This window comes from Coturnix japonica, chromosome 7 (assembly GCF_001577835.2).
Source record: "Coturnix japonica isolate 7356 chromosome 7, Coturnix japonica 2.1, whole genome shotgun sequence".
NCBI classification, from domain to species: Eukaryota; Metazoa; Chordata; class Aves; order Galliformes; family Phasianidae; genus Coturnix; species Coturnix japonica.
In genome coordinates, this window is record NC_029522.1 from 22,004,227 (window position 1) to 22,076,315 (window position 72,089).

A 72,089-nucleotide genomic window follows, 5' to 3' on the forward strand; every position below is an offset into this window, starting at 1 on the left:
ATGAAAGCCTATATTTTAAAAATAAACAAACAACTGTAGGCAAACCTTTAATGGAACTGTTTTCCTGTGTAAACGATCTAAATCTTTGTGCTTTAAGATTTAAGGACATCACTTCACTGAAAAATGTTACATAGTATTTATGGCAACTAAGATTTACATTTTGAAGGTGGATATCTAGTTGCTATTTGAACATGAAATTATATAAATGCCTATAAAGAGTTTTCTGCCTAATGGAAATTTTCTTTATGTTAATTTTGCTGAATATTTTGTCATCAGTAATTGCCTGATATTGTGGGTACTGAGATGGTGTAGGTAGAATGGAGCAAGTTTACTCATAATCCTTAATTTCTTTCTAAAATAACAAGCTGTTTGATGTTTAAAAATATGGAGATTAGTTGGAAAATTTCTAATTATCTGGTAAGGCTTAGGCAACATCTTACCAAAGTGATAAAAGACAGGCTTTACTTTGCCACTGGTTGATAAGAAGAAATGACAATTGTTTCTTTGAAGCCTTCTTTTTCTAAAAGTCTTTAAGTGAGATTTCAGAGTTTTTTATTAGAAAAAAAAAGAAAAAGAAAAAAAAAAAACCAACACCAAACACACCCTATTTTTAGAGCATAAGATTTTAATAAAACTGGAGCATGAGCTATTTTGAAACTTAATTTCCACTTCCTATTTTTAACCCTGATTGATATAAATGTCATAGAAAATTGTACCAAAAAGAAGAGAAACTGGCTTTAAAAATAGCACAAGAATTTTATCTTAAGTTCCATACCAATGATGAATGTGCTGTATTGGCAGCTGCATACTCAGGACCTGAGGATGCTAACAATACTACTTCAAATGCACTTTGCCAGCTACAAGAGTTGACAACTAATAACTAAATCCAATAAACTCCATAGGGACATGCTTAGGGTTATAGATAAACTCTCATCACCATTCCTTCCTGAAGTGGTTCCAAATGGCACTGAATGAAAGCATCTCTGTACTTTATGCTGCTGGTCTCCAGCAATGCTGCGAGTCGTCCTGGCCTGGCAGCCAAGAACCTACACAGCTACTTGCTCATATTTCCCTATCAGTGGAATTACAAGAAATCAGAGAAAAAGTGCAAGATGCAAGAAGACATATGGACTAAAATAGATTAAAATAGAAGTGATTGCTATCATGAGCAAATCAGGTGATCCTTGGTGGGTCTTCCACAGGCTGTAGTCCCCACTCTCACTCTTGGAAGGCTTTAAGGGTGGATATGATAGGAAGACAGTCAGTCGGAGCTTTCTTCTTCCCTTTGCTGTATGACAGACAAACAATGTGTGTTCTGTTAGCCCTGTTTCCTGATATGGCTTCCAGATATGGCTGGCTGTTTTCTACCAGCTTGTGGGGTATGACCTTAATTACAAGTGAGGTGTACTGGAACTGTTCAGCCTCCAAAAGAGAATGGTCAGAGAAGATCTTACAAAAATGTATACATTCTTGATGGAGGGCTGAAGGAGATGGTTGTGGACTCTTCAGTGGTGTCCACTGATAGGATGATAGGCAATGGACGTAAAAAGCAATGCCTTAAGCATAAGAATAGTTTACATCTGTGGATTACTCAAGATCACTGTGATATTTTGGGTGACGGTTTTGTCCTTCTAATCTTCATATCTCAATAAAGTAAAAGAAAAGGAGTCTGTTGCCTGCATCTGCAAAGTTATATTAGTTGCATTGTGTAAGCATTAAGGTGTTAGCACGTGACAAGTTGGAACAACATTTGATTTAAAATAGGTTCTATGAAGACAAATAAAATGGAGCAATATTGGCCAAATAGGTTTGTTTTTATGGATCAAGTCAAATGGAGCACAGAACATTTTTATTCTCACTAGCTAAATGTATCTAGTTATGTAATGGCCAGAGTATTGCAGTGGGAATACTAATTACAGAACACAGACAGGATACTCTATTCCAAATCAAATGGCCTTAGAGATTACTCATTTTCTTTTAAAATAACAAATGGACTTGTCAAGAATAAACAGAAGGAAACCATAAAAATGAAACACCTGTTATTTCTTCTTCGCAGATGTGGATGCATATGGGCAGAGATACATAAATATAAAATGCTTGAAATATTATCCAGAAAATTAATCACTCTGTGGTCTCATAGCATCAAACAGAGCTAATAACAAAAACAAGGGAGCTCTGAAATCTTTACCCACGCTGCACCAGTGAATCTTCTGTCAGTAGTGCATTTGTGTTATTGCTTTCCCAAGGATTTTTATGAAATATTTTCTTTAAGCTTCAAATTGTCATATGATATGGCAAGTCATTAGCATGGATTGTTTGATTGTTCAGTACACTGAATGACAGCATCAGATATGTGCTTCATCTGTTGTGGTTTAACCCTGCCAGTAGTCAAGTACTGCACAGTTGCTTGCTCACTCTCTATGCACCCAGTGGGATGAGGGAGAGAAATTGGGGGGAAAAGATAGCGAAGCAGAACTCGTGGATTGAGATAAAAATTATTTACTGAGACAAAAGAAGAGGGGGAAAACAAAAATACAAAAACAAACAAAAAAAGGATGATAGTTATGATAATTATATTTTTGTAAATCTAGTGTTGTACAAGCAATTGCTCACCACCCACTGATGAAGTCCAGCCAGTCCCCAAGCAGTGGCGGCCCCCCTGGCTAATTCCCCACTGTTTTTAAGTTTTTTTCTTGTGATGGTACATGGAGTGGAAGATGTGTTTGGACAATTTATGTCAATTGTTTTTGTTCTGTCCCCTCCTAGCAGCCTGTGTACTCCAAGCTCTCTCTCCAAGCTGGCAGGTCAGTACAAGAGGCTGAAATAACTTTGGTTTGGTACAACGCTGCTCAGCAGCAACCATAATGTTGTTGTTATTGACATTTCCTCCTAAAGATATATTTAATGTATTAAAGATATTTAAGATTTCAGCATATCCACAGTTGATATTCTCTTGCTGCAAAACTGTAGTGGAATTTTGTCTATAAGGAGTTTGTGACAAAGTGGGAGTCGGCTTCTCCCACATAACTAGTGGGTAGAACAAGAGGGAGTGGCCTCAAGTCGTGCCAGGGAAGGTTCAAGCTGGATATGAGGAAAAACTTGATGAAAGAGTGTTCAGGCAGTAGAATACGCTGCCCAGGACGGTGTCTGAATCACCATCTCTGGAGGTATTCAAGAAATGTTTAGATGTTGTACTAAGGGACATGGTTTAGTGGGGAAATATTGGTGGTAGGTGGATGGTTGAACCAGATCATGGAGTTCTTTTCCAACCTTCGTGATTCTATGATTCTATGAAATTTTATCCTTTATCTTATTTACCACTTAAAAAACAGATGTTTAAATACTTCTGTTCCCTATCTCTCATTTGTTTGTATTTCTTAACAGATAAATAAGCAGCATTCACTGTGACCCCTATTTCTGCTAGGATAAGTCATTAAAATAAAAAAAAATCTCAAAAAGATTCCTTTCTCGTAGGTGAAAGAAATGTGATAATGCCTTATAAAACACTTCTTATTTTGCATAAAAGTCTTCTATAATTTTAACTATTGCTATTCCTGAAAGATTGCAGAAATTTAATGTGATAAAATGTGATTACATGTAGGTTATATTCATCAACAAATATTATATATTATAGTATAAGGTATGATATGTCACACATATGATTTTGAATGTATCACCGTGTCTAAGTCATAATTTTCCCATTCTCTGTGCTTATGAGATGTTGCTATTTCCAAACATACTGTAAAACTCAGAAAAGAGTGAGTGTGATACTCTTTGAAATGGTAAAAGAGACAAAAAAAACAAAAAACAAGAGGGATTGGAAAAAGAAGTATGGAAATTGCCTAAATGACAAGGAGAGAACTGAATGATGAAGAGGTAAATAAATCTCAGTATAATAGAGTGAAATGGGATAGTCTTAGTGTGTTTGGGGATATTACTGAGGAATTCTCTAGGCAATTTCCTATACCTCTACCCTTACTCTCTATGACTCATGCAAAATGGAGTTAAGAGATTGTGGAAATCTGTATTTCTATCCATGAGGATTTTCTCTCTGTTTTCCTTCTTCAGCTCCTGTGCCATTCCATATCATCCCCCATGAGGTGAGAATGGTAGTATAATTGAAACAGAAGGCTGTGACTGTATACTGTGCTATGCAGTGAGACTGCTGCCCAGTTATAGGAATGTGTATGGGTTGACTGACCTCATTCCCCTGGTGTTTATCATGCACTGGCTCTGTTGTTGAAGATAAGAGGTTATTTGCTGGATGTGCTTTCCACTGAGCTCTTTTCTGACACAGAAAATTACAGCAGTGCTTTCAGAGCTGTCTGACAGAGATTACTCTTTTCTCTCTCTGTGTCTTGTTTCCCAAGAGTTCCCAAGGGCCTCATTTGTGCTTGAAAACTAAGGTCTCTCTGTGAAAGTGTTCGTGGTGACTAAGATGAAGAGTGAAAGTAGATGGGTAAACTTGGAAAGCATGCATGTATGGCTCATACTTTGAGTATTTGCTGACTTGCTTGTCTGTATGGCCCAGTAAAATGCTGGCAGCTGAAGTCCTGAAGTTGAGTACAGATCACTCATGTCTCTTGCTGTGCAAATTGGCTTCTAAGATGTGTGCTTTGGAGCAGATGATGAATCATGATTAAACATGGTTATATACTTAGATATCTAGTTTCATTCAAATAAATCGTCTTTTCAGAAGCTTGAGGAAGTCTTAGAATTCTTCAGTGATTCTTTCTCTTGCTGTTTATTTTGTCTGGTGTTGGTCAGTTAACTCAATCATAAATACTATTTACTCCTCTAAAATACCTTGCAAAGAATAAGCTACACTCAGGCCTGTAATAACTCAGTAGTAAATCATTTATAGCTTTTCTGTGTCTGTGGAAGCTGCTTCATTAATTCAGTAGACTTTACTGACAGCACATGTCAAAAGCCCTGATAGATTAAGATTATAGCAAGAGTAAAGGTTTAGCTAAAATTTAGGTGTGCTGATACTGTTTCACCTAAATATTTTACCTATGATATTTTCCTACAGTGTCTTACAATGTCTGTGAACAAAATGGAATTCAAAAAGCAAAACAATATTAGATTGCTGAGCAGAAATACTTGTCTCCTGGAATGTTTGAGAAAGCTGGTAAGCAAGTTCAACTGTGAAGGATGCTACTATCTCAATTTCAGAACAACTGCTAGATGCAGGTCTGGCAGGTCTTAGGTCAGACAGAATGGAATGAAATACTTCAAGCCATACAAAATATCTAAATATTTAGTGTGTGCAGAAGTCAGAGTCCTGAGGGTGTAAAGAAGCATTATGGCCTGATTAGCCTCAGCTGTATCCTCCAGCCACACCTGTGTTATCAGGAGCAATATTTAATCTTGACTAGAAAAACTTCACCTTGGTAGGTCAGCCTGAACTCTACTCAATTATGGATTTTACTGCTCCTGATCCTTTTGGTCTGACTTCTAGAGGTGGCTGATGCTCAAGAGTGCTCTGCTTGGAATCTTACTTAGCTTTCAGCCTTTTTGGGGTCCTGGAGAAAAGAAGCAAAAAAACCAGCCAATAAAGAAACAAAAGCCATAAGAGGTGAGGTTTTTGAGGCTTCTTTAATAGAATGTGAATATCTCATTAACTAAAAGAGTTATACGGAGAAAGAAGTATTAATCTAGGTTTTAAAGTGAAATTACTTTACACTTTTAGAGAGTTGTCTGGTTTACAGTTTGCATAGCAATGAAATAACACTAATTCAAGTATGTTGGTATTCTCTGGAAACCCGTAGTAGCCCTGAAATGATTGTAATAACTCGAAGAGGCAAAATTCTTGTGTGTCAAGGTGACTCCTATTTACTTGGCTATACATAGTCTTACTAACCAACAAGTTACTAACAATCTTAGTCAGGGATTTTGCTTATAGCTAGTTGTCTAATATTTTTGATAGCCCTTGCATAACTCTGAGAAGTATATTGTACTCATGATATTATCAACTGCGAATTCATGAAGGAAGCCTTGTTAGTGTGCTTGCCCTGGCTAATCAAATACATCAGATTGCTGTTATGCTAGTTGCTTTTGAAATTAAAGAAAGCACTTAATATTTTAGTGTAATGGTGATTGTGCTCATTAATAGTAGTAGAAAACTCATGTGGTTCCTACAAACATTTTGTAGATAATGGTTAGTATTTGTTAGCTGTGCTTAGCAATTCTCTAAACCTAGCTATAATTATTTTGCGTGCCTCCATTCAAAGCTTATGCTAAGATGACTATCCTTGAAACTTTCATCTAATTCTCTTAAGGCACAGAACTCAAAGACCAGAATGGAAAGTTAAGCACTTAAAAGACCATTCAATGTAAGGAGTAGTGCACAATTATTCAAGTGGATCATGAAGTACAGGTTCCTACAAACTCTTGCGAATACCAGCGGCACAGTAATGTTAACAAACATTGCTGGATCTTAAATAGCTATAGATGGACATACAACTGTACTCACTTCTGTGTTGCAGTTTTAGTTCAACCAGGTTAAAGGTGAATCTTGTATTTGCTTCGTATTTAATTCCTGCTTCATATCTGATAATTTCTCAAGTGTTTTGAAGGGTCAGAAGCTAAAATCTTAGCACTAGTTGTGTATAAAATTATCAATATGAGCCTATTTTTTTTCTCGCTTTCTTGGTCCTCCCTTCCCACTGTTGCAGTTTTCTAGTAATTCCTTGGTAACCATTGGAGTACTCTGAACATATGCAGCTCTAAATCATGATGCGTTCTCAGACTCCCTCAACTGGTGTTCAGGTCAGACACATCCATGCATCCATGAAACTCATGTGAGTACAAGAGATGATATCTGTACAGATATCTGTACAGATATTGTCACAGGGAGTCAAGTAGGCTAATAATTTGAAGATGGAGCTAGGGACTTGCAAAAATTTGTCCAGGGCTATTTGAGTTCTGACCTGAAACATCTTCAGTTATTAGCTATGCTGGTGGAATTCTAGTTATGCTTGGCTGCAAAAAGCTACTTTGAGTGTAATACAGACATATGGGAAGATGACCAGACAAAAGATTATTCTCATACTTTAATTTAAAAGGAAGAATAACCTCGAGTGACATAAATGACCCTTTTTAAACCGGTGTCAGTAACCTTCGGAATGGAAAACTTGCTTTCCTGCTTTTTGCTTTTTTGTGTTCCTAAATTCATCTCTTTTCAGCAGTTTAATTTACCATGTTAGTCTCCTCCTAGACTTAGTCAACAGGGCTACCACACAGTTACCTAAAAAGACACAAGAGAGGGCTTAGAAGCCCAGAGCCTCTAATATTTCATAATAAAGCATTCTCTAGAGTCAAAATACACACTTCAGTGAGAAGAACATGTATAAAACCTCATAACTGTGTTGTAAGCCCTTGTCTGTCCTGTTTGCCTTTGTAAAAGCATGTTTTCCTGTTAAGGAAAATAAAAATGAAGTATATATTAATATTAGATCAGAAGCAAAGAATAAATGGTAATCTAAGGTGTCACCTTCACTGTTTTTTCCTGTTTGTACATAGCTGTTTCTCTGAGGATTCAGTTGGACTAAGTATTTCGCTCTAAATTTCTCTGTAGATCTTAACTGAACATGCCTCAGACACAAGAGTTTGGTGTACAGATTTAACGATTGGAATCACTTTCAGGTGGAGCATCTAAATTGGCAAGGATTCACTGTATCAGGTTGGAAAAGACCTGGATTTTCTTCCTCTGTCCATTGCATGAAGTTTTTAGATTGATTTGCAAAACTTTCTGTATCTTTTTGTAAGGGATAGAGTATATTACTGTAAAGAAAACTCTGTGAACTTCTGAAATTCAGACTTGCGTATCACTCTGAAAGCTTTTCATAAAAGCTTCCATTACCACATAAAAAAATCTTTTTTCATCATTTCCTATTACATTTGCAAGGTTCAGAACAGTTGGTTTTCAGTGATTGTTTTGAAAGTGTATCAGATATGAAATCTTAAAGATAATTTGGAGCCTGGGAGACCTAACAAATATCTCATTAGCCTTATGCTGACACCAAGGGTGTGAATTCAGTGCGAGTGGAACACGATCACTTTGATTTGTGGAATGTCATGAAATGAAACATACTATACACCAGAACAATGTAAAGAGGCTTTTTTCTTTATTTGATTATAGAAGAACATGTATTGAGGTTGAGGTGAGTTGGGAGTCAAAGCTGTGTTTGATATTTTTCCTACTTTGTGTTCAAGAAACAAGTTAAATCTGGGAAAAGGGAAAATGTTGTGATGGAAAATTGAACAGCTAAGACCACAATGTGCATTAGTAACACTCTAATCAACATTTGTTTAATCAGCACCATTATATTTATTTGACTGTTTTCCGTGTCTGTAAGCATAGAATAGCTCCAAAAACTGTATGGGGGGAAAATATTGCAATGATAACATGCAATTAAAGGGTAGCATTCAGCTTCTGCAACAATCCCCAGATTTGTCTGCTTTTAAGACAAGGAAACGGAAGCATTGGTTTTGTGCCTATCAGTGTAGAGGCTGGTGTTCAATGGAAGGTTCATTTGGTTCTTGTCATGGAGGGTTAAGTGCAGCACTGAGGCTGAAAACTGCCTCTGCATTTTTTGACAGTTTTCTATATAAATATATGGTGCTAGTGGAGGGGTGCTGTGAGGGCCTGGTGATGTTTGCTTAGAGTATGTTAGTAAACTCCGTGCCTCGTAGGAATATTGTTTTGCTGTTGTCAGTTCCTTTGTCTAGGAAGGTCTGATTATATAAGGTAGATTAGAGGATAGTCTCATTGCAAGAATGATAAAGACTTCTAGCAGCATATACCTAAGCTATTGCTTAGTTATTGTAGTTGGCATGCAGCAAGTAGAAAAACTTAAGACCAGAACAAGGCAAAAATACCTAAATGAAAGCTTCTAAAAAACGTTTGCATGAGAATTGTAATTATAACCTTTAGGGCATAATTAGAACCTTCAGGGAGGACAGGACAGAACCCAAACTTACTTGGTTTCCTTGCTTGTTTTTAGAACTGCTCCTTCATGCGTTTTACTCTGTCGGGAATATAATTCTCCTTGTTTATATGTGCAGAGGTCATTTGCCCTTGGTAGAATTATTTCAGCTCTGTACCACTACAAGGACAATGTCAAGCCCAGTGAACCAGTGTTTGCTCAATTAGATACAAGGAAATCTCCGTGCAGTCACAAATCAAAGATTCAAGCCCTTCCTCTGCTGATGGTTATATAGTGCTGCTCACATACAGTCAAATCCTTGAGGTGCTATGCAGCAGTTGATCATTCACAACAGTGCATATATGCAAATAAGTGTTTCTGCATGTTTGCATTGGTGTATGCATAGGCATGTATAGACGTGAACATGTAAGTCCTTGTCCTGCTTATTTTATTATGAGGTGCTTTTTTGAATATTTCCAAATTCAAGAACTCCTTATTTCAGTAAAATGTTTGAAGAAAACGGTCATGGCAGATCTAGGTGCTACTGGTTTTGTTTTGTTTTGTTTTTTCCTAGCTTTACCGAGAGGAGAGCTTTATAACAGTTTTCTCAACAGTCTGCCCTTCTCATCACTTCTGTACTGTCTTGAGTTTGGAAGAAAGCTTAATATAAAACAACAGCCCCCTTAAATAGTGTGTGCTGATGTTCAGTTCAGAATGGATGTTTATTCCCCTGTGACAACTCAATACACCTCTGATCTAATGAAGATATACGTAATATTTATGATAAAATGTCATCTTGAAAATAGTGCCTTTTTGGTCGCTGTGTATGTAACATACTGGTATCTCCTACAATTTCATTTGCAAATAGTTCTGTGTAGTTTAACTGATCTGTGGGAGTAGTGGCAAGGTTTGGGTAAACTACTGCAATTCAGTTGTGTCAGTAATTGACAATCACATATTCAGCATTCATTTATAATATATGCCAAGCTGAACTAAAAATATTTGTATTTGGAAAGAAATCTCTGGCCTGGGAGATATTGCTGGTCTTTCCACTTTTATTTTTTTCTCCTCAAAAATTACACTACTGTAAGAAATCAGACCAACAGTTATTTAATGTTTCATTTGTTTGATCAAATGAGAATAATAAAAGATATTCTTCCTTGCAATTTAAAAACTTTTTATTACTACTTTTTTGGTAGCTCCTGTGGGTTGTGTTTCAGAGTGAATAGGATGTCACAACCCAATATTTAAACTGTATATATTGTATAGAAGACTAACTAAATCAAATATTATTGTGACTATCTGGACTAGTCTGACATTTAACCCTGGGGCTTCTTATGTGTTTGCTGACTCATTACAGCATTTTTTTCCTCAAAAAAAAAAAAAAATTAAAAAATTAGTAACAATATAAACAATTTCCAGTGCACACATTCCAAAATGTCAGGTCTCAGAAGAGTATCTAATAAAACAGAACTACAGCATGGCCTGTTACAGTTAGAATGATAGCCGTTACTTCAGCTCAGAGTATGAGGAGATGTTTAGCCAAGCACACTTGCTGGCTGGAGAATCTGGTTTGACATGGTCCCATGTTTTGGTCCGTGGTCCATGACATGTTTTTTTTTTTGTCAGATTGACAATTTAAAAACCAGGTTCTCTACAGTCTGTAAAGTATGATTTCATTTCCAGCAGTTATTTGAAAAACTCTAATGCAGAGTTGTAATAACCAGTTTGGAGTGAATATCCCCATTAGCTGCCCTATTTTCAAGACCTCTCTTGTAATATTAAAAGTTGCCTTTTTTTATTTAATGCCTTTTTAAAAAAAATTCCTTGCTTTTTTGCTATTACTGTTTTCAATAGAAAAACTCCTAATTATCCTGGCTACTCAGTCCTTTCTACTTATAATGGTTTCCTTATCCATCATTACAGTGTGATCACACTAATGATAGCTTCTCATACCTCTGTGGTGTAATTAATGTAATATTGCAGGCTGAAAAACATCATTTTCAAAAAGCCTCTTAACTTTTATACATTCATTTGCAGCTATCAAATAATATGCATACACACTGGATCATAGGAGCTGCCATAAGAGTTCCCAGCAGAGGTCCATCTACTGTGATATCCCATCTCAGCCCATAGCCAATAGCACATATTCCAAAACCAAAATAATTTTCCTGTTGACCATTATAGTGAAAATAACTGAGTTATACTACCTTATCCACAGGGAAAGTTTGTTGCTATTACCTTTAACTGTTACAGCATATAGCATAGAAAGCCCTGCTAAATAGAAGGATGTCTGGGGCATTTGAGTCATAAAGGGCAGTGAAGTTGGGGAGGCATCTATGCCTCAATGAAAGAAAAGGATGCCTCTGCAGTCATCTCCCCCCCCCAGTAAAAACATTCAAAGCGCTTCCTGGCCTTGCATTCTGTCTTTCCTTTCAGTTTTGTATGGGATCATTGCTACTCCCAAGACTGCCCAAAGAATTCTTGATCCTAATGCAAGTCTGGGCTGTCCTTATATTCTGATATTCTTCACGCTTCTTGGCTATGCTGTGAGTTCCTGAGTTTTCTCTTCTGGCCTGTACTTTCTTCCTGTGTGATTCAGGATGATTGATGATGAAACATAACCTTTTCTGACTGTTAAGGTATTTGTGATTGATTTTAAAGGCCAATTAATTATTTAGAGTGAGGGGATTTGGGAAGTAGAGTAGACCCGGTCAGTGATGTTTGGTTGCATCTTCAATATTGCATCTCCATGTGATAGTGCAACCTTACCTAAAGTTGTTAGGTAGTGCTAAACCCGAAGAGGATTCACAGTACAGACAGAGCCTTATAGGTCATGAACTTCACTTAATTTTCAAAAACTTCCTGTTCATATTTCATTGGAGAGTATTAATCCAGAACACTCTGATATTAATGATTCCTATTTATTTCCATGGAAACTACAGTGGTTACAAAGAGCACAATAACACTTTGTAGAGCAAATTCTCATCTACAAAACAGTTTTCAATATAATCACCACCAGTAGCTATGCTTTTTCACCAGATATGAGCAAGAGCCTGTATGCTGCACTTATAAAAGTCTGCACTAGTGAAGGTGATCCACAGTTTCACAGCTGCTATGATGGCACCATTGCTGAAATGCACCATCTACCACCTTGCTGTGCTTACATCTGCTGCTTAGTCTCCATAAACATTCAACAAGCATCAATGAATGTCAGTGGGTGCCATTTTTCTGTGTAGAGCAATTAAATTCCACAAATTTGCTTCATATACTCTTCCGTGAGGGACACCATTTTGTCAGACTGCCCCTCTGCTGTCATTTGTGATGCAGCAACAAAATGTAACGGAATACTGATGGGAAGGTTCATCCTCTCCTGTCATACCACCAATATCCACCTTTGTTGTTGTGGGTCAACATAAAATAAGAAGTGTTCCTTTCAGATCAACCCACATAGACGCCTTTCTGACATTCTTGCCTGGCTACTAATACTTGAACATAAACTACCCTGCAGTGACTGGTCACCCCAGATATTGTAGGGCAATGCTCGTTTAGACCTTTCAAGCATTAACACTGTTACTTTTTAATACTTAGGCAGGCTTTCACAGTCTCTTGCTGCTGGGAATCTTTCAAATGCCTCTAAATTTTTCCCTTAAGTTTCCAGCTGAATTGCCTAAAGTCCTAATTTCTGTGTTGATATTAACATAGCTCTAATTCTGTGGCAGCTGGTGGGAGATTTAAGTCATTACAGTATCATCTTAAACTGAAAGTCTGTCTGTGGAGTGACATTTGCCAAATAAGTGCCATATAACCAGCACACAAAGAATTTTATTAAAACCATTCCTAGGCTCACACCATCTGTTTGGAAGGAAGACAAAATTCATCAAGCAAAGTGACCCAATCAAACAAACTGATGTGCAGAATGTTATAGTAAAAACAAAACAAAGCGAATACAAACTGGCAAATCCTGGGTTATGTTATTTTCCTCTGCGATGTGTACCCTGCCTTTTATTTTGGAATTATGGGATATGAATTTGATGGTCATGGTAAGCTTATTTGGATCATGATGCTCAGCCCACAAGTGTTTGCATTTGCGGCTAATTTAGCACAGCACAGCTCTTCTCTAAGAGGTATTTGGTCCAGTGGGCTAACAGTCACAACATAGGCCATCTAGACCTGCCTTCCCTACTATTCTAGTTAGTATATTTAGACTTGTTGCTTTTTCTAGGATATTTCTTTTTATCTGTTTACTCCTGTCTGTATAACAAGTGTGTAGCATATAAGTGGTCATAGTCAGCATTAAGAAATTGGTTGATACTATAATATTTGAAGATATGTGACTCACATTGCCAGTCCCTTATTGTTTGTTTCCAAAGTCGAATTTAGAGTTTTCTCTCTTTGCTTGAAGTAGCTGTAGAGGTGCTGTGCTGCTGATAATTCCAAAGGAATTTTCTCTGATTGAAGAGGTGACCAAAGACCCAGATGATCAAAAACCCGTTGAGCTTTAACTTTACTCTTCCAAGTCCCATTTGCAGTGAGATTTCCCTCACAAACTGCAGACTTTCTTTGAGTCTGGCACCAGCTTTGGTTACTGGCTAGCAGCCTGATTTATATTAAATTCTGACAACTCAGAGAAAGATGTGTCAAGGCATTATGCAGCCATAGAATTGCAGGGCTTGGAAGAGACCTGCTTTAAGGCATTATTTTTTAGGTTATATATAGCAAGATGATACACAAACAAACAAAAATAAACCCACACATGTTGCTTGCATTGGATCTTGTATCTAAAACTTCTTTTGGCCTTCACTCAGGTATTAAGGTAAAGCCTGTAACAGCATGTGTTGAATGACTAAGGGAGGTCACCATGATAAGCTGTCAGTTCTAGCTTTCAGAAAACTGCTCAGATACTTACTTTGTATGGAAACATTTAATTGCAAAATACTGTATTCTCTCCTGTGTCAGAAACAAGTGGTTCTTGCAGCATCAGAGAGGTCTATAGCATTTAGGAGACTTACCTTATTTCCCATCTGTACATGGAGCAGGGAAATATTTCATCTATAGAGGGGAAAAATTTAAATAGGCCTTAAGAAATCAAGCAAAAAATTGTCTTAGTAGAGTACTTATTTGGGTGGCCCAGGCTGTCTACAGCTTGAAATTCTCTTGGGATTTTGGTGAATTCTTCTTTCATCTTGTTCAACTTCTATTTCCTATAGAAATAAAGGTAGAACTGATTCCAAAATTCAGATCTCTGCATTTGGCCTCTGTTAGGTGATTTCAAATTAGGAAATCACATTTGCTTAACACTTACGATACCCTCAGCAGTGATTCCAGACTTGGAAATCAAGAGTAAGATGGGATTATCTTTTAAAATAAAGCTCAGTAATAGATTACCTTTTGTTCCCTGTCCCCAGATTCTTGTCTAAACACTGAGCTGGAGGGAGAAATCTCTCAGCTGAGAGTCTAGAGACACTTGCTTCCCATAATCAGATCTGACCTTGTCTGGATTGTACTAATTTCTGGGAGATGGTGGCTTAACAGATGAAAGGATGTTATGACTTTTGCAAATAAGGACAAAAACAACAATGAAAATAAGAGGAAGATGAGTGGGATACTTCCAACATAATACTGCTTTTGCTACAGTAAACACAGAAGGTGATATATCTCGTAATTTGAGTTTTGTTTTCTCAGTTATTTCATTATACATTTACTGTTTTCAGATGTATTCAGGAGCGAAGTGCTATGGAATGTTTTTAAATGAGAAGTGATGTGCTGTCCTTTCCCAGCTCACTCAACTGAAAAGACTAAATTCCTTGACTGTGTAAGGGCAAAATGATAGATATGATGGAATGCACACAATTCAAGTTCTGAACTGCAAAGCACTTGCTCAGAAATACATCTCTTGGATGAACTTATGCTGAAATTAGTTCTGTTTCAGGGGTGGGGAGATATTAATGTGCATGAACTGCAGTTGGACTTGACAAAGAAACATTCTCTATTTCTTTAACATGTGAATTGCAAAAATGGGTTTTCTAAATGAAAGATTTCCACCACTAAATCCTTTTAAGTGTGTCCAAGTTCCCCAAAGACAGCTTGGAAATTGCTCCCAGGCAACAGACACTTATTTTCAATGTGCAATATTCAATGAACCTTTCAAAATATCCTTAATAATGAAAGCCTTGTGTGTGGACATGAGACTAATATAGGTGATTTATTCATTACATTTCTCCTGAAATATGAACTGGACTGGTTGACTTGATGCCCCCTACAGAACCTGAGGAGAACAAACTGTAGAGTACTAACTGGAGAAGATGAACAGAAACACCTGCCTCAGCAAATTTAGAGGTGTGTGAATCCTGTTCTGTAAGTGAACAGCAGAAGCAGTGATTTAAGTTCTTGGATAACTGCATTTCTGCTGCAGAAGAAGAGAATAGCCATGATTTTGGTAGTGAAAAATCACCTAAGAGTGGTGGATATATTGTAATACATTCACTGATCATATGTGCGTTGTACTCTCCAGTACTTATTCATACAGGCTATCCTTTTAATTTTAATAGGATTAATTGAGGTCAGTCTCAACATTCCTTTTAACTTCAAATATGGAACTAAATTAAAATAGTCTCTTGACCATACAGGGTGGGTTCTGGGGAAAGCAGTGAGGCATAGATAAGCTGAGTTCATCCACACAGCAGAGAAAGTGAGTCTGTATTTGTCTGAGGACTGTCAAATTGATTTCCTGGGAATTTCTAGATTTTGAAGTTCTTAACCTATAGTGGCCAGACTATCTTCAGTTTGGAGAATAGAACACACTTAGTTGCTCTGACTTTAAGGTTCAGTCATACAGTGAAAGGTTTTATCATGTTGTTTATTAGGGACGATAGAAGGGAAACTGGTTATGCTTTCTGAAAAGGTGTCACCTTAAAAAGAAAGTCAGTGGATCTGGGAAGTAGTTTTGAGTAACTGAAGGAAATGGTAAAAAGTTTCCAAAATGATTTGAGTTTTCTGAGATGAACAGGAACAAATGTTAGTGATGCATTAACAGTGTTGAAGAGATCTATATTCTGGCATATCTATCCATCTGCAATTGTAACGGAACAAAACAGAAGAAGTTAGAGATTGCAGTGTGCAGTTATATATTATATATATAATATATATATATATACACTAATACTTTATATATTAGTGTGAATAAATGAAAGATGAAAAAAAAAAAATCTCTAGGAAGTTGACAGCAAGCAGCCAGCAGAAGATGGATGTTTGCATATTACCATTTTATAAGATGCTTTCTGAAAGGTAGACTTGAATCTGTGCAGAACTTATTCTGAGAAGATTCGAGCTCCCTGGGCTTTTCCTTTCCCTGTGCAGAGCATGACATGATTGATTACACTGACAATGTCCCTAATATGTGCATCCTCGAGTTCTAAACCTGACTGTCATGATGAGCTGATGGACACTGGATGGAACCTTCTAGATTGCTGGTCCTTCATCTGCATAATTTTATGAATTTCAAAAAGCTCTTTATGGGATTACTCAGGCAATGTGTTTGTGCACAGCTTTTTATCTTAATGCTGCAATTTAATGGTTTAGGTTCAGAAAGTATGAATACACAAGTGTGTTACAAACATGTAATACCCTGATACATAAATGAACATTGTGGAGGTTGTTGTAAGTGTTTATATCTTCTGTATGGAGATTTTTTTTGTTTGGTACACGCTACTGTGGTCATGCAAGTTACTATCCTGTGTGCACCTGACCCCATTATATTTAATACAATAGTGACATCTGAGAGCAAATTGTACTGACAGACCTTCCTGAGCAATAATTACTCCCCCAGATTCCATCCTGAATCAATTAATAGTGTAACTCAACTTTAATTTTGAGGCAATCTAGAATTCAGAAAAGCAATCAGTCTTGTGGCATGGAGCCAAATGTTGTACTGCCCACTAGTAGTTGTTGATGCAAGGGAATTTATATCATGTTAGCATAAGGGGAATGAATAAAATGGCTGAGTTTAAACCTTGTATGACATCAAGGCAGGTCATCTAACCAGCAACATAGATAAAGTTATTTTCATTCTGCTTTAATTTTCAAATCTAATGAGGTCTCTATTCACAACTGCCTATGAGCATGAAGTCCTCAGTAGAAGTGGTAAAGATTCCCACTACATTTTTTTATTGCCCTGTGGCAAGTTGAAGACAGTGCCTCTCTTAATGTCCAAAGCACGAGGAATCTCATTAGCATAAGGTGTACTCTATAAAAATAAAGACTGACCAGGAGATGGGAACACATCTTTGTCCCTCTCTTCAAAGAGACCTTTCTCACCCTCCCTTAGGATGGCCATAATATATGATGTTATAACATGTCAAAGATGACCACACTGATGAATTGTGCAATGCTGTCTGGTTAATAAGGAGCTATATATCTTCTCCAGGTAAATAATGTTCATTCCTAAGGTTGTGAAAGAGGGCCATTTCCATAATCTTTTATCTCCAGTGTATTTTATCATGTCTTGCTTAAAAATCTGTCAAATTAATATTAGTGGCTACATAAGTAGCATGAGGGCCTCAGTATTGAGGAATAAGTAATAATATGGCAAAGGAAGCCACATTAGAAAAGTGTTCTCCCCTCAAGTCTGAAAGATTCTTTTTCATATATATCATGGTTATTCATTATTACCCTGACCCTTGGATCAAGACTTCTATAATTTCAGTTCATTTAGAAATTATTCAACCTAGATAGTTTTTATGAGAGGTTCATTATGTAACTGCTCTTGAATCGAAATGCACATTTCCACTCCTGAAGTCCTGAAATCCTTTGAAGTTGTGTCACAGATGTCTTTTTCCATCAGGGAGTAATAGTTTGTCTTTATGAAGAGAAGGAATCTTTGATTATCAGCTAATACATACTGCTAGATACTGATATTAAAATGCAGAGTTTGAATCTTAGGTAGCAATAAGCACACTACAGTACAACAGTCATTATTAGTAGTAATCCTTGAACCCTAGCAAATATTTGTCCTCTATAATTTTTTCTGAAAATATCTCTTGACCAAACTTCGTTTTTCATTTTGATTGTTATAGACAAAAAAAGAAGAGGCTAAAAAACTAACAAAACCCACAATACTTGGTTACTTACTCAATCTTTGTACAATTATCTGATGATAATTGCACTTCACTGAGCAGTTTCCCCTCTGAATAGGGGATCATGAATATCTTACCAAAATGAGCTCTGCAAATCCTAGTTTTCATTACAGTCCATTTTGATATTATGCTTTTCTATAATCAATACAGTATGACAGTGTGTATACATACACATATATTGAGCTCTGCTGAATATTTAAATTCATGCTGGAGTGACTATCAAGTAAATAATATTTGTCATCTCCTTTTATAAGCCTGTCCTATAAAGTGATCGCATGAGAGCAGCTTTCCTTGCCCCATTTACTTGATGAGTATGATAGCTGGTGTCCAGTCATTTTTGGTGCTAGAATTAAATGAGATTCTCATCTCTGCACATTGAGGGTTTCTCATATGTATTAACACATCCACTGTGTCTGAGGAGAGAGATTCATTCTCTAATTAAACTAAAAATGAATTTTTTAGTTGGCTTCTGTAGTGGCAGGATGACCGTTATTGCATATATGTGGTATAGTAGATGACAGTCTTACTCATAAATGTTTCAAAAGTCCTGCATGGTCAATAGAGTGATATAGTAAGCAGGTAAAAGCTTCTTTTAGAAAGACAGTAATTTTCACTATTTCTTTCCCCTCTCATCTGCTATGAATACCAAGTGGTGATAATCCTGGTGTATAATCTCTGTAACAGCAAGAACAATTTTTAATAAAACTACCTAGAGTTAGGGAAAACATGCAGAAAAAATGTTCTTTGCACAATATTGCAGGTTTCAGGCAAGTTTGGTCTTCCCAAGGATATGACATAATTTTTCATTTCACAAAATATTTCATGAACGTCTATCATGTTATGTGTTTATCTTTCTCACCCATAAGTGTATTTTTTCTTCCTAATACAAATACTTTCATTGTCTGACTAAATGGAAAAAAAAGTGACTAGGGATCAGCTTTTCTACCAGCTTCTCAACCTATAAATGAAACAAAGCTTCCACAAAAAGTTTTTTCCAAAAATTGATTTTTCATTCTCACCTCATCTCTTTCTATTGTAGTGCTAAATTAGCTCCTGATCAAACAAGTTCAAAAGGTTTTCTTTCACCTAGCACCCTGCAGGAATAAGAAAATCATTTCAGCAGTAAGAACTACTCCACTCTTGCTTAACTTCTGCTACATCTGCTGAAATCTGCTTGACCAAGTTTTAAAGCTATGAAAAAATATTTGTAGTAGTTGAATGAGATAACATATAACAAAGAATTCATATAATTGAGTTTAACTGAGCAAACAATGTTAGAATCAGAAAAACTATACTGAAAAGAAAATCTTATTTGTTTACTCCTAATGTCTGCCCAAATTTACTACATACTTTATTATCTTTATTATACAGCATTGATTTTTTTCGCTTACGGTGAAGATCTAGAAATAAAAAGGTGTTTCAGAAATATTTGCAGTATTATTAGGAGGGTTAGTGGTGAGCAGCGTGCTCCTCTGTGCTGTACAATTAGTAGGGGGATGGAAGTTCTTCCAAGATGCCTATTCTCTCTCACAGCTTAATTCAGCAGCATCTTCAAAAATAAAGTACAAAAAAACAGCAGCAAACTGATATTTGCCCACTGCCTGCTTTTAGGTTTTTTTTTATTCTTTGAAACGAAGCAAAAACCATGTTGTTGACCTATCCCAATGGAAGAATTTCCCTGTCTTGCTGCAGCTCTGAGCAAATCCATAGAGAAGCTGAAAAACAGTGTTTGTTCCCTTGTCCTTCTGAAGGCATAACCCCATGTGAAAATATGATACCATCGTATCACTAACTTTTTTTTCTTGCCCCACTGACTTCTGTTTTATTTTACTGCAGATGAATTTTTCCAACTGAGATTTCTTAATTGTTTCTTTCTTCTGGTTCTCCTTTTAGCCTTGGTTTCTTTTTGTTTCTGTTACGCTTTTTACTCAGATGAGATGAGCTTTGCCTATTCACCACATGCCCAAGCTCACCTCTTCTTATATACAAATTTTATGATCACTTCTGCAGACATACATAAAGAGTCTTCTTCGGTGGCACACAATCATTTGCAATCTGTCTTTGTATCCTATTTTCCTTTTAGTTTCAACTTTGTTGTTAGCAACATGAGAATAGTACTAAGGAGGTATCAGCTATTGATCTGTTAATTATCTGTAACATATGATAACAAGTAACTTTATTTAGTACAAGAAGGTATGTCCCTGAATGCTTGATTTTCTTGTGCATTAAGGTAGCTTTAAGCATAGGTAAAGGTCTGAATTTTGTTTGGTTAGTGTCTGTTGACATCTTTGTGGGGTTAAGTCCAGGCACCGTTCTAACAAACAAGTATTGTAGCTTTTACAGAATCTAATCTGTGGTTCTTGACTGACTCAAGTCCGATCCATAAAGTCATGTGGTGTTTTAAGGAGAATCTGATGAAAATCTCTGTCATCTTACATTCTACTCTGTATGGTTCGTGGATCAAGACTTCTGGATCAAACATGCTTAATTGTTCCTCACTGCCTTTCTGAGAGTATGGGCTTTTGTTTCTGCATTCACTTGCTCTTTTCTATGACACCTCAACACAGACTGGCAGGTATCATTCATGAAATACTGCCATCCGCAATGGTTTGTATCCTGTTAGTCTCTTTGCATGCTCACACAATTTAGTGTGATTTCAATATCTGTTATGGAGCTTATTACAAGGTGGTTAAACAAAGCTGCGACTTTTTTATTATGAAATGTGAGTTAATTTTCTATTAATTTGTTTTTGTTATACCTTTTTAAAGAATCTACATAAGTTTAAAAGTACAAGCAGAAGCAAAAAATAAAACAGGAGTGATAGTGTCAGTTGATCGTGTTGTGCGCTAGAAAGCAAGAAGTTTGATGCCACAGTGAATTTAAATTAAAAGAGAAAGAAAAAGAAGGAGCATTCTTGTAACTATGGGCTATGATTTTTCCTCAACACTTCTTCTTGTTTTTTTTTTGTAAATAAAGCAAGTTTTAATGGCTCTTATTTTGCAGTCTTGCAGAATACACAAATACATTGATCCCTTTTCAGGTTCCTAGAAATACCATCTGCACCAAAGCAAAGCACTCCATACTCTATACCCTGTTGCCTCATCCTCAAACAAAGTAATACAGGATCACTTCAATTCAGTGCCAGCTCTCAGCATGGGGCCTTAAGTAGCTTATTTCTTGTATGTGTTAACTCTCCATCCAGGTTGCATAAAATATCGCTCTTTCTATGATTTCTAGTATTCATAAAGCTCTGGAAACACAAAATGAGGCAATGCTTCACTCTTAATTCTGGGTGCCCTATGAAGGATCCTTTAATATTCTCCTCTAAGAAGAGAAATAAGCTGTGTGACTTTCCTTCACTTATCCTTTACAACAAAATCTGCCAGAGTTCCGTAGAGAAATGAAACCTAAATATCCCCATCACTCCTGGGGCTTGAATTTGTAATATCTTGCATGTATCATTTAGCATTTCCCCTTCTTGTCTTGACTTCCAGGGACAAGTGTCCCAATCCATCTCCCCACCCCTCTTTTTTTTCACCTAGATGCTGTATTTAAGAAAATAAGCTTAATTCTTTCATGAGATCAGATGTTCAGCTGAGGTCTTCAGGAAACTCTTCTCTTTTGGAATGGAGTTTACATAGTCGCCATTACAACCACAAAAGAAATTAGAAGAAAACTAAAGCAGTTGAATGTGCAGCATCTTTTTTGACTTTTCTACAGTGAGATATTTCAAGCTTATTCCAGGCAAAAAATTAAATTGTCTCCAATTTTTGAGTGGACAGAAGAGACAGGAGACCTTCATCTGGGGCTGTAATCAGGAGGGTGTATGCCAGAAAAGAGACTGTAAATTGCCTCGAGAGTGAAGGCTGAGCTTTGCACAGATACCCCCCGTCTTGTATAGTGGGAACCTGATCTGCCAGCGGTTTCCATAGGGGAACTATTTTATGCAAGTAGGAGTATCTGTTTAGTAGGGAATAAACCTGAAAAAATGCCTAGGCTTTTTTTCAGATAATTGAACATGTTTTGTCAGTATTGGTGGAAAAGAATCAAGGTATAATAGCAGGAAAACTGGCTTGGAGTTATTGTTTGTACCTGACGCTGAAATATAGAGGGATTAGGGGGAAAAAATAATACTCATGTATTTCTAGACATGTCAGTCTCATTAGTTATGTGTTCCTTTGAGCAGGCCAGATGGAAAAAGGAAATGCACGTTATGCTTCTAGTTATTCTTGAGAAATTCTAAAGACTTCTCTGTTACCCAGTGGAGTTACTGCAGATTTACTCTCAGGTAGATGGCAGCAGGGTTTCCTTCGCTTGTTCATGAAGAGAGATGTGAGTACCTGTCACCTCTTGCTTTCTCTTGCAACCGCAGCAGCAGAGGAAAGTGCAGGTGCTGGATAATGGAGAAAGGTTCAGAGCAAGCCTCTCTCATTACTAACTACTGGGAAAGCATTCTTCAATTATTCACTAAGCCTAAAGGGATATAACAATTGTGAAAGGCTATTTTCGTCCTATTGGAGAAAAGCAGTTTTCTCAGGGGGAAAAATATAAATAAATAAAAACAGAGTAATAATCACATTTCCCCAAGTATGTCTTCTAAAAAACACCGAGAAAATGGGCAGAGAAATGAATGTTGTGCAGCCACAGAAGAAAGTAGCCAGATCAGAGAGGAAAGACAAAGAGAATTAAAAATTGCAACTGCCTGTTAAAGATTTGGTTGTTTGCCTTTCACATTGGTCTGGACATTTATTGAATATGACTTCAATAGATGAACTCTGTAACTGCTAATCTCCTTTCCCTCATTTATATACTCTTCGTTTACCTAGTTTTCTCATCTAGTAGTCATAAAACCCACTTTCTTCTATTTACATTGAAAAGTAAACACGTTTTTCAAAGTGGAGTGAAGGGATTAGAAGCAATCAGCATCATTTGTTTTTAAAATTCATGTTAAGGTATTCTTATCATGAATTCCCCTACAGTCTAATTACCTGTGCAAATTTTAATGCATTCTCTGAAAGTGAGTCTTCTCCTCCTCACTATTATTAAAAACACTTATTAGTTTCATAAACCTTAGCACTTAATTAGCAGAAAAGGATCATAGCCTTAGAAACTCATCAGCTCCTTCATTGGTTTTATTAGGGCATTAAAAATAAAGTTTTTAGCATTTACCAAATATCCACAAATAGTAGAAATTTGTCAGTGATACCCATTTGTGGGAGCAAACATACTGCTATTCTTTAAAACACTTGCAATGAATATTTTCCTCATTAGCAACAGGAACTGTTAAAACTTGCCACTTTTGATCTTCAGCAGTTCACAGGATGTAGTTTTGCTTCCTTGGGAAATGAAGCTTATGCTTTTACTGTCTGTATTTAATCATCTGAATGGCAAAGAGAGCACCTATTTCTGTTGTAACTGAGCAGCATGCTCTACTGTCATCTAAAATGAATGGAGGAAACTTAACATGCAGGCAATAGCCAGGAATTTAAAAATGTGTGTATCTCATGCCCATACTTCTACTCAGGAGGCGATTTTAGACTCAGATTCTCATGCTGGTGAGTTTGGTATGCAAATCCCAACACAGAGCTAATATTAGTCTATCACTGAAACCTCCGTGTGGAGATGCAAAATCCATGTCTGAAAGAATCTAAAAACTTGTTGGAGTCTTTTAGTTCTAGGAGTAGATGAATATTCATGTAATTTCATGACCATTTCAGACCCCTAAATTCACTGTCTTTGGTATTAGGCTTTATACCTTTTTTAGGGTTGAGTATCCAGTTGAAGTTATTGTTATCTGCATGCTTGAAAGGCTTCCCATTGAGATTTTAGTACCAAATAATGTAATAGTAAGCATTAAGAGAACATCTAATCCTCTAAAAAGCATTATGTTTACTTTTGCTGAAGAAACACTGCTTTTGAAAAGCACAGAAAAAGGATTTTAAGTCTATAGGCAGCTCTGCGTTACAGCTTGTCATACACAGTGGATGCCATAAGAGATGCAGAAATTTTTACATCCTCTGTCTGGGTCACAACCTGGCTCTTTTGAACAACACTATATTGAGGTTGTGGGAGTTTTTTTTTTCCAGCTTCTTCCAACAAGCACACCTTTCATCTCAGTTGAAAGCCTTTTCCAGTCATTTTATCTTAATAACCTTTTAAAGGTCAGCACATCTGCCAAATTTTCTCTTCCTGTTTGTTATTCTGGATAACTCCCTATTTTATCTCTACTGTAAGTACTTTAGGAACAACTTCTACTGTAAATTGCCCATAGTTTTGTTGAGCTGATCCACACCTGCTGCATCCAGATACCACTGGCACCTGTGTAAAGCAGGAGCCACTTCTCTCCAGACAAAGTGAGAGGCCACTAAACCTCGCATCTTCCTGAAATCTAAAGTATACAACAAAACCAGTGCCTAGAACCTCAGATCCTTGTCTGAGGACTCATCACCCCAATTTTAGAGTCATTTGGAGAGAGGAACCTCAGAATTTTAATGCAGGTCACAGAGTTCTTTTCAGAGTGACCAAACATTCCTCTTTTTACTTCAGCATCTTTACCATAAGAGTCTGTATTGATTCACTGTCATGGCTTTTTTCCTGAGCATCTCAGCTTCATTGTTAGTTCTCAGGCTCTCTCAGTAAGGCTATAGAGGCTCCAGGTTGTTTATTGATGTGTATGTTGAGGTTTTCTTCTTTCCTGCTTAGTATCTGATCAAAGCAATCAATAAATGAGTGCTGTTATTTTATTTCCAAACTCTTTGAGGATCTGTTACAGAGAAGGCACTGCCTTCTTAATTGATGGAAGCAAAGCTAAAATGAGCCACTTTAGCGGACCATATAGACACATGAGAAGTGAGGAAAGAAAGACTTATCTCCCTTTCCTTTTGACCTTGAAGTTTGGCTTGAAAGATTTTAATTTTGTTGTACACTGGCAACATTTTGTCTTAGAGACCTGAATTATCTGCAGCCACAGCTGCATCATATTCCAGGTTGGCAGCATAAGCAAAGTACCCACATCCTCTGCGTTGTTTTTCTTCAACACTCTTTCCTTAGCTAGCAAAAGTTAGAGATCACTAACTTAGTGTATAAGTTCAGTGAAAAAAGCTGAGATATTTGAAAAAAAAAAAAAAGCAGAATTGAACAGTCACACAAGCTAAAATATTGCTTAGAATCATAGGAATTAGGAGTTCAAAAGTACCTGATTTGCATTATTTATAATTACAACAGACAGATTACAATATTTTTTCTTGTGTCATACTTGACTTCTTAGGCTTTCAGAAGACCTTGATCACTCTGCAAATAATCCCACCAAAGCTTTTTCTCTCTAAATCTATGGATTTTAGATCAACTCTGAAGTGTAATTAACTTAGAAAAAGACCCACCCACCTGATTGACAGTTCTTAGTGCAGCAGGGACTAGTTATATATGTCTTCTGATTCCTCTATTGTATCTGTAGCACTATTTCATGCTTCAGAGCTGCTCTGAGTTCTCAGTCATTCAGCTTTTATTCCCCATTTTGGTAAGGGCTTTGCCTCTGAAATTGTTCTGTTGGGACATTTTGTAGCTACAGGCACTGGGTAAGTATATCCAGGCCTAACGTTACTGACCCTAGTATTTTTACTTCTTGTGTTAGGTTTGCCTCAAAGTAGAATCAGCAGGCTTATTACATCATCTTGGTGAAAAACATTGCCTGGGTGTATATCCTCAAAGTTGTCTGAAGATTGAGCTTTCTGTGATGGCGATCTCATAGAAATGTTGAACTTTATGCCTGTGACAACTGAAATCCTTAGGGCTGCTCCTCAACAGAAGTGTGATCATGGCTCCTGGGATGTGTTGGCAGGGGGGTGTGTAACAGCAAGACCCAGTAGGCCAAATTAATTTTCATTTGGGGATATGGGTTCAATGTTGTAGCTTTTTTTTTTTCCTATTTTTTTTTTTTTTTTCCCCCTATATGAAATGGTACTGAATAAAACAACTTTTCTTGCCAAAGCTCCAAATGGCTGTCAGAAAAGTAGTGTTACATTTATTTTTAGTCTGTTTTCCCAAGGAAATATGGCTTCTTTGATCATGTACGTCTGTGCAACAATGTGTGTATAACTGTCTAAAAGTCTGATTCTGTCCTTCTCCCACCACACTGTTGAGCTGACTGGGTGATTTCAACCACATTTCTGACAGGAGAACAGTGGTCTCAGGGAAATTACTTTCTACATTTTGAAAACAGAATGGCAGGTAAAGGCAATAGGCGCATTTAATTTCCTCCCATGAGAGAAAGGCTATACCATGAGCTCATTTCTTATTAGATATCTGAGAGTGCACATTGCTCAAGCTGATAGCATAAATCCACAAGAAGGCAAGTTTCTTTCCTTCTCCTGCTTGCAAATGCATTGGTTTTATTCAGAACTCTTTTCCTCTTCTAAGGACTGTATGATCTTCTGGAGCCTTTTCTTACACTCTTTTAACAGATCACATTTCTATTTAGAATAACAATTTGAATGTAAGAGTCCCCTGAATGGGGCTTTAAAATTAGAATTATGAAATTTAGGTTGGCCATGAAGCTGTCAGCAGATAATGAACTAATAACTTCTCTGTACTCAAGTTTCCCCTTGACACTTCACTGTATATAGAGTACCTTCCTTTCCCTTCCCTTTTTGGTTTAATATTTATGTACTTAGCCACACCTCTTTGCAATACAGCTGGAAAGTTCTACCTTTCAACTATATGGATTTGAGATGGGAGTGTATTTCCCTTTTTTATTGAAGCAATTTGCTCAGAATAACTGTGCAAACTGATACAGTTAAAGCATGCCTCCGGAAAGATCCACTAGGATCTAAACTTATCAACATGTGTACTCTGAAAAGCACTGAGCTCACAGCTTAAAAGCCTTTGTTAGATTCACAGTGATATTTGTTTTAAAATTCATGTGCTGTGAAGACCCCAGGACTGGTCTTTATAGTACTAAACTTACCAGCCCCTGCACACAGTAGTGAATCTAAGGCAGCAGAGTGGATACCTCGAGACTTTTAATGTCACCAAATAAAGCAGAATTGATGAAAAGAAAAGTATTAACAACTACATATGAACTGAGAGTATGAAAAGGGAGTAACCCCCCAATAATTGTGTTCTAACTACATTAAATAGGTTAAAATAATTACAATAAATAAATAAAAAATCACTCTTGATAAGAACGCTAATATAAAAATGACATTTCATGAGAGATTGATATTTTGGCACTTGATTCTGAGTCAGATAAAGCAAAATTCATAGGGAAAAAGGCATGTAAAGAACTGTAAATGTCACAGTAATTTGATTAATTTCATATTGATGATAAATGTCCCCTAGTCTCTTCGAGTGGTGGTTCTTCATCACTCTTTACTAAAGTATTTCCCCTTGCTTATTTCAACCCTGTGAGAAAATTCTGTCTTTCATTTAACTGAACTCCTTTGGGAGCTGGAGTACCCAGCTCAGATTGATCGATTTCTCAAATGCTAATATTCTCTTGAATCCATAATCTGCAGGGGAAGAAATGATCCTTACAAAATATTTTTCCCTAGGATAAATGCTCAGTCAGATACTAGGGAAGCTATGTGCTAAATATGATTGTCTTAACTGATCTTATTTATTGAGCTTGTTCAAATAAGCAAAACAAAGCCACACAGCCTGTTCAGTCTCCTCCAAACAGTAGGAGTGTGATTTCTTTCTCATGGATCCAGCTGGGCTTAAATACCTTTATCTCGGAGTGTTTTAATGACAAAGGTTCTTGCCTTGATCTTTCTCACCCAACAAGCAATTTCATTAGAATTAGACTTGTCCAATTAGCATGTTGTTTTTATTTCATTAAATGAGACAAAGGTAATTCCTCTATATCTGATTGAGTTCATTGTATTTATTTCCAGGCTTTTCTCTCAAAGAAGATGCTTCCTGTCTACTTATGGTTGAAATTCTGGGGAAAAAAAGCAACTACAACAAATTGTGGTCATTGCAATTTTGTTTTGTTTTGTTTTCTATGGAGATGGGCAACATTTTGTGTTTTTATTTTTCCATATAAAAATATCTGCTAACAGTTTTAAAGCATTATCTACATGGTCTTCCATCACTGAGAAGAAGGAAAATGTTTTTCCTATGTTTTTGTGCTAGATGTTAATCGAGCTATCATAGGCGAGAACTAAAAGCAAGCAAACAAAACCAGGAGCACTTGTGACTTCTGACAGTAGTACAGCAGAAAAAATAATTCCATCAACCTCTCTAAAGATGGTTCTAAAGTTTCCTTAGTACTGCATGCTTCAGTCTGTCTTATATCTTTGTGTGTTCATGTGTGGACTGAGGCAGTGTGCTAGCACTAAGCTGACAGCTGCCCATTGTTACCCCGTAAATGGATGATTAAATCCCTTGCTTCTTTCGAGAGCTCTTTTAAACGACGCCTCCTGTTGGTCAGAGCACTCGTTGCAGTTTAGAAGACAGAAAAGAGTGCTTGCTCTGTGTAATTCAAGAATGACCCAAGTATTCCACCTCGAAGCTTAGCATCACCGTCACCACTGCAAAAATTACCCAGCTATTGTCTCTATCTTGAATGTGCATGTGAGGAGGAAAATTTGCTTAGAAAAAGGATCACGGATTCTACAACAATAATGGTAACTGTCTCATATTAAAAGTTTTTTTTGGTTTTGTTTGTAGATTTGCTTTTAGTTACAGCGGTAAGAAGAACAAATCCAAGTTTTGCCAGTTCTGCTGGCATCTTCCTATTTGAAAAAAGTTATGTTTCATATTTAATTTTAGCCAGCTCAGCTGCCAGTGCCCTGTTACTGTGCACTTTCCACGTAGAATAAGAATACATTTGTGCAGCCGTTCTTTTCTAGGTAGATAGAGCACAAGGCAACTCTTTTGTGAGGAGGGCTTAAACATCACCAGTTCAGCCCTGGATGCTGGTGACAAATTCTTGGCATTTAACTGTAGCCATCCATTCAGACAAAGGCATTATTTCTACAAACTTTAATTAATTAATATTGCTTGCAATTAGTCATTGTTCTCTTCTCTGTTAATGAATTAGCAATCATAATGAAGGGCAAAAGCTGGATGAACTATTAAAAAAATGTTTTACATGGGAAAAGTAGGACATATTTAAATATAAATTATTACCTGTCTTTTCTGGTAAGCGCAATGAGCCATTTTCCCAGTGGTATGGTAAAGGTGATGTTAAGGGAGATTCCCAAAGGCTGTCTGCATTATCTGCCTTCAGATCTCTGCTTAAAACTGTTTTGCGACAGAGTCACAGTAGTTTGGCTGCTGATCTGCTGCTTTCTGGCCAATGCTTGGGACTAGCTGCATATGTCTGTTTTGGTCACTTATGCTTAAAATGTAAACTCTTTGGCATAGGGAATGACTTATATTGTGTCTTTTTACAGCTTGTAGTATCACAGGCTTTGATCCAAGCCTGAGAACAAAGAAATTTTATGGCTTTGTCTATGCTACAAGACCATGAAGTGCTTCCCAGTGCTCCTGGGACTGGGTGAATACTTTGATGCATCCAACCTCTATTTTCTGCCAACATTTGAAGAATGAATCTTCCCTATGGGGAGGAAAATCCAATTAGTGTGCGATGGCATGTTCTGGTCTAGGCAGTCAGGGTACTGAACCTGTTTACAGATGTATCTACTTTGAATACCTTATGCAATGGTCAGCACTGAATTATAATGATACAAGTAGGATTCCGAATGATTAGTTATATATTCAACAGAACAACTTTTCAAGAAAACAAGCATCATCCCCTGTAGAAAGGGGAAAATAAAGAAAACTGGTATTTCTTTTTGACTAATAATATTTTCTGATTTCATAAGATCTTTTAAAATGAGCAAATAACTTGAGTCTAAGAATGGAGAACCGTGTTCCTAGTACTAATTAATCTACAAATTATGCAGTGTGATGGTGAATGTATATTATTTTGAAGAGGTAGAGCAAGAAAATACATTTTGAAACTACATTCATTGACTGAATCTGGAAGTACAAGTCATCACTTTAAGCTGCATGGATTTAATTCAAAGCCGACTGTAGGGAATGGAACAACTCCCATTGACTTTACTGGGTTCTGGGTCAGGCAATGTGGCTTGAAGTCCTAGCATATTGACTTCAATTAAAAACGCCCATCTTCCCTACTTTATAGATTCTTCGACACAGCTAAAAAAATAAAAAATAAAAAAAATCGATCAACCAGAAGGAAAAATATTTATTTGTTATATATATCTGTTTTGAACATATGATCTTTGATTCCTCTTGAGTGTTTCTAGAAGCAGTTGTTTTCTTTTCCTGTGTCTGTCAGGCCTGGTATTTTCCTTCTCTACTCTTATGTAGATATAAACTAGAAGAAAGTTAAGTAGTTTACAGAATATACTATTAGGACAGCTACTTTCTTTTCATGACCTCTGCCTCCCCACCATGCTACACTTCTTAAAAAGAAACAAAACCCCAACACGCTAAGAGCATCTTCCAACTGAAGATGCACCTGACATGTTTCTTGTATTATCATGCTGGATCATCTTGTGCAGGCTATGAAATCATTGTCTGGACCCCGGATTATTTTCCTTCCTACTATCTAGCATCTGAACCCCTCAAACCAAAACCAGATCCTTGGGGAAAATCTCTCTCCACCCTTCTGTCTCTTTATATTTATTGGAGCCCCACAGCTTCTCTACCTTGACAAGGGAGCCAGCTGTCCTGCACTGGCAGGATAGAAAGAGAAACCTTCATAAATCCTCTGAGACTCCTGGCAGTTGGACAGCTTGATAGAATGCCTTTGAGAGATTTTCTTGAGCTTTGAGTTGCAATATGGGATTAGGCTACTTTGATAAGCTCTCAGACTCTTCTGATGTAAATACGGGAGAGGGTCTCTTGCTTTTTCTCTGCAGCTTGTCTACAAAAGGAAGGAAGATGGGAAGGAGGTAAGGCATCTCCCTGCTTAGTCAGCTGCCTGCTAACCCAGCACTTGGCTGCACAGGCTGTGTTAAAATGAAGCACTTCTTGATATGTGTAGAAGCATGATTCATGTAACTGCAAGGGAATGGCTGAGGCCAGTATGTTGGACTTGACAATGAGTGAAGAGATGGATCTCTCAGGAGAAGAGAATGGAGAGGAGGGAGGAGAAAGGCTTACAATTAATGAATTAATGTCAAAGCTTCCTGCTTGTGTACCCGTAACAGCTGTAAACATTTCAGCAGTCACAAAATTAATATGAGAAAAAACTTTTCGTATGTATTTGCCTCAGCTTTTGAGAAGGAACAGCTGCCAAATTCTGCTTTACTTGTATGAGTTAGAGAAGAACATATATCCAGACTCTTTTTCTCTTGTATTTACACAGGCACACTAATAGACCAATTTTGCTTTCACTTATAAGATTTCCCATTTACATGCTAGCTGTGCAATTTTTCCCACTTCCAGCAGAGCTGGCAGTAAGACAGTTGCAGATAGACACAGCAACACCAACAGCGTGCCTTACTGTGGACTTAATGAGAGTGTGTGGTGTCTGTATTGCAGTAGCTACAGCACAGTCTGTACTTGTCTCTTGCTTCATCCTGTAACAGCTCCTGCTGCATCCCTTGAGGCGTTGAGCAAATCACAATGTTAGGAATTGCTTTCCTATTGCTACAGAAATGCTTCCTGTTAGAGTTCACTTCACCATGATGTGAACTCTAACAGAATTCAGAGGAGTGGAGAAAAGGAGTTAACCTTGAACCTCTCCTAAATGTCTTGCTCGTTCTCTAAGTGTACAATTTTCTGCTTCTCTTCCCAAAGGTTCTTCGTTTACAGTTACATAATTGATAGCTTAACCCTCTGTCCCCTCAGACCATTTTAAAATCCAATATAAGTAACACCTCAGGAACAACCTCTTTGGCCTTTTACTCTTGGTTGCAGAAACTGGGTGTGGGCTGCTTTTGCTTTGCTTACTATGTGAAAATGGTTCTTTTGTTTTATAAACTGCTCTTAAACTCTCTAGCTATCCACTTAACTTTGTAGCTTCCAATTCCCTAGGCATGGGATTCATTTCAGCACTTCATGTGAAGATTGCTAAGACACTAAGATTTCATTTTCTATAAGAAATGTAGTGAATAATGCTGCAGGAAAAAATGGCATGGACTTCTTCAGACTTCTTGCTTGCTTTTAGCTTGATTGTCTGATTACCTTTGAAGTGGATTGGGGAAGAGAAGGGGCAAGCTGTTGTGACCAAAGACAGTTAAAAATGATTCATACAGGTTCAGTTGTTCTGGCTTATATCTAGACTTTTAAAATATCTTAATACTTGGGGCAAAGTATCATATAATACTTGTAGAGCAAAGAGCAGTTTTCAAAATATATGGACAATAGTTTACAGACACTATAAAGCAACAAGTAGTTTTTGTAAAGAAAACACTATAAATGAATTAGGCTCACTCATAGTCCATTAAGGGACTATGATGATCCATTAATTTCCATCTCTAGAAGGGACACAGGTCCTTGACTTTGGAGGTTTCTAGGAAAAGGTAACAAGAAACTTGTTTTAGTTTCAGCTGGGATGGAATTGTTTTCTTCAGTGTACAGTATGATGCAATGTATTGGATCATACACTGATGTGGTTAACACACTGAGTTTTATAGTTTTGCTAAGGGTTGTTGTACAGAGTTAATGTTATTCTCAGCAAAGGGCCTAAGGAGATGGGAGGGAACAGAATCAGCTGACTTAAATTGTCCAAGGAAATTTTCCATACCGTATAACATCACATAGCAGTTTTGAAGGGAGTAGGAGTTCATATTACTCACTTCTGCTCACTGAGGGACTATCTGGGCATCAATTGGGGGATGGTAAGGAATTGCTCATGTATCACTTGTTTTGTGTCATGTGACACTTGCTTTGTCTCAACCCATAAGTTCTACTTCTTTTTCCTAATTCTTTTCCCCATCCCAATGGAGTGAGCAAATGACTGTGAGATGCTTAGCCACCTTCTGGGTTAAACCACAAGAACAGTCAGTAGGATGTCCAAGATTCTTTGCAACAAGATAGGTGAGAGAAACTTTATGACATGAGGCTTGAGTACTGCAAAAGATCCCTGAGAGCATGATCTACACTGATACCACTTTGAAAGCACAGAGTGTGTGCCGTCTGAGATATCTCTAGAAGCCTGAGTGCCTGTGAAGGATTGTTTAATTAGAACAACCATCTTGTTGACTATTTTTCAGTTTATTGGTGTCTCGTGCCTCTTCCCTCCCAATGCACAGTGTTCTACAAAGCATATATGTGATGTTCCTTTGGCTTCAGACAAAAAACCCAACATTTCATGGAAAGATTCGTACTTAGTAATTTTCCTCCCCTACTGCAGAAGCGCTGTTTTCTCCTCATCAGTGCAAGTTAGTACATAAGTGGATAAAACCATTGGCTGATGAGAGATGAAAGCCAAAATGTAGGCATCATTATTTTTTAAACTCTTGAACAGTATTTGACTGAACACTCCACACTTCTTTATGCAGTAATTCTTGTCCTGGATGTCTTCAGAAAATTAGTAACATCTTTCTTGCAGGCCTCTTCATACCACAGTCATCGTTTAAATATACTTGGATCATTGTTAACATCTTGAAATTTAGTAGCAAATAAATTCTTTAGGGTCCCATGTAGGGGAAAAGAAGAAAAAAAATTAAGACAAAAATATATATTCTCTCAATGAAACCATTTTAGTTCTCCAATGTGAGCACTCTGAGATGTTATTAAATTTGAGTGTGAGGCTCTGAGTCAGATCTCCAAATTTGCAATGCTTGGTCTCTTAGAAAGATGCTTTAGATTTCTTTTTGTGTATTTTCTATATTCAAATCCATCTTCACTTCCAAAATTACATTTTCTCCTTCTTTTCCATGAATCATTTTGCGTACATGTAAATCTGTTGTGTATGCTCCAAAATTGCAAGTTATATCTAGCATTTTAACATTTCAAAGCTATTCTAGATTCTCTGCTAATTGGAAAATATAATAATATATATAATAATAGTTAGGTTTAATATCAGTCTTATTAATCAGTGTGAAGGTTGTAACATATTTTCAGTCTGCATAAATGCATAAAAGAAAGGGTAAAACTCCCAGAGCCTTCAATGCCAAACTCTGTCAACCTGAGAAAGGGTAAAACAGAGAAAAGATCGCTCTAACTGGATGTATGCTGGATCTAGGCTAGATGTTGCTATGGATAAAAATGATATGGATAAAATATGTTGATTAATATCACAAATACATTTGTGATATTAATTTCAATGAAATTAGGGTAGAATTTAATGGAAATATTTTGTACAGTATCCATATGTTTGTCAATTTCCTCTTTTCTGAGTTCTATTTGTAGATTTGTAGCTGTAAACAGACTTCATGATGCAGGAATAGTTTTGAAGTGGAAGAGCAACTTGTCCAGCCACAGTCATACAAAGAAACTGTTGTGTCCCAATGTTAGGAAGTCATACCCTGTGGCAAAAGCAGGCTGTACCAGGGGAAGTACTGTTTTACTGTTAGATCCTTGCCTATTGATAGCTAAGCCGTTCTTGTCTCTCTTTATGTGCAGCTTTCATGTCTACATGATTTTGGAAAGACTCAATGAATACCAAGGAATATCCCAAGAATACAAACCTAAGCATAAAGCTCAAATTAGTTTGAGCTTTTCGCAAACTGACTAGATCTCCCTGCTATCTCTGGCCCTTCTAGTGGAAATCTGTGGATTTGGGCTAGATCAAGAAAACAATGGAATACTTTGTTTCCAAATCACATCAGTTCTGTGGGTAGTGCTCCTGGGAGCTGCTAGTATGGGATTCTGTAGAATAGGAAGAACATGATCTCTGATAACGAACCACTTTTACTTCTGTGAGTGATATAATTAACATAATTCTGTAGAATTAGGCATAACAACTAGAAAATGTTCTCTTAAATCTTACTAAGTGTAGAATTCTTGTTCTCAAACAGTGCAGCTCTGGGTGTCTGACTGGTTGTAATGTATGCTGATGCCTTAGTGTTATGGCTGCTCTGCGTGTAAAGACAGACAACTAGACCTCATAGAGAGTCTTGTTAGACAAACGTAAATCTTGAGTGATTCTGTTGATTTCATGACATACCAATTTCAGTGTTGTTATTTACAGTATTTATGCTTCAGATTTACACCAAACAACTGAAAAACCCTGACTGAAGATAATATTTCCAGCTAAAATGGAAACTTCATATTTTGCCATTTGTAAAACGAAAAATATATTGAGACCTTGCACTGTTATATCCAGCAGATTCATGTTTGAAATTCACTCTATAGTGAGACAATGAGAGCTGTGATTCCTCTTTCACAAATTCAGGCTTTACACCAGAGTAATCCCAGTATTTCAAATGAAGTTACTCCAAATTTATCATGTTGGAAAAGCAATAAGATTTCAGTCTAGAAACTCGGTGTTATGAGCTAAAGAAAGAAATGCTTTGTGCCTTTCATAGTACTTTTATATTGATAGATGATTTTTTTTCTCAAGGCTAAGTAGCGTATGCAGAGGCAATAAGAGCTTTTAAAATTTTGAGTGGAACTCATTTTAGTTCTTTCCACTACATAACTTTATGCAATTGGAGTGATGGTTTATACAGTCACAGGCTGTAGGTTCAAAAGGAATGAAAAGCAAAAAACTTGTTAAAATAACTTTAAAGTTGAGAATGAATGCTTCCAAGAAACTAAATACACTGCAGTGCAGCACTTGTTTAACCTTCATGCTGTATTACACTGTTGTGATGAGGTATCAGCTCCCTTAAGGGAGAGAAAAAGAAACAAAAAATTTGAAGTCTGAACGCATGATTTTTTTTTAACTGATTTTTTTTTATTGTTCAATTTCTATTTTTTTTTCCCCTTTAAAGGGAATTAAAAATTGAAACCAAGACCCAAAGCAATTGTATGGGAAATTGGTAATTACAGCCTGAACTTCTAATTAATCAGCTGAGGCAAGTGTCAGGTCAGCTGTGAGAGCCCAGGTGAGAGTAATTTAACTGCTCTCCCGGAAGGAGTGGAGCTTGACTCCACCTACGCTAGACCTCATTTAAGGGCTGACCACTACTAAGGAAGCATCTCTTGGAGATTGGTCCTGAGTGGAGGTTGCTTCAGCATTTCCCAGTGAAGGCATCCATATTGGTGAGTCTTTCCTTGTAAATAACCTTTTGAATATCGGTTACCATCTTTGTATTATTCCACCTTAGAGCAATTTAAAACTACTCACATGTTTCAAAGTAAAAGTGGAGGATGTTTTCAAGAACAGTGTAGGTGTGACATCTGAGTGACATAGTAAACATGGTGAGAAGAAGTTGATAGTTGGACTAGATGATCTTAAATATCTTTTCTAATTTAGTGATTCTATGGTTCTAAATCAAAGTACTTTCCCAACTGGTTCCAATCCCAAAGGAGATGTTAGATAAAACCCTCATAGTTTTACTGAATGCTCTTTGTGACTCTGATTTACAATCTTACTTTAAATACCAGTGCATTCCATCTTTATTATAATTTCAGAAAACTGTGATTTAGAAGTAAGAAATGAGGATGATATTGTTATCTTGTTAATTGTTATTGATATGAGTGGGTAAAATTAAATGTAATTATTTGACTCTTTATACCATTTCTAACTGTTCTTTTGAATGTAAACCTAGGAATTCCAATCAGGTGAAATGTACTATAATTCCTGCTAATTCAAAATGTCCTTTACGTAGTAGAAGGGTTCTGAGGAAAGGAATAAAGTGCATAAAAATTAAAACGTATATTGAAATATATATTGTCAGGACTTATTGGCTTTGGCTCTCATGCCAGATATTGCCATACTTGGCTTTTTGTCTGGTTTGTTTGCTGCTGGGAAGTATGCTGGGACATTGTCAAAGGGTTGTGTTTTAAGTTACTTCACATGCCTACCTGAGGTAAAGGTCTTTGCTGACTGGTGAGCTCAGTTGCTTGTATGAATTGCTTCTTCATCCACTTGAGTCAACGCGATCTACGTTGTCCATGTCAGCTGAAGTAGCAGGTCCTTGCTAACCTCAGTTATTTTTGCTCTGGATGAGTTAGGAGCACCCACATGAGTGCCTCAGCAGTCAGAGGTAGGGACAGTGGAAAAACTCTGCTGCACTGCTGGAGGGAAATGATGTGAGAAATTTGTTTAGCTTCAAATTGGCATTGGGAAGGGGTATGGGAACAGACTCACAACACTGAAAAAGCAGAATGTGAAGCACTTTGAGATTCAAAGTATGGAAGAAAAGCACTGGGGTGCACTGGCACCAGAGAAGCAGCATCCATTCAGGTGCTTTGTTTTGGACCAGGTGTTGACTCTGGCTGGGAAGGGAATTGAAGGGGCCTTTTTCAGTAGTTCTGAATGGTGATCCCCATAATCTCATTCCACTGGAGTCTCCAAGAAAAAAAAAGAGGCTTTTTTTTCCATTTATTTATTTATTTTTTGGAAACAAGCTAAGTTTGTTCCTTGGTTTTCTCTTTTTGTCTTTTGGTTTCTGACTCTAGGTCTCATTTTGAGGCTATTGCTGCTGCTGGAAAATTCTCTGAACATCTCTGCTTCATTTCATAATAATGTTTCATTCCCCATTCCTGGAGATGTACAAGGAAGGATTGGATGGGCCCATGGGCAGCCTGATTTAGTGCCTAATTTAGTGATTGGCAACAGTGCCTGTTGCAGGGGCTTTGGAACTAAATAATCTTTGAGATTCTTTTCAACTTAGACCATTTTGTGAGCCTAAAACAGCTTAACCACAAAGGTTTCAGCTGGCCTGAGAACTTATGGGTAGCATTCAGCACGTAATGAAAATCAGCATGATTTCAATATTTCATCTGAATTTTAGGCAGACTTGTATTGCTTTCACATGCACACATGCTATAATCATTAGCCAAACAATTACCATGACTTTGCATGTAGAGACCTGTGATTGAGTTTCATGGCAGTCAGCAGCCAAAGATGCCTTTCTCTCAGTAGCAGCATAGTGACAAAAAAGCAGTACTCACATGAGGGAGCGTTATGGCTTCCTATGCTATTAGCTAAAGCTCATTCATACATAGATTGCTGTCAGAAATCAGTGATACTAGCATTGTGATATATTGACATTCATTTTCCTGTGGAATATGGCTACATTTCAGATCCCTTTAATCTTAGGCAGCTTTTTTCTTGTCTTATGTAATCTGAGAAGGTTTCATTGAAACTTCAGAGTGATAGTTATGTTTTTACACAAATATCCACACACACAGGAGTACATGTATATCCTTAGTATTTTCCTACATGGGACTATATTTGGTCCTGTAAAACTTTTTAAAAGTAATGCTGTACATTATATAGCAGAGTGTCTGAAGGTATAATTGCTAAGTGTTCCTAGTCACATTTTATCATGCAATCACAACTGTTTCTATGAGCAGTATCTCTGAAACTGTTAATACATTTTATTCAAGGTTATCTTTTCCCTGAGTGAAGAATTTTGCACCTAACTGCACCCAATACTACTTGACTGCTGAAGGTCTGGTAAAATGTCAGTGTGTTCTTCATAAACTTTCCCTCATTCACCTTTTCTTTTTTTTATTGCTTTTTCTCTTCTCTCTTGTCTTTTCCCAATTCACATCTCTTTGTGTGTCTCCTGATAACTGGGGTTTTCCAGCCAACACCCAATCCACTTAACAGATGGCTGGCAGGCAGAAACCAGATGTGTAGTGAATCCTTGTCCAACATTATGACTTTGGCTCTGTTGCATCCATGGCTTTTCTAGGCAAGGGGCCCAGATTTCAAGAGCGCTGCCTTCATCCTCTCTTGGCTTCAAGTGTGTTGTACCAGAGGGACTGACACACACAAAAAACCCCACAGATTAATGGTGACTGATTTATAGAAATGAGAAAGGATGGTCTCTTTCTCTTCTCAAGGGGAATCAGAACTCTCTTTAGATATCCTCAGTCCCTGTTAGATTTGAAGCTTAAGAAGCAATAACTTTCAAGAGTATTCAAAGTGGTGAACTGAGTAGTTCTCAGCAGTGTTTTGCTGGAATGTGTCCATGACCTTGAATGCTTGATATAGAGGTTATAAGAAATGGTGTTGAGTTAGTGTCAGGAAGGTTTTGTTTCTCCGAGTTGATTTGGAAAAGAATCTTACTATGGTTTCCTGCTCTGTTTGGTGTTTATAAATATAATGGACACAGAAGATAATAGCTAGAAGATGATTTGTGTACTATAGAGCAGCTTGCTCTCCCTCCTTGGTCCAAGCTAAATTGTTTTTGCAAATGATCACAGCTAGTGTATCTGATACATCTGATGCATCCTTAGCTGATGGAAGCTAAATCCAAAGAAGTTAAATGAAATTGCTCTGGAGTGCTTACTAATAAAAGACAATGTTCCTGAAAGTCTTGTGAAGTCCGAGATGGCTAGTTAGGGACTGTGCCTGTGGAAACTGCTAATTTTGAATCAGCGCACAATTAAAAACTCCTTTTCCTTGCCTCTGTCTTTGTTTTGAAGTATCCTCCTTTCATGTTTTTATGCATCATACTGCTCATATCACTATGAAAGATGATCTTGCCTGTTTCTGTTGCTCAAAACTGAGTAATGAAGTCTCTGTCACCACAGGGACGTAGACCTTGGAAGTCCAGCATTGAATTTGGCAAACCAAATCTGAAATCTGTGTAGAACCATGGTGATAATGGCAGTGTAGTGATCAGCTAATGTCATAAAGGACAGTAACAAGGCATTTCACTGAACCACATGCAAAAGGAAAAGGAAAGAAAAATATCTTCCTTACATAGGTTGTAATGTTGTAAAGTTATTTTATTGTTTTCTTTTCTGTGATTGCAAGGGCTGATCATAGTGTGCTGTATATTTTTCTCCAGCCTTGTCTTTCATTTGAATCAGGACTTCATGACAGAGCACAGCAGCTGACAAAAATTAGCAGGGTAGGATACAAGCAACAGCATTTAATGGAGGTACAAGAAGCAACTATACATTCTTCCAGCTTTCATACTTCAAAACCTGCTCATCAGAAGTTAAGTATTTTTGACAGACCAGAACCTAATGCCTTTCTATGAATCTTAATGGATTGCATTTGCTCCACAGCAGTGTTTATAGTGAGTATGATTTTATACATGATTTGTTAAGTAAATTACTGTTAACAGCTTTCTCAAAACCCCACTACCCCTATATCAATTGACTTTTTACAAATCAACATGATTAATTTAAAAAGCATAGAAAATGAGAAACAAGGCTAAGACTGTAAGGATGAATCTTGAGGTCAGTCTGGATGTAGAAACAGTTTCTTGTTTGAAATTTTCATTAACTGTACACATTGAAATTTAAAAAAAAAAACATAAAGAGAGAAATTTACAGTCAGCTGTATCAAATATATAACCAGCTGTCCACTGACTTTAAAATCACCTCCAAATATTTGGAAAAAAATAGGCCAAAATAAGGCTTAAGAATCCCCTCCAGAACGAATACAATAAAAACAAACAAAGAACAGTAATGAAAAGATTATAAAATCTTCTGAGAAATTCAGAATTTGTCTGGAAGAAAAAAAGAAAACCACCAAAAAAGTAATAGAGAAGCCAGATCTAGCTTCAAGTTTGTCCCTGATTTAAGTGGGGCTGGCAGACCTGGTCATTTCCACTGTTTCTTTCTAGGCTTATTTTATGAATCTAAGTTTCCATATTCTCAGTGATGAGGGTGGTTAACCTTGGGGGCACGAATATAAAAGGAAAAGGACTCTCCTTCACTCTTCCACTGTCTGCAGTTTAGTAAGGGTGAGCTTAGCAGTCAAGCACAAGTCAGTACTCTGGAAAAGAGAGTTAGGCAAGCTTCTGTTATTTCAAGTGAATTAAAAAAAAAGAAAGAAGAAGGAATGTTTTACACAATTTCTGCCTTGAAGAATTTACAGCTTAAGTAGATGAACCAGAAGGGAAGGGAACAATGTATTGTTCAGGGAAATAAAGTAACCAACTTCGGGTTAGCCGAGAAGTCAAGAGAAATGAATTTAGTTGTCAGAATCCATGTTTGTCAGTAGAAACATAAGGGCATCTTTCCACTTCAAGTTTAATCTGTCAAGTGTATAAGTAATAGTAGGAAAAGCATAGTTCCTCTGCACTTTCTGAGTATGTTTCCCCTTTCTATTTCACCTTGTGTTCATTCGTGTTCCCACATTCTTTGTATAATTTTCCAGACAGCATCATATTTTGGTATGGATATCTTAGACAGCCGTGAGGGAGGGGAAAATGTGTGCAATAGGAAATATGTACTTGTCAAAAATTGGCTTGGGGACTGTGGAACCTGCACCTATCCTGAAACTGCTTTTAACTTCAGTTTTTTGCTGACTGAGTTTTCTATACATATGCAGAAAGAACTGTAAAAATCCAGTTTTCTCTGTATGTTTATTTCTCATTTTGTTTTTACAGTATGTTAGAGACCAGTTATGGCAGTAAATTCTAGTACTGCAGATCTGCTTGTATTTGCTGACCCAGTTTTCCTTATGACAGAAGAAGTCTGTTAGCTGGGGCTTTTCCATACCTTAAAAAAGCCAAGCAAACAAGTTAATATGTTTAACAGGATATTGTACCTATTCTGAACATCTATAGGACTTCTTGTTTATCCCCAAATAACTCTAAGAAAAGAGTGTAAAGTGTTGCCACTAACAAGTAACCTTGTCCCCTTTGGATCAATTAGAATAATGACTACTGAGTACTAAACAAATTAATAAAGGAAGTACAAGTATTCTTGACTTTTCAGATCTCAGCTATAGATGGCTTTAATTCCACTTCCTATTTCTAGATGTCTTCATTGCAGTATTAGTCATGATTTGATTAGACAGTCCTTTACTGGATAACAGAAAGATACGAGAAGCACCAGAGCCATCTTGTTACATTTGTGTTTGTATTCCCATTTTTACCACTGTCCTTCCTTCTGACAATATGGTATTAGCTGTTTGCACACAGTACTCTTGCAAAAATCCTGATACTTTAAGTCTCAAAGTGGGAGTTTCATTTCCCTGTTAGAACTCCCACGCGATTCATCTTGTGAACATGGTGAAAATTTTGTCCTGTATCATGGAGCAGGTATTCTCTTGGATAATGATCACAAATTGTTCCCAACACTGGGAGGTCTGAAGTTTCAGTACTAATCAAAGTGTCATGGTAGCACTCAGAAGTGCTGTCCATTAATTTTTGTGGTTGCTTGTGTTTTTTCAAATCAATGAAAATTCATTTCTTACCAGGGCTTCTGCCCGAGGCAAGGATTGTCTCATTTTTTTTTCTGTTTACATATTTGCAATCCCAACTTTTTGTTTTCAACGAGAAGATCATTCATATTTATACTAATATAGCTACACAGACAAAAAGATTTCAGCATGCACAAGGAAAGACTGTTTTAGCAGAGACCTGACAGTATGATCTGAGATGTGTTGTCACTGCTGTACCTTCCTGCAGGGAAGTGAAAATGACCGCTGAAGTATTTCAAGTACTTAACTTCAGAAGGCAAATTATTTGACAGAGCGATGCATATTGGTTTAAAGGGAAGGCATCCAGCCTTTGAATAACAAGAATTCAAAGAGCTCAGTCTGGATTTTATTATTTTATTTTATTTGTTTTGTTTTATCTTTAACTGTTTAATTTAGAAGGCCTTGGTGTATGTGCAACAGCCATTCAAATCTCCATGCTGACATATAATATCCAAATGAAGCTCCTACTGGGAAGTATTGGGGCAATGACAGCTTCTACTGAGATAGTACTCACAGTTATGGAGCTAGTAAAACTGAGTTGTATAAATGCAGTAAATCTTTTTTTAAGCGCCTGTGGGTCAAAGCCTGTAAAAGAAAGCACAGGCAGAATAATCAAGCTGGGATCTAAGGTGAGGCTGAAGAATGGGGCAGTATAGCATTCAGCCCCCTGTGTTTTTTTTAATTGCAATGCAAATAGAAGGGCTGTAATTTTCCTGTGAGGTAGTTTTTTAAAGACAAAGCAAAGCAGGACATGGAGCATTTGTTTTGCAAACAATGTAGCATTTGACCAGAAATGTAAACTAGAAGAACAAGGGACATAGTGCAGATGAGAGACAGCCTTTAGTTGTTTGATTTCTTTTCTAAAAAGTCTTCAGTCTCTTTGCACCACTACTCTTCCTTCTCACCAGAGGAGGGGAATCTGTATTTGTCTGCTTAGCATCAATCTCTTTGTAACTCCAAGAAGTAGAGGAAATTAACTCATACTGAGCATTGTGCTGCTGCAAGGTGACTGAACCTCAGGATGTAACCCAGTTCACTTAAAGCAAGCTCAGATGTATTCACGAAGCACCACAGACTGCAGTATAGACACATCCTGAGTAAAGTACTAGGAAAGATTTAAGGAGATTCTTCATATCTTGTGTCTTGGGAGCTATAAAATGAAAAGAAAAAGGGGAGATCCAGGTGGAAGATGTGTTTCTGGGAACAGCAGCCAGCAGTTTGTCAGTGAAGTTTTATTTTGTTATTCACATCTCTTCTTTTCAAATAGTAAATCATGCTCTGAGGCAATGAGCCCTAATAGGATTTGGCCATGGTGCTTGCTTCTTTTCCCTCCAGTGATGACACAGTCTATCCAGTCTAAATATTATGAACTCCTGGTCATTAAAATCTAGGCAAATGGAAGGGACAGCAGAACCAAAACACCTAATGATGCTTCCAGACAGAGTTTGTTGTCACTAGCTTTAGGGAGAAGAGCATTAAGAAAAGTTATCATGTGGGCCGCAGCACTGTGACCTCAGACTTCCAGTGGTGTAGCTAGAAGTGTAATCCACATGAGCAGGAAAGAATACTGGTCAGTTAGGTATCTAATAGTGTGATTTATGTCCCTGAATTGAATTGCCCTGTAGATTTTACAGGTAGCATGGTCCATGGCTCTTTGCGGGAACCTCACTAGGTGCTTTAAGAGTTTATTTGTACCTTTCCTTTCCTATGTAAAACCTGGAAGGAATTCAGGCAGAAAATCCCTCTTGTCAAGTTAGTGTTTTCTTTGCTGTTAACAACTGGTCACAGAGCTGGCCTAAGAACTGTGCATGGATTCAGGGACCAGTGCCTAGAGAACTAGAGGGAGGGAGATTTCTGTGGGACACAGATTAATAATAATAATGCTTGTTCTGATATTATGCTTTGGAGTTTAATCTAACACTGATGAAAATGCACAATGGGGTTTTGTTGTACAACCCTTAATGGCCACAGTCTGGTTTCTGATATCTTGTCCTGAGAGTAGATTCTGGGGACACAAAGGGGCTCAGCAAAAACCCACTAGTGCACTGTAAATTATTACAAGATAAAAAGAAATGAACACAAGAAGAACTTCCAATTATTAGCTTTTCAGTCACTATTTCCATCTTGGCTCGCTATGTTGCTGATAAATGGGAAGAATTATGACAGTAATACAGGAGTGTTAAGCCTGATCTCTGGGGAAGAACAGACAAAGATATCAAATAGCTTTAACACAGAACTTAGCACCAAATCAAATGCCTATGAGGCCTTTAAAGGTTGAGAAGTGTGGATGAGAAAGAAGCATGTTATGCAGCTGAGTTTAACAGACTGGAACAGGGTAGACTTAGAAGACAATCATCCTTTCTGAATTCACATTGCTTTCAGGAGATTAAAGGACAGGTACAACTGCTTAAAAGCCAAAATATTTGAGGATCTGTTCAGAAACAGGCTTCTGAATAGCTGTGTTGAGCCTAACAGCTAAATACAGCTGTGTCAATTGCTCTACTTTTAAAAATGTTCGGACTTATTATAGTGGGTGAGCAAGAAGGAGATTTGGGTTCCATGTTAGGGATCATGGAAGATTTCCCATATAACCATAGAAAGATTCTTAACACATATTTTAAGGCCTTTTTTTTTTTTTTTTTTTTTTTTGTTGCCTCCATTGTGGCAACTGAATCCAATAAACTGAATCTAGAAAAAAGGAACAAAAACTGTTTAATGATTTTGAGGGTTTTGACTTCAGTTTCCTTCTGCTATAATTCTTCCAACTATGATTTCTGTTTTTTCCAGAGCTGGTCTACAACTAATGTAGCCAACATTCAGATAGAAGCTGGACCATTGCTAAGACTATAAATCTATGCTTGAAACCATAAGGACTGGAGTACATCTCATTGTTTTGCTGTTGCTGCGATATTTTTGGTGTTGCTACTAATGCATTTCTGTCTACCAAGTTCTAAAATTATTTCACCAACATCCTGTGTTACCTATTAGGGGTCGGCCAAACTTTTCGTGCACACTGATGAAATAATGTTCATCTAAAACTGAATCTGAGCCAACTCTGAGAGATAATCAGCAGGACTCTTTTATCCTGAGATTTTGCCAGGGTTGTGGGGTTGGAAACACAGTCAAGAATTGAGCCCTCTAGATTGTATCCCTGAATACTTTCTTGTGCTTTCTTACACGTGCTGATATTTATGATTCAAAATCATGTATCTGACTGAAGACACGTTATTAATGAGGTGATGTTTTAAATGAATTGGATACTCACTGCTCATCATTGATTATATAGCCTGCTTCAGGCATCTCTGCTTAACAGTCATCTTACTTAAGCGCCTAAAGCTAAGTGAAGCTGAATTTCCCTAAACAGAATATTCTCAGCAGATTTTATCTAGGATATATAGGCTGAAGTTGTAATGTCTGTACTCAGCTTACTAACGAGGGGATATATGATGGGTATGTGTCATGAGTATTTTCCTTCTCACAAAGAAAAATTAATAATTAAAGAAAAATATGATCTAATCATTACTACTTAGTCTGCCCAATTATTCTTTATATGGAATTAAGAAGTGAATGACAGGCTGATCCAAAACACTTTGCTGTTTTAAAGCAGTATATCTAGAAGCAATTTACAATATGTAAGATACAAACACTTTATGAATATTCTGTTATGTGGCTTTTCCTGGTTTAATATTATCAGCAATTCTGCTTTTTGACAAAGAAATGTTTTTCTACTCAGCATTTCAAAGGCAGTCAGGAAAGAAGAAGAAATACAGTAATTGAGGTTTTCAGTGTCATTATCAGTGGGAAGAAGTGGTATTACTGCAAACATGCCAAACATTTCAGGGCACAATATGTCAAAGGCTGTGTGCTGCCAGTCATATGTTAATAGGACCACTACCTTACATCGTAGCATGCCTTAGTTGGCTGCAGGGAAGTTAACACTGAAAATACTTTAACTTTGAAATGCCTCAAATATGAAGTTTGGTGGGATGTCTCAATGCAAAAAATAATAAAAATAAAAAAAATGTTGTCTTTTTTTTTTTTTTAACTGATGACATGAAAACATATCACAGATGAGTAAGGTGCAGAAGTCTAAAAAATATATGCTGTCAGACCTGTGTTGGCCCCATGTTGGTCTAGGGTAGATGTTTCTGTAGAGAGATTTTGAAACAGAATACACATATGTGTCAATTTAAATTTAGTAATATCTTGCTGTTAAGGTGAAAAAGATATTAGGATAAGTCACAGTAGGTGTTCCTAGATCATATCTACTGGTAAATCTGTAATAGTATGATTATAATACAAGCAAAATTAAATTCAAACAATGTAAAAATGTTTCCATCCATGAATGGAAGAACCATTTTTCCTTATTAATAAAGTACTTGACTTGACCTACAGGATGATATCCCTATTTGTTCAGTGGCCCCAGTGTTAGCACATTTTCATCTCCAGGAAAACAGAGAGGAAAAAATAAATAGAACATTTACTTCAGAAATAGTGGTGAGGTACTAGCTGTGAACCACCACAGACTATTACACCTTTGCACTCTGGGATGGAATTTACTTGCACTGATATATCCTGATCTGGAAATGAGTACACTTTTATCATCACTTGTTCTTACACTTCTTTGTGGTTCAATTTCATACACAAGCAAGATGCTAATGTAATATTTTCAGTCTCTAGTCCTAGGTAATTTTCTTTTCTATTTTAATGGCATTAGCATAGAATATGCCATGACTTACTTTAGGATATGAAATTTTAACTGCCTACTATACAGCAATAACAATAGTTCAGGCAGTAGCAAGAAGAGAATGACTGATAATCTCTATTCAGTGTGTGTGAGAACACATCTGGAGTGCTGTGTCTAGTTGGGTATTCCCACTATGTGAAAGATGTCAGCTAACTGGAGGAAATTTAAGGGGTATTCACTAAGATGTGTGAAGTACTGGATGTGTTAGAAGAGGTATCCAAACTGGAGAAGAGAAGGCCGTGTGGAATATTTTACTCCTGTATTCATGTCCTCTATAATCAATCATTAAAAAGATAAATCAAGCTGTTATTAAGTTAGAAGAGTTGGAGAGGAGATGGACACAGAGTAGCAGCAAGGAAGATTCTGGTTGGATTTCAGGAAAAAGAATAAATATAACAATTTGGGCAATTCAGCTCTGAGTCAGGGCATGCAGAGCAATTAGAGAATTTCCATCCTTTGAAATGTGTGTGTGTGTATATATATATATATATATATATATGTATAAATAATACATACATACATAAACAGAAATGTTTGCAAACACTAAAAAAAATTGGCAGTTTACACTGGTAGTTTGTTGTTGTATTTTTGCATGACTAGGAGAAGAAAGAAAAGAAATTAGAAACAAATATTTTCATTAAAGGATATGGAGAGGGGGAAAAAAAAAAGAAAACTTGTTCCAGAAAAATGTGCATTTTAACACTTTAAGGGATAATTGGATGAACTCAATGATGTTTTTCTTCCTACTGATACTTCATTTTGAAGAAGACGACCAAGACTTCTTCCCTGGCATCTCAAATATTGCCATCATTTTTCTGAGGAAAAGCACAAGTGGGAAGAAAAATAAAACTTCTATTGTTTTCTACAAGGTTTTTGTAAAATTTTCCTTGTCTGTCATGGCAGTACTGATACCTAGTAAATCAACTGCAATGTCTCCTACCTTTCTATCCCAAACTGAGAACACTTAACTTTTCATGGTATGTGTACATAACACCATAAGCAGGGTTTATATTTTGTTTTCTCTATGGGCAAGAAATGGAATAACAGATGGTTCTTATTTAAAAATTGCTGAACTCTTATTTATTTATTTACATAGACTGCATAATCTGGGCTATAGATGCATGAGAAAAATGCTGTTTCTTTCTCTTCTGAGTTATCTTGAAATTGCAGTGAGTTATAAATAAATCAGGACTAAAAATCTGTGAAATACAATCTGTAATTAAATCTAGTAGAAATCTGGCTGCTTTAAAACATCTTTTAACAGGTGGAGGGATGGAGTAAGACCTTAGGTGATATTAGATATCCTTTGGAAAATGGAGGAATGGCATTTCCTCAGTCTTTACTGTATTTCCCTCTTATTCTCAATGATTCAGATGGTCTAGCAGTAAACGCGTCTATTATGCAACTTGTCTATATAATTCGTCAAATATAAACGGCTTGTGGGTAGGAAAGGTAACTAGTTTTCTTACTGCTAAACAAATGGTGTTGGTAGAATCATCTGAACACCTCACTGAGTACAAACACACCAAAATAAGAAACACTCTTTTAGTCTGCTGACTGCTCATAGAAATAGTGTTATGATTTATGCTAATCAGTCACTGTGACAATCTGTCAAAGGAGTGTTGTCATTGCCAAGGGCTGGTTGTACAAGGGATAAACAATTTCTGGCACTATTGGTGAGGTGATCCAGTGTTTTGAATGGGGCAAAAATCCGTGGCAAGAGACTTGAAGTCAGAGCTGATCTCTGACTTCTTAGCAGTTTGTTTGAGAGGCTATTGAATATTCAGGATATCTTGGATAATCAGTACCTGTGTCTTCAATCAGAACAGAACTGGCTCACACAGGTGATGGAAACAAATTTCCACAATCACATAAAAGAGCTGCTTTTTAACTCCAAAGGTCTTAGAATTCTGTACTGATATCTAAGACACTTGCAGCTGGGGTTAAACTACATTAGCAGTCAATCCCCCCGTGTATAAACCTTTTACCATATTCTACTGCTAGTGAGAAATCACCCACTTAAAACTGAAAAATAAATACATAGAAAAGTAGTTGTTTAAATTACAAGTAGCACCAGCAGTTAAAAGATGGTGCTTTATGTAATTAATATCTAGCAACTAACATATTTCTTTAATAGTAATTAAATGCTAATTATAGTTTTTCCTCAGGAATATATTTTCTAATGGTATTACTAGATACTCCTTTTCCTTTTAAATGTTTCATTGGTGTTGTTGAGTAATTAATGTTCACTAATTAATTTTGAAGTAAGAGCTTTGACCCTTCAAGCAGTCTAGCAATGGAATTCCCTTTGCTGATGTGTATTCACTTTAAACAATCCATAGTACAACCAAAAAATAAGATGCTGAAGACTCCTGAAACCTGTAGATTCTCAGTGAGGTTTGGGTTCCTTGAGGCATATGTACAAAGATTCAGGCTGAGAAAGCTGTGTGGGTGCTTAAAGGTCTGCCAGGATCATACAACTTATCAGGTAGCTCATTAGGTCACCTTTGCTATATCTGCCTTGGACACAAGATACCCAAAGGAGTCACTGCCTAGTCCATCCTACTCCCTGGAAATTTTACTGACATGGGCTGTTTGTTTTTTTTTTTCTTTTTTTTTTTCTTTCTTTTTTTTTTTTTTTTTTTTTTTTTTTTTTTTTTTCCTCCAAGGAGCTGACAACTGTATTTGGGTGGTGGTGAATTTTTTGTTCTCTCCAGGTTCAATGGAAATGTTTTCCTCTTTCTCTATTCCCCAGTTTCTGGCAAAAAGGAATCTTTCGTGAAGATCAGGATCACTCCAGTCTGGGAGATATTAATGGTCCTTGAAACTGCAGACATACCCTGGCAAAGAGGTAAGGTTTCTACAGTCAACCTTGGGGGACTGGATGCACAGATTTCAAGTAGTCAGTGCCAGATACATTGAAAAGGCAGTTCTGCTTTTTGGGTGGAGGTTCAGTGCCAATAGCCTCACATTTAAAGGACTGCAGCAGGGCTCTCTTAGCCACTGCTGTAGGATTTAGTTATTTGAAAAGAATTATTTTAGGCTTAAAGTATTTTTAAATGAAAATTTGCATTGTTTGAAGATTTCTGAGCATGTCTCTCACATCAAGGGTAATTCCTCAGGGGGCTGCAGCTTATAATAGCATCTCCAGCTGGATTTTTGGCAGTAGGATTAAATATGGTAGTTTTAATTTTAAAGCACAAGCTGCAGCTCCAATTTCACAGGCTGAAATCTCATTTCCATTAACAATGGCTGTAGAAGGGTCAAGAAGCTGTGTCTCAGTCATAGGTACCACAATAAATGAGTTATGCACATTCAAGCAGCTATGACCTGTGCTCACTGGTAATTAACTTCAGGCTGACAATTTGTGGGCATTAAGTCAGATCATATTCTTAAATTCATGGAGGTATTCAGTGGCAGAGCCTTCTCTTCAAACAGTGTTTTTCGATCCATATACATCTACAACAGTTAGCAAATAATGAATTACAAACACCATCCTACATTTAAAGTATTAGAAAAAGAAAAAGGAAAAAAAAAAAGAACAATTTGTTCCTACTTTTGCATTGAAAAGCATTTATTTGAGTTCATTATGGCCCTAGGATAATCATACAAAAAATAAGAAAAAGAAATAATCTCAACCTGGTTAGTAAGGTAGACCTAATTCTGCTTTTATTCATGCGGTGGTAAATCTGGAACTGCTCATGAATGACCTGGGGGTGGCCTTTATTCTTAATTGCTGCATTTTAGTGCTATTTATTCAGCAGAAAAAATGGAAAGAATCAGCCTGGGAAGCAGAGGTGGTGATATGTGCAAGTTAATTCTATACTGTGAAAATTCTGTCTTTACAGCAGTAAAGAAAATACCTGTGACTTAGCTGGAAAAATAATTAGAGGATATTGGTGACATTTTTTTTTTCAATTGAAAATGCATACTTTACTTGCTTTCAGTTGATGAAACAATGACTAATTCCACCAACTAATTGCTCTGATAGAGAGCTCTGTATTTTAAGTTGACATACCCCTTAATTTTACATTATTTTACACGAACCTAGTAATTTCAAATAAGTATCATTTAATTCTAAGGACAATGAGTGAAATAAAAGAGACCACGGAAGTTATGGTACAATACAGGGGAGTTTCTTCCACTCTAATCAATCCTATATCATTGCTTTCCTCCTGCTGCTTTTATAATACGTTATTCTGCAAAAGTCACTGTGAGGTCATTTCTACAAAGCCTGTAAAATCCTCAAATTGCTAGCTGTGAGCTTCAGCTCTGCTTACTAATCCTACCTTCACTTTGAGTCACCTATGGATGATTTCAGCAAACTAGATGTTTTAGCTCTGTGTTTCTGCACTGAGGTGGAGGCAGGTTTGTCACAGCATCGCTACTTGTCCCTAAAGCCCCTTCTGGCATTCTCAGTGCAGGCAAGTTCTCTGAAAGTCTGCTGAGAAATGCTCCTGATATGCATCCTGCCAGGAACCATGAGGTTGGAGAAGCACTGTGCTCAAATGCTTGGCTATAAATTAAGCAAGGTTACAGTAGCACAGGAAGACCTTTGCTGGGGAAATAGTGGTGTCCTTTGTGACACTACCACAGGCAAACTGAACAGCATAAACTCATCAGATGTGACAGGAAGAGGGTGACTGGAAAAGCTAAAAAGAAGCAATAAATTCAAGTTGCATCAGATATTAATAAGACATGCTGGATTAAAAGTACAGGTTACCTGACTCTTGGGTGATTCTCTTAAACATAGGATTATATGCTCAACTAGCCTTCTTCTAATTTTTGACCCCAAAGGGATTCTCTCTGAGGAGCGAAGCAGGAGGGGAAGCTGCAGCTGGTGCTCCAACAAATGCTTACTTAATTTCCTTTGTATCATTTGTGCAAGTCTCCTATGCAACAAAGAGGTCTAATGACAGTTTTGCTCAGTAAATTAACCCAAATGACGTATGTATTGAAACTGTAGTTATTTCTTTAGCTCCCCCTCCCCTAGATAAATCTGAATATCCATGAAAGCCATGTGAGAATGTTATGACTGGTAAATGCAAAGAACAGATTCAGATGAAGGACAGCACAATGTACAGCTGGGATCTTGCTGCTTATTACTGGAGTAGGACTGTCCAAGTAACTGAAAGCAAAATGTGCATGTTTAGAATGTTGCCCTGAGTCTCCCAACTGTGTTCATTTACTACATATGGTTTATGTGCAGATGGGATCTTAGGCAATAAAGTGTAGTGAATGGCTGTGATGCTCAAGTGCTGAGCACACCGTATTTATGAAAGAGCTTGTATTTCTGAAGGTGCATTTTGTGACATGTTGCCCCCTAGGTGCTAGATTTCTTCTTTGAGACGTGTCGCGCAGGTGCTCATATAACCTACATCTGCATTTCCAACATGTAGTGTTAGTTTAAAATCAAATTCTCCACCCAGACTGACCTGGCAGAACCTAGATGGCATGAGCAGGGAAATGCAAGGTAGTTTGCAAGACTCCTTGTCACAACTGTTTTGGAGGAAGTGTCAGTGTATGTAGTTACTCTCCAGACAGTCTGAGTAGCACAGGGGCCATGCAGTAAGATAATAATAACAAATGAAACAAGCAGAAAAATTTGCAAAATTAGCCTACTGTACTCACCAAAGTTTGTTTATTTTACCATTTTTACCTTTAAAAAGAATTAATTTTCATCTCCATCTGCTTTGTGGATATATAAGATCAGTATTTAAATTTGAGAACCAACAGAAGGTCAGCAGTTAAAGCAGTTATCTAGCCTAGAGGTATGAAACTTGATGAGACAAAAATAGTTTGGCATTATTATATCAAAAAGACTTGAGTTCTGTGCATCAATTAAATACCATGAAGGTTTAGCTGAGCAGGAAGAGAAACTTTACTTGGCTTTCCTTATGTTATGAGGAAAGTGGAGATTATGTAATGACTTTATATTCTGATTATTCTTCAGACTTTGGGCTCAGATTCATGGGACTGTGAAGTGGGTTCAAGCTGATGATAGTTTTTATTTCTAGAAGGATATGACCTAGATATCACTCTAGAAGGAGTGACCTAAAGGTAAACCACCTTCACTCTTCACATGCTGCATTGGGAGCAAATTGAGAGTAAAACAAAAGCTTATGACACCAAGAAAATGGCTTTGGTTCTGTTCTCTTCTATTCAATTTCTTTAGTCATGTATGTGGACATCACAGTAATGTCTGAGTTTTTCCACTTCTATAAAATGGGTGCAATTAGATGTATGCTCTCAGTGATGTTGTAAAGAATATTAGTAAATGCAATACTCAAATAAATAATTTATTAGTAAATTACTTATTTGAGGGTTGTTAGGTTGGTTGTTTTTGTTTTTTTGATAGTGACTTGACTTGTATGATAAGCTAGTGTAGAAGGTGAAAGAATAGCCTGAGACATAACAAAATAGCATTAACCTTACATCTAGCAATCTTACCTTGCTCCTTCCTCTTCACATCAGCCACCTTCAAAGAGAAGAAAGGATCATTGCTGAAGAGAGCACCTGATGTGGAATCATCAGTATTTAAGAGGCAGATAAGAGAAAAGGGCCTGCTGTGGGGTTAGAAGATGTAGAGAAAGGTTCCTGGTACAGAGAACAACAGAAAGGCTTTTTGTAGGCAGGAGAAAAGACTGGCAAGAACCATGGTTATGAAATGCAGACAAGTTAGAGTTCAGATAGAATTTTCCTTGCAACCCCAGCTCTGAAGAATTAATTCCAATTCCTTTTCTGTTCTTGCTCTCTCTCCCTTTGAGAGAATAGGTCAAGTGATTCTAACTGGGGAAGAAGAAAGTAACAGTGATTTTTGAGGTGGAAAAGACAAAACTGTTAAGGGGTAAAAATTAGCGGATTCTCCAGGCTAGCTAATGGACACTATCACCTAAAATAGAAGGGGTGTCTACAAAGGCAGGTTTTTGTAGGATAAGTGAGATTTCTGCTGGGTTGAAATTTTATGTGACAATAAATCTTTTCTATAGTCAGCAAGGTTTTGTATTTGAATGTATCTTTAGATTTTTCTGTTCTACTTGGGCTAGAATAGAACCTTTCTTATCTTTTGCAAAGAACCTATTTTCATAAGGGAAAAAATTCTTGTTCATTAGCAGTGAAGTTACTGGTGAAGTGACTTCTGGCTTGTATCTTTTGCATATCTTTGTCACCTGTTTCTGCTGAGAACTGTTACAGCTCATACTTTCCTGGCTGAACTAGTTGTAGGAGGGTTATGACTAGACCTGTACCATTACTTCTTCCAAATAAACTAGATAAAGCAATTATAAATTATTCAAATAGGTGTGTGAGCTTTCTTTGAAGGTGGGTACCGCCTACTGCTGTTGCTTCTCAAACATTCCTCCTTTATTAAGGGCTTCTCCCAACTTGGATGTGGATGCACTGCCCCAGTAGAGAGTGAGGAAACTTAAACCATTTTGCTGTGGCCAAACCTGGTATGACACCAGATCTTGATGTTTGTGTTTTGGAAATAAACTTGATAATAAAGATGAAGTTAATGAGAACGGATAATAATGAGAGATGGAAAGACATGATACAGCTTTGCTTCTCTTGGGAGGCAGGGTTGCACAGAGGGCAGTGATTTGTTAGTGTGTGTATGTATTGGAGACTGGTGAAGAGAAATGAAGTTTCAAACAATTTGGGGAAGAAATAAGGTTACTTGAAATGCCTTTGATGTCTGAGACTGTACTATAGCTCATGACTTATAAACTCCTCATTTGACCTTGAGCTTTGTATGTTTTTCTGATATAAAATAAAACCTTAATTCTGCAAAAGAGGGAAAGAAAATGCATTTTAGTTGGTTGCTGTTTGTTACCAAAAACTAGCAGGTAGTTTTATAAGCATTTGAGAGCTAAATACTGTATCTCTCAAGAACATATTAGATACCACATTCTCTGTTTCATTACTGCGAGAATATTTGTAGTTTCCACCTATGGTTTTTTTGTTTGTTTGTTTTTAAATGTTGTTGTTTGGTCGGTTTTTTGTTTGTTTGCCTTTTCAGGATAAATGTCTCTGTCATGCTCTGTTCCTTGGTAGTTGGCCTGCTCTTCTGGCAGAGAAGACAGATAACTTCGAATTCACATTATGGAAGGAATTGACTAGATTTTTCTATTATTTCATACAGTTCTTGTTCTCAGTAAGTGGACAAATGTAGGAGAAGCCAATAAAATAGGAAAGGTGCCACTGACAGCTTGTCTGAATAGTTTGTACAGAGCTTAATACATTTTTTGGGGTATGATTACCACATGGATAGATTTTGACAGAGGAACCATATGTTTCTTATAGACCTGGACATCTCATTCAAACTCTGTTAAGATGAAGACAATCCTCTTTCAAGCTCAACAGCAGAACTCCAAATACCCAGGAAATGTAAAATTATACTATGTGTGTTGCACAGGTGATTACAAGAAAAAGCAGTAGCTGGAATCAGGGATTAAGTGTTGTGTCTGATTCACAGATCAAGCCACCAGCCTTCATCTGTGAAAGCATATCAAGGCAATATTATTTGGGTGGTATCTATACCTTCTCAAGTTATTCAAGTGCATTTTACTGGTTTGAGTAGTATTCCTGTAAGCTGTCATATTTACTGGGGATATTCAATTTGATTGTAATCAGAGGCCTTTGGTAAATAATAGGACCTCGCAAGCAGAGTGCTAAGTTTACTAACGGTGAATGAGCCCAAACTGAGAGAGAAAATAACCAGTTCATGAGTGATAACCCAGCAAACACCAGCTTGAAGTTCACTGAGATTTCTCACTTATCGAGTTCCCAGGGAGCTGTTGAATTAGTCTTCCTAGGTTCAGATGTGATACGTGTGTTGGGTTTCACAGTGTCCCTGTGGGATTTTTGTATTTTTAATGTTGCTTTAGGCTTAAAAGAAGAAATATGTCAGTGCAAGTCTTTGCAACTTGGTAGACAGTTTCAACTTGTCAATCAGGTCTTCCTGATCTTCCTTCAAGATACACTGTTGCAGAATATCTTTTCAAAGGGATGCTAGGTTAAGCCCTGTTTGATTGTTACCTTGTGAGAGATTTTTACAATGCAGGGTCTCCAGAGTCGTACTGATAATTGAGTACCATTTGATATGACATGTAATAGGCTCCATGAATCTTCAGATTTCTGTTTGGTGTGAGTAATACACCATTCAGCAGACCTCGCAACAAGCACAGACTATATATTGTGTTGGTTTTTGTCAAAAACCTTGTTTATCCTACTAAATCAAAGATAACCATTTAACAACCATTAAAGTCACTAGGATTCCATGCAGCTGAAAGTATTTTTCCCCCTCTTGTCCATTTCTGAACTACAATGCCATTTTAAGGGCTCTCTTGAGGTCCAGAAGAGCATGTAAATTTCAGCTACTCCCTGCTGTCCAATTCAAGAATCCCCAGAATAAGGCTGTTTTGTAAGCAACAAGGTAATTCTCATTCTCTAATTGTCCCTGTTCTCCCTTCATTTGTCTTCAGGGAAGACTAGTCCTTGATGATTAATAAACTTCTTTTTGTAGAGTTTTACTGAAGGGTTTAAGGGTTCCTCTTGGAGAGCTGGTTGATTATAAGTCACATGCAATTTCTGGCAAACCTTAGGGATCTGAGCTAATGATAACTTCTGGCTTTTTCAGTCAAAGAAAAGTAACTAAAAGCTTTGCAGCAAGAAGTTGCCTGTGTTGATACCTTGCATAGCCTAAAATTAAACTGTTAGCTGTCCTTCTTTGAGATGAGGGAGCTTTTAGGCTGCAGATAACATATGGTATCAGGCAGTGAGCATCAAGCACGACATAATTTTCATTCTTTAAAATAGCTTTGGCGTTCAAACAGTTCCCTGGGATATACAACCTTTACCAATCAGAGAAAAGAAAATCATATTCTTTTCAGAAAATCTACGTTCTCTAGAGGAAAGAAAACAAACAAACAAAAAAATAAACACAAGAAACCAACAAACTGATATTTTTATAAATAAATATGAAAGTTTCTGTTTAACTATGAAGTCATTAAGTTGAAATTGGCTTGCCAACTCTTGTGAAAAAGGAGGTAGTGCACCTGTAGGCTTAGTGATAACTGAGCAGTGGGGCTTTCTTTCATGAAGCTTGTGCATGGAGGCAAACAACAAGTAAATAATGAATAAAATATTTGACAGTAAAATATTTCCAATCGAAGCTGTTCTGTGGAGAAAACATATGAAAAGATAGAAGCTGGCTGGGTAATTTTTAATGCAAAATGGCCCTTTAAAAAATGCAGGAAAATTATTGTTTTACATGCCAAATAATAATAATAAATATAATAAATAATAATAAATGGTAATAATAAGTAATAATAAATGGTAACAGATACAGGAAGATCTATATAGCATACACTTCAAAAACATTGATTTCATGACTGTTAAAAAAGCATATTCTTACTCAGATTGTAGTCGAGCATCTATAATTCAGGAAAAAAATAAAATTAAATAAGCATTCAGCATACATTCTGGCTAATATCAACAATAAAGACTGAAGTGGAATCAGCAGTATTCTTGAAGCAGTATATTTTTGGTGCTGCAGATTTTTATTTATTTATTTATTTATTTTTGTTGAGTCTCACTGAAACAAGCCAATGTAACCAGCCTTTCTTATTTCCCGAGTGTTTGGAAAAAAAACTTGAATTGGGTCCAAAGGAGGCTAGGAGGATGGTCAGAGGGCTGGAGCAGCTCTCTTATGAAGAAAGGTTGAGGCTGCTGAGTTCAGCCTGAAGCAGAGAAGGCTCTGGAGACATCTCATTGCTGCCTTTCAATATTTAAAAGGAGTTCATAACTGGGAGGGAGACCAGCTTTTTACATGGTCTGATAGCGATAGGACAAGCAGCAGTGCATTTAAGCTGAAAAAGGGGAGACTTGGATTAGATGTTGTGGCTAAATTCTCAGAGGGTTGTGTGGCTCTGGCACAGGCTGCCCAGAGAATCTGGGCTTGTCCCATCCCTGGAGTTTTTCAGTGTCAGGTTGGATGGGGCCCTGGGCAGCTTGATCTGTTGGTGGGCAGCCATGCCCATGGCAGGAGGTTGGAACTGGGTAATCTTGATTGTCCCTTCCAACTCAAGCTGCTTCATGATTTTATTATATTTTTCACCCACTTTGCCTCATTTCCAAGAGCTTGGTTTTGCTGCTGGTTTCCATAACGTGCTTTGTCCTACACATTTCTGCCAATGGGATGGAATTATTTGGCAGTATGAGTCTGTTAAGCATGAAAACAACTTACCTGGCAATGAAGAAGAGTTTTTCATTTTCATTTTTTAAGTATCTTTCTCTTTACAGGGCTATGATTCTACAGTGATAAATGCATTAGAAGTTAATGATGGCTGTTTAAAAACAGCTTAAATAACTCTTTGCATTTATAAATAGTAATCTTCCGTAAGTCCTTCCTGTCTTTCTCTGACAGAAGCTATTTCTTTTTTAAGCAATATCATACTTTATGAAGGTTGAGTTCATGGATAGCCTTGTATGATCTCTGTGAGCAGGAATATAGAGAAAGCTTGCAATAAGAAGCCAGAACTGAAAGGCAAGAATTAAATAGCAAGCAGTCAATGAACAGAGGAATAGAAAAGATGATTTGACTGATCCTTCACCTCCTTGGCTCTCAACAGGTTTTAAAAAGTGTACTTTTTCCAATGAGTATTCATGGCAATGATCCAATTCCCATTGCAGCTGCAAGGACAGTGCACCTGGTTCGTGCTCATAAACCTTTTTGCCTATTTTTAGTAATTTGATATGTGAATTTAGTCAGCAGGATGGAGAACTGGTACAAGGGATCAAAACAAGTATACCTATAGCGATAAACCAGAGCTAGCCCCTGCCCTTCTCAAGCAACTGTGCATTTATATCCTCCATGAATTGCCATCCCTACTTACTCATCCCTTGAGTCTGACTTCTTCCTACCTTTTGGAATGCCTTGGGTGCATATTGCTTGCCCTCTGGTGATCTCATCCCTGGTCAAACAATGATCTTTGTAAATCCTCCTCCTAAACAATGTGGAAGAGTGTCTGTCAGGATATAACCAGTATCTTATGCTATCCTGCTGTAGGCCATGGCCTTAAAACAAAAGGATATAATGCAGATTACTGTAGTCAAGGTAACATCATGTCTTTAAATGCTTCCTGCTGTGCCTCTCAGGGTAGGAATAAAGAGCAGCTGACTAGGACCTCACTCAAGAAATAAACCATTTTCACACTCCTCTGAAATCCTATTTTAGGTCTGAGAATAGTGATGCTGCAGTTTAAGTAGCTAATAAAAGCTTCTTAAATTTCTTTTGTTGGCATCTGCATTGTGAGTGCCCCTTGCCTGTAACTGTTAGATGTAGCTCTGTTGGAATACTGCAGCATTTACCTTTGTACTGTTGGCTGATCATTAAGCTATGCTTAAAAGGACTAGTAAATGTATATGCTATTTTAAGGGAAAGTAAATTGGTTTTGTCCAATTTGCTTTTTGAATGTGAATTGTCTTCTGTCCAATATGCCTCTGGGAATAGGGTTTAGATTTGTCTTTTTCAGTTTTCAGAACAGAAAAAAATTCAATACTGGCTAACAAAGCATTTCAGCCAAAGTTCTGATTAGTAGAACAGTGACTGCCCTGAGATTTCTGGGATCTTGATTCTTTTCAAATGACACAAATTGTAATTATTGCTTGAAATATGGGGTGATTTTGAGCCTTGTATGTGGCAATTGTATGTGTACGCAGGCTTCTATGTGGCAATTTTATGGCATATAGATAAAAATCTGAAATGAAGATGAAAGCTTTCCCATGGATATGCTCTTGCATGTCAAACACAGTGCTACTCAGCTCTGAGTGCTGGTCACAAGGGTAAACCTAGAGCTGCGCAGATTGTATTTGATCTCTAGGTTGAACTCAGAGCAATTTGAACACTGTCTTGAAATAAGCAGTTGTCAGAAGTGCTGTACATTTCAGTGGCATCTGAGTTATGGCAGCAGGTGATAGTAGCTGTATCCTGAATGTTAGGGGAAAAAACTCTCTCGTATTGCATACCTAGTGACATCAAACCTACAGGCTGGTCACAGTTCCCTTTTTTTGTAATACATACTTTGAATCAACTGATGAGAAAGATGTCCAAGTTCATAGATTTGCCACATTAAGTAAGCTTGCATCAGAGGAGCTAAAGCATGTTTGGTCATCAATCAAGTGTATTAATGTTGCAGTAAAAATCAAACCCAGATTTAACTTCTAAAGGCAAACATAAAAATATTCTGCTTTTTTTCTTTTTCTTTTCTGTCTCCCAGAAAGTTGTCAATCTTAATTCTGAGTGGAGATAAACCAAATATCATATATTATTATTATTATATACTTTTTTTAAAGAAACCAAAGTATACAAGTGACACTTATTCCTCAATAATTTTTTTAGATGCTTTCCTGAGGTTTTTCTCCTCCGTGTGGAATAAATGGAGATCAGATGTATGTCTCTTTCTATATATAGATAATTATATACACACGCATTCTTATAGATGGAAGAATTTAAAATATCTAAGCTAACTATAGCTTTTTAGCTCTCATCTTGATATTTTTGTGCTTCAGCTAATTTTGCTTTGGAGTCTAAGTGGCAGACAGAAGAAGAAAGGGAAGCTTATCGCAATAAAACCTTCAGTGGTATTAACACATTTGTCTTCTTGCGCAGCCACATCCAAGAGAATTGTTTGTAACAGATTTGCAAAAATACAACTTAACTGTACAAGTCATATCATACGATAAGATTTTTGGAAGGAGTACTTGAAATGAGAGTAAGCAGCCATTCTGGATCTGTTCTGGATTGAAATCTGGATTGAAATATCTGGACTAGGTAACGTTATTGGTACAGCTCAAGGCAGTGACTTTATGGCTGTTATCTGACTTTTTACTGTCATAATCTGTCACACTTTCTTCTTTGGTAGAGCTGTGTTTGAAAGGATCTGTATTTTAATGTGCCTGAAGCTGATGGTGAACTGTACCAAGTACAAAATATACACCATTTGGATCTTTACTTTACTGGCTTCGTGTTTCTAGTGTGATTCTTGGAAGCTGTGCTTCATTCACTTTTTTTTAAACACCTGTCACAGACAGATCACATATTTGAAACCCTACAAATGCACAGTGCTCAATTTTATCTCCTAAAATGGATAAAAGGCAAAAGTTTTACAACATTTAGAAAATTTACATCAGAGGAGAGAGAATGCAGTAGACTGTTGTGGCGTATGCCAAGTACAACTGTAAATAAATATATTGTTTCTGCTACTTGGGATTTATTAAGATTACCATCTATTGATGTGAATATCGCTTAGACTGCACTTTTCATCACCAGAGCTCTTAATGAAAAGCTGGATGCTGATCACTCCAGGCAACAGTTGCAGCTTCAAATTTTGTTTGATACCTCAGTGTGAATGGAAAAAAAAAATCAGGAATTGCTTCCCAATGTCTGTTTTTTTTTCAGATTAAAGCCTGAGCTTTTAACTTCAGTAAGTCATTGTAGGCTTGAGAGAGGATGTGTTATTGAATACCTGGATCTGAGAGAACAAGTGCTACAAACTCACTCAGGTAATTCAGAGCACTGCTTTTGTTTTAATTCAGTCAGATGGAAAAATCTCAGTACTGTTGAGACCGTTACCTTAACCCCAAGGGTGCGCATCCTTCTTTGGCCACTGCCAGAACATTCCAAGTATCAAATTTGATTTCGTTTTTTCATTATTATTATTATTATTATTTGGTAACCAGAAATGCTGTATGTCTGCCCAGGCAGATGGTGGAGTCACTGTCCCTGGAAGTGTTCATGAAAAAGGCAAATGTGACACTGAGGGAGGTGGTTTAGTGAGCATAATGGTGATTGGTTGATAGTTGGATGAGGTGATATTAGTGGTCTTTTCCAACCTTAATGATCCTATGAACCGTCCAGCCTGCTGTGCATCAAATTTGTCTTTATGAGCAGTGAGCGTGGATACTTTGCACAACTGCACTAGATGTAAATATTTGCTTATTATTCATAGCACAAATCATAGAAATCCATGTGGTTTTGTTCCATACTTAATCTCACTCAAACTTATTCAGCAAGGGCTTTTATTCCTTAGCTGTTAGATCTGAAGTACACATAGCTTCTCTGCATCTTAGTCTTCAATGTCATTTTTGTTAAATATATTTCCCAAACTGCTATAATCAAAGACTGCTTTTGACTTTAATAATACAAAGAGTCGCTAAAGAAATAAGTACAAAATGCGCTCGAAACATTGCATCAAACCTTTTAATCACATAGTTTCCAGTCACATTGACTTATATCATTATTGTTCTTTTTTTCCAAGTCAACACAACCCTTAGAGGAGTCTGTCATGGAGAGACAGATTAACCAGCAGTATAGGCTGCATCAAGGGCAGCCTGCCTCCTTTACCTCATGCAGAGCTTCTTGGAAGCATGGTGAGTGGAGATGGGCTCCTAAATCCTGTGAGAGAAGGACTTAACAGTTATATCCCAGCTTTCTGTTATGTATATAGCATATCATCTTAAGGGGCTGATGGATCTGAAATAAAAGCTTCTTGGTGAGGGAAGTATCCATAGGACTTCTAGATATCAGGCTGTCCACAGGGAAAATAGCTAGGTCAGAAAAGAAAAGGAAAAATGAGTCTAGTGTTCTTATCATATGTCTTGAATTGGAAGATGGAAGCTTTTCAGTGGGCATGAGGCTAAAAAGCAGAAGGGAATGGAAACAGGCCCTTCTCCTGAAAAGGCAGGGCAGGGTAGGAGGTAGGTTACCATTTCCTTTAAATAGCTGTTTCCATTGCATTCCCTGTTGCTGCTTCACTTACTTTTAAAATACCATTTGACTACAGAACATACTGGAATGGAAAATACTATGACTTTCAGTTGCAGAAAACTAAAAATGGGAAAAGATTAACCAAACCTCCAAACATATTTTGCCCTCATTATTGCTATATCAAATATTGAGGGTGGAAGCTAATACATCCCAAATAATCTCTCATGGGTAATGCTGCAGCTGATGAGCAAAGTACAGAGAGCTGGATGGCTGTGCCAGTGGCCCAGAAACTTCTTTAGCAGGCAGTGCCTCACTGCATTGTAGTGGTGGAAAGTGAGTAAGAGCTTCATCTGTCTTATGGATATGCTGGCACATCTCCCTTGCAAGCTAAAAGCAAAGCAACAACAAAAAAGAACACCAACAAAACCAACCTGAATTTGTACACAGGGTCGGAGACTGTCCGGCTTTTTAAAATAAATCAGCCTGTGTTGCTGTTACAGAACAAGTACTCCAACCAACTGAAGTGGAAATGCATCCCGATTGCCTGTGAAAAATGAAATCTCGATTGTTGACCTTCACCTAAAAAAAAAAGTTTAGGACAAGTACATGCCCATATCTGTGTCCTGTCTGTATTTTGTGTTAGGATGCAGAGCATCTTCAGGGCTGAGTTTGATTCCAGGAGAACTAAAGGAGAAGTTAAGCAATGGGACAAGTTTTAATAAAGCAGGAGATTTCTGTACATAATGTCAAAATAAACAACAATACTAACAAAGGTCAGGAAGCAGCGGAGGGAACATTCAAATAGCTCCCTAATGAGTCTTAGCTCTCTAGTGAAGTAAATATTCATCTTTCTATAGCAGTCTCTTCTGATTTCTAGGGAAATCAGGGAAGAAAGAGGGGGAAAGAGCATCTTTAAATGGTAATGGACACAGAGTGGTGAAAACAGAGGATGAGATTTGTGAGGATGAGCTCTAGTGCTAACACCACCAAGAGGCTTTCTTAGAATGTGAAGCTAAGTCACAATACTGTTTATTGGAGAATTAATCAGGAGGAAAATTGCTTGTGATTCAATCAGATTTATTTAAATGCTAGAAAATTCCCTGTTATTATCCATTTAACAGATAACAATTCATAATATTTGATATGAGCTTTTCCATACAGCTTTATTCTTTAGAAAAGTGTTCTTTTAATCTAGCAGTTAGCCTAGACAACCTAAGCTTAAGCAGAGGACTGAAATATGACTGTGACTGTTCAGCCAGTAATCTTACTTTTGTCACATAGTTATCAGCTGTGCTCTGTTTCTGTTGCATAACTCACTCTTTGGACAGCACCTTGATACCTCAATTTTGTCCTACCAGATTAGTACTGAGCAATTCTAGATTTGCACTTGTATATATCATGTGAGATGTGCACTTGATAAAGACTTGATAAAGTTTGGGATTGAGCAGATGTTCCCCCTGAAAAATCCTGGGCTCTTGTTTCTCTGAACAGTAGAGGAAGGTCAAAGAATAAGCATTTCAACCTGTGCGATCATCAGATTTTGTAAGATGATCTGACAGACGCTGTCATGTTCAGGACTCCCATCTCTGCTAGCTGGAACTTGTTCTGAGCCATTCAGCGTGTGCTGCTGGAAGTGGGAATCAAATCCCAAGGTATGCTTCTTAAAGGAAGAAGAGGAGATAGAAATCTCTTACAAGAACATGGATGTTCTTGTGCAAAAGTAGAAGCATTTTGTAACAGTTTCTTGTGGCTATAATTTACTGATTTGTACTTCTGGAATCCTTAAAATGATCTTATTCTGGATAAATCCTGTGCTCTCTGGACTCTATCTCATGTTTAAAAGAACAAAATAAGCATCTCTGCTGCTACTATACTGAATAATGCAGTAATAAATAAAGATAGCAATAGAGCCTCATACATTCTTATCATGCTATGCAGGCAGGATGTTTATCGCATAGATGGTGTCATACTCCTGAAACACATCCATCTTCAGGAAAGAATGCTGCAAGTATTGACACACAGCAGAAAAAAAAAAAAGAAACAAAAGGGGTAAAAATATTAGATACAATTGTCTCAGTGCCTAAATTTATACAAATGTAGTAAATGTGTTCGCTATATTTTCTTACATATAAATTTCAGGAACATTATCTGATTCAGAAAAAAAGTCAAATCAGTGCGTGATTATCCCTCTCCTCCCAGTCAATAGAGTCACCCCAGCAGAGTAGTTTATTCAAAAGCACTCATCCTATCTCCCTTGTGTTAAGAAAGGCTCTTATCACTTCTATGTGGTTTTATGACAGAGAGTATTTTTCTAATGCTTCTTCCATTTCAGGCATTGAACATGGATCAGGGTCACAGATGTGGCCAGAGAAAAACAAACATAATCCGCTGTTTGGGAAGCTAAAAACTTTGAAAGCTACCATGACTCACTAAGTTTACATTTATAAATTGAGCCTTCCTGGTAAATCACAGGCTGGAGTTTGCAAGCTGGGTTGTATAGCAGATCCTTGCCTATCAGCTTTCTTCTTCACTCTTCCTTCCTTTGAAAAACTCAGTTTACATCTCTCAGTCACTAGCCTGTATTTCACTTTCCTTCTGTGCTTTCAAGGAACCTTTCCTTGTAATTTTTGCAGGGACTCCACATTAATCTTTGTGTTGCAGACTTACTTTCTTATCTAAAAGATGTTGACTAGCAGAGCAGGGTAAGAAGACAAGTGTACTATTACTTAAAAATGCATCCGGTCCTACTGCCACAACCAATTTGCCATCCACCTACTCTGTTACATTTCAAGCCTTGTTAACATATTTTTTTTGAACTGTTGTCTATTTTTGGATAGTCAAGAGTCCTGATGTAGCACTCAGCACTTTGCCATATTTTATTATTGATTCTGTATGTGTCTATATCTTTGGTGAGCTGAAAATAGCCACCTCACCTCTACAGTGTAATTTAGTCCAACTGAAATCTAAATCCAAGCAAGCAAGATCGCATCAAGTATCATTCTAATCATATCATTGATCATTGTAATCATATCATTGATTGCTTACCCAGGCAAAAACAATTCAACACCACAGATATTGACTAAGTAATTAAGGAAGGCAAAGATATACAAGAACTGATTGAAAAAAAGATTTAATAAGTAATGTTATAAAATATCTTCTTACGTACACTCAGTTCTGAATGGGAATGTGTCAATTATGTTTAAAATGTCTCTTGCTAATGAACATATAGGGGTAAAATTAACTGTCAGTAGAGCAATGCACCAATTCTTTCTGTGCCGTTTGTGCTCTGGACAATTTATGACCTTCGTATCACAGCAGCAGCCAAATATCTTAGCAGTCACATGGAACTTAACTTATCCAAGAGTAATAACTATGGTTTTCTTTTTATTATAAATGTAATATTGTTAAAATGTTTAGCTGGCAAGTGTATTTCTATCTCTACATGCAGTGAAATGCATTTTCATCAGCCTCTACTTCAGGAGGTCTATGCAGTATAATACCACCTATTAGAATCTATGTGCTGTATCATTGCACATTATGGATAAACTTATAGATTTTCACCTGATGTTTAGGGGGTTGTAAAAAAGGAATAGAAATACAGAAAATGCTATAATCTCTTTAGCTTCTTTATGCACTTCATTTACAAAAAATCATAAAATGGATAGTAAAATATTTACTAGTACTTCGCAGTTCTCAAATAGCAAAAATTGAATTGTATAGTGTCTCACTTCTGTGGAGAGACAGTTTGAGTCCCAGGAGTGCAGCCACTGAAAGAACCAATGTGCTGTGAGGAACAACAGAAGTCTTCTATGTGTTCCTGCATCATTGGAACTGGGGCTCTTAGTATTAACTGTAGCTGCAAGAGACTAATGTGTGGTGTTATTATTATAATATATTATAATATTATTATATTTATTTATCAACTTAGTTGAAAAACTAAGAGCATGTTTGCTGCAGATTATCTAATTGAAATGACTTAAGAAATATAAAGTTTCAGCTGGATTATTGGATTTTATATTATAGTAAACTGTGAGCTCATGTGTAAATATACACTTAGTGCAGCTCAGCTGAGAAATTATAAACTTTTAATTCTGTGTAACTGCGTATAACGAAGTATGTGTTTTGCTAGGAAATGTCTTAATTCAGTAAAGGTTTTGAACTTGTATCTTATCAGAGCAACTTATTTAAGTGACATAGAGGTGTGTGTTTCAGTTTCCAGTCAGAAACTTCTCCCAACATTATAGTTCCACAAAAGTAGAGATGCTATTATGATTTTGAATCATAGTATAATGCAACATGCTGGAAACACACTATTCACAGTCGTTATTTTGAAAAGCTCTATTTCACAGACCTTTAAGTTGCAATCTTTCAGATCAGCCTTTTTCTAATTTCTCCTCTACCTTACATGAACCAGGGTGTCCAGTCTAAGCTGTTTTCATTTCAGCTGGTTGAAAAGCAACTCCTGCCTTGATTGTACCCTCCACAATAGCGATGCAGGGATAATCCTCTTTCTAGTGCAAATCATAATCTGAACATAGTTAACTCATGCAATCTGTGTGGGTTTTATGGATTTTTTCATCCATTTGATGACACTTGAGGATGACTTTATAAAGATTTAAGCTCATCCCATTGTTCTACTACTTTGCAAATTGATTTCTACTTCTCTAGGCAGAAAATCTTTTATATTAATATTTTAGAGGGCTTAAAAATTCTGTGCACTTCATTCTGTCCTCTTTCACACATATTTCCTCTATTATCTTTTTTCAATGAAGTAATGTATTCTATAGGAAATGTAAATATATCTATCCTAATATTTCATACCTGGTAAAGACAACTAGCATTATCATTCTGGAAACCAGCTTAATATTTATAAAGGTGTGGAAAGCCACAAAGAGATATGAAGTTGAAATGCATATATGGCTTGGAATTGCCTGCAGAATACAGAATAGAGAAAGGCTTTATTAATTTATATCTTTAATAAGTCTTTATTTGACAAACAAGTTTGTTCAATGAGGAAGAAAAGGAGGCTTAAACATTGCCTTCATTAACTGCACCTCTTTCTTATTGTGTATTGGGCTAACTTCCATACAAAATAGCCACCACTGGTCTTGTTAACTTGAGCACTTAGTCACAACAAATGAATGCATCCTTGTATGAGAAGAACAGTACTATCTCTTTTTACCAATAGAGGGTTCTGCTCACTCAGAGTTTGCTCTTTTAGGCTGCCCAGTGTTGATGCTTCCATTTCCAGTGTTTGGCTGCTGGCTTCCCAGGGATGCAACTGTGACAGTCATGTTGCTGGTGGGTGAGCTAATAGCTCTGTCTTACTGGGAGTGATGAGTACAGATTTGACTATGTCACGACAGCCTGATTCTTCTAACCAGGAATTCACTTCTACTGACCACACAAATGCTAGAAGGTATGGATTACCAAATCCTCTTCCCTTTCTGGGAGTGGGATGCTCTCCTCAGAGAGTGGGGTTTAGGTTCTAGTTTTGTCTCAGTGAACCAAGAACAATCTCCAGCTGTTGGTGAGTGAGTGAGGTGACTGACTGGCCTCTTCTTGTCTATTCGCATTAAAACAAAACAAAACAAAACACATGGTGTCATCTGTAAAATCATAGTCCTACTGTGGCTCCTTTTGATAAAGAGAGAATTTTAAGCTCCCTTGAATGTGGCCAGTTTTTAGTCACTTTTCTGGAATACTTAGATACTTTTTTACATTGCACCTAACTCCTCTGACTTTTTCTCACACTGTAATCTGTTTTGGGCTTTATTGATAGACACTTTGAGGTCAACCACAGTTTTTATGTATAATACATAATTGTAAATAAATAAATATTTGTATGTAAGGAAAATTACCATTGCTGCAAGACATGATTATGCAACAGATTGGAGTGTAATCAGCAAAGATTCTTTTTTATTTTTTACTATTGCTCTTGTAGTTCTCAAAGCATGCAAATGAGCTCATAGAAGCTGTTCTGTACTTAGACGAAAGAAAATCTTGTTGCTGGCAACAATGGAGAGATCACATTAGAATTATTAAAACAACTCAGATGTCATTTCTTTTATGAATTAGAAGGTGAAAAGCAAAATGAGATGAACAGATTTCACAGCCACTTCAGCTAATTGATGGGAGCTCTGTCAAAATTCTCTGAGTTCACTCAACCATACAAATAAAGAAACATGAGAGCTTCTCCAGAAGTATTCTTTTTGATTTTACAATGTGGACCCAGAACATCAGAGGCAGGCATTGGTGGTATGGCAGTAGTAGTTGAACCTTTCCAACAGTATTCCAGTACATTTTGTTTTCATGGGACATATGGCAGTAGAAGGGCAGTCTGACATGGAGAACCATATGAAGCAAAGGTGTGGATTTGAATTCCTCCATGATGAAAAAATTGTGCCCGTTAACATTCAGTGATTTTTACTGAATGTTAATGAATATCAAACAGTGGATGTAGGCACACTGAGAAGGTGGTTGGTGCATTTCAGCATAGGTGACAGAAACAGTGTGTCACCTCTGGTTGTACATAGTTCTTTGAGCATGGCATGTAGGCTTTTGTTTACTGCTGGCAAAAATGCATAGCTGATGGTGAAAACTGTTGAAAAATGCTACTTTGTAGGTGAGAATTTGCTCTGTCAAATAGTATGATTGTGCTCTTTGTATCTGTGCAGTTTTCATGGACATAAATGGGAGGCATTACTTTTGGGATGACCTACATATAGTCACTTGTACAAATACAGATAGTAAAAAGTAGCCTGAGATAAGACTACCATTGAGCTTGGCTGTGATATACCCATGATAATTGGAGGTTTTTCAGTTTTTGTTTGCTACATTAGTTCCACCAACATAAAATAGATTTTCCATTGCTTCTATTGGAACTATAGTTATTTTTTACCAAAGTTTTACCTATTGCTAGGACTAGGTAATGGACTTGGCAAAGGATTTGTTTCAAAAGACTTTTTGAATTAAGCTGACTGAGTTTGTACTGAATTAAGTGAAAAGTTCTTGTACAATCTGTTCTGCTGTTTTAGCTCTACTTGGTTCATTCTGGTTTGAGGTATGGCAATGGACAGCAGTGGTGGGTGGAAGATAACACCTGTGTTGCTGCAGATATCTTCTCTAAACTCTTTGCAAAATAAGGATCCATCAGCAAACTGACTAAGCTGGGACTTTTCTGCTGCAGCTCTTTTGGTGATCTGTTTTGGCTTTTCAGTTTTTTTTGTTTAATTTCAGTTCCCTAGTGCAGTGCAGAAACTCTGGCCAAAACAGGCAGATAAATATATCTAGATATATTTTGCTTTGATACAGATGAGTGATTAAGTTTAGGCAATGCAAAAGGATAGCCCTTCTGGAAACAGGATTAGTGAGATGTTTTGTGTTGTACTTTAGATGTACATAAGGTACTTAACTATTAAATGTCTTTCATTTTCATCAGCAAGTTAAGCTATCAAATGTTTATGGAATGCTGTAGCATGAGGGAAATTGCTTGAACTCCTGTTAAAAAAATAAAAAGCCAAATCACTTATTTATCATTTATCTGCTTTTATATGTCACTATAATTTTCCTGTCTCCACTGATTGTATTTCTGCTGTCTGTTCCTTAACAGATTTTGTTTTGATTGCTTCTATTCAGACTCATTCTTTCATCCCAGTGTATAAGCTGACCATATGCTAGCTTGACCCACTATCAAAAAATATTCACTCAGAGTTCACTTAAGAAGTTACTCTTGTTATTATTTGAAGATTTATTAATTTGTCAATAGCATCTGGTCTTAACCACCGATCCTGAAATCGGCTCCTGATTTTTTAGTGCTGGGTAAAAATAATATTTCCTTCAAACATATTCATTTTTTCCAGCCTTTTTTCTTACCATATGGTGTTTGGTAAGAAGAAATGATCTCTGTGCTACTAAAATGCTTTCTATTTGAGATCACAATGGGGAAAAATACTATTGCCACTATTTGTCACTTCAGAAAGTGGGACACAGATGAACAGTCTGATTCAGCTGACAGTAGTTAAAAAGAAGGTGGTAAAGTGAAGACTGCTTCTAGACTTATCATTGGTGAAGATGAATTATACTTTCTCCTTAATCTTTGAGGTGACAGAATTCAATCAATCAGAAAGCACAGTCTTCAAGCTCTACCCTCTCTCATTTCTTAGTGAAGCTTACTACCTCCTTTACATCTCCTGCAAGAGCAAGGGGGGAGATGCCAAGAATGGTCTAGAGGCTCAGCACTGGCTATTTTGTCTGTCTGTCCCTAACACTGCCTTTGAGGAGGATGACAAACTGAGCCACTCCCTCTAGACTTTTCAGCTCATGGCATAATAATAATTCTCTATTGCTAAATGAGATGCCTAAGTAAAAGTTTGCAAACAAGGGGATAGTACTTTCATTCTGCTACTTTGGCAATACCCCAAACATTGCATTTTTGGTCATTCAGTCTTCTCATAAAAATTCCTCAGAGCATACATCTGAATCTTCTATTTCTGCATGAAGATGAGACCTCTACACTTCATGTGCAAAGTTGCTGTAATGAATTGTCCATCTTCCCTCTTTAATTTTCTGCTGAAACACTGCTAAGTATTGTGTTGCAATGAGCTTAGCCCTTCAAAGCAGGATGATGTATGTGAGCCATACGTGCTGGAAGGCACCCATGACAGTGTACTAAAGATACCCCAGGAGACCGTTGTGCTAGAAAGAGGTAGTTATTACTTGAATAATACAATGATTTAACTTGCAAATTCATTCTTACTGTATTGTTGACTACCACTGAACTAACAGACACTGAAGATAAGTCAGAACAAATAGCATTCTTGATTGGAATTCTGTATTTTTCCCATGTTTTGACCATATAATTCCCATCTTTTCCTCTCGCTAAATAATATACACCACCTCTGCTAAATACTTGTGTTGTTTGTTTTGTCTCTCCACTTGCTCAGAACTATAACAGGATGTTATACTGAATAAAAACCTGCCTCTCATTTACTCTGCAAAGCACTCCACTGCCTTCACAGTAACTGTAACTGCAGTTATTGTTGCTGGCATCCAGAGACAGTGATTTTTCTATTTACACTTCATGTCTGGCCCTTGTGAAGTTTAATAAATGAAGTCAGCAGTTACATTATCATTTGATAGACTCATCACTCGATAGTAGCTGCTGAAATATGCAATAAATATTGTCCTAGAGGGAAGGAAAAAAAGCTAGAAAAAACATTATATTTTTTCAAAGAGAATTGCTTTTTTTTTCTTTACCTTGCATGAAGAAATTTAATTACAGTTTTTTGTATAGTTC